The sequence below is a fragment of the Lactuca sativa genome, chromosome 8 (genome assembly GCF_002870075.4).
Source record: "Lactuca sativa cultivar Salinas chromosome 8, Lsat_Salinas_v11, whole genome shotgun sequence".
NCBI lineage: Eukaryota > Viridiplantae > Streptophyta > Magnoliopsida > Asterales > Asteraceae > Lactuca > Lactuca sativa.
In genome coordinates this window covers 153,715,619-153,787,707 of record NC_056630.2, presented here as the reverse complement: position 1 = coordinate 153,787,707, position 72,089 = coordinate 153,715,619, and the positions used below count along the sequence as shown (strand labels likewise).

General features: G+C 37.6%; 2 protein-coding genes and 1 pseudogene across 2 annotated transcripts; all 3 read right to left on the bottom strand.

The window, feature by feature from the left end:
* Positions 1–6,693: 6,693 nt before the first annotated feature.
* LOC122195426 (glutamate receptor 1.4-like) lies at positions 6,694–12,419 on the bottom strand (annotated as a pseudogene).
* Positions 12,420–26,878: 14,459 nt separating this feature from the next.
* LOC111900127 (glutamate receptor 1.4) lies at positions 26,879–30,447 on the bottom strand. The gene is made up of 5 exons (XM_023896000.3): positions 30,125–30,447; positions 28,772–30,012; positions 28,272–28,581; positions 27,810–28,186; positions 26,879–27,570 (listed from the first exon to the last, which is right to left on the bottom strand). Exons 1-5 carry the CDS (start codon positions 30,420–30,422, stop codon positions 27,289–27,291), a joined length of 2,508 nt encoding a protein of 835 aa, XP_023751768.2. The 5' UTR covers positions 30,423–30,447; the 3' UTR covers positions 26,879–27,288.
* Positions 30,448–37,215: 6,768 nt separating this feature from the next.
* On the bottom strand, positions 37,216–44,397 carry LOC111900126 (glutamate receptor 2.7). The gene is made up of 5 exons (XM_042897314.1): positions 44,080–44,397; positions 42,727–43,958; positions 42,318–42,606; positions 41,855–42,231; positions 37,216–37,515 (listed from the first exon to the last, which is right to left on the bottom strand). The coding sequence occupies exons 1-5, from the start codon at positions 44,375–44,377 to the stop codon at positions 37,216–37,218; spliced, it is 2,496 nt and encodes an 831-aa protein (XP_042753248.1). The 5' UTR covers positions 44,378–44,397.
* Between the last annotated feature and the right edge of the window lie 27,692 nt (positions 44,398–72,089).

The window sequence follows — 72,089 nt, the reverse complement described above, 5'->3', positions numbered from 1 at the left end:
AGTCTTTCAAAATATGCCCATCTTCATTGCAACCAAAACACATCCTTTTGTTGTTCGAAAATTCATTGGCAAAATGTCCGACCTTCCCACACTTGTAGCAGGTCACATCCTCGCTACATTTCCCAAAGTGCTTTTTCTTACACTTATCACACCACTTCGCTTCGCCTCCTTTTCCTCCAAACTTTTTCGAATCAGATTTCGAAAATTTGCTCTTCTTACTGGAACTAGATGTTCCCTCAAACTTCCTTTTCTCACCAACCTCAACCTTGACGGTGGTTCTTCCCTTTATCATGTTCTCAACAGACTTGGCTGCCCAGATAGCTGCCTCTAGAGTAAGTGCCTGACGTACTGGCACCTCGTACTCCCATGGAAGTCCCTTCGCATACCGATCCACCTTTGTCAGCTCATCTGGAACGATATGCAAGGCAAACTCCATTTTATCGGTGAAGTTATTGGTGTATTCATCCACTGACATGCTACCCTTCGTCAATGTCAAAAACTTATTTTCCAACTCCAACAGATTTTGAGCCGAGCAGAACTTGCGCTTGAACTGCACCAAGAATTCTGCCCATGAAAATTGCAGTGGCTCGTTAGGGCTTAAGGTCTTCCCTAGAGTTTTCCACCAACGAACGGCTCCACCTCGGAATTGACGCACGACATAGATAGTCTGCAATTTACCTCTGCAGCCACAAGTCATGAAGGCTAGCTCCATTTCGGAGATCCAATCCATAACCCCAATCGGATCCTCCTTTCCATTGAAGGTCGATGGTTTGCAAGTCAAAAAGTCCTTGTACTTGCATCCCATTCCATCATTCCTTCCTTCACGGTTATCTTGCCTAACTATCGGTGGGTTGGCTGGACCAACAGACCCACTGAAGTTTCCACCTTCCGAGTGCCCTTCATTTAATTCAGGCTCTTCCACACGAATCGACAGTTCTTCACGATTCTGTTGAAGCAACCGTCTAGTTTCATCCATCTGACGATCCAACATCGTCTGAATCATCAATTGCACACCAGCCATGGTTATTGGCTCAGGTGCTGCTGCTACGACAGGTACTTGTTCAATCACTGGTGGTTGATTCCTGTTTTCGTCAGCATTTCCAACTCCACTTCTTGTTCTCACCATTTTGATCTATACACCGAATAAGGTGAAATTAGATCCTCAATCATGATAGATAATCAAATCATCCTTATCACTCCGAAAAGTTTACATGCTAGTTCTAATATTGTAGACGTACGCTTAGAATCCTACACACATAAGGTTTCTAGATCCGGTCGGCAACAGACCATAGATCCGAACAAATAATATCATATATGGCAACATATAACATTTAGCACATAAAGCATTTTAGGCAACTTTCCTAAAATAACTAGTGCTCGTGTCTAAAATATCACAGACACACATCTCAAAATTTCACTTAGCATTCTAAGTTTAAGTCTAGAAATCCTACAAATTCCTAGTTCGCTTAAACTAATGCTCTGATACCAACTGTGACATCCCCAAAATCTCGGCCAGAAAAGACCGATTTTCATTTATGCTTTTAAATATTTTCAGAGTAAATCCTTTTGATTTGAAAGAGTTGCGGAATTTGTTCCCAAAAACAAAACATGATAAAACAATGTTTACCGAAGCATTTCATAAAAGAAATGTATTTTCATTATAATCAAAACTCGGGGTGTCATGTTCCGATACAGATCAATAAGCATAAACGAATACATTACAAGTCATTTAACAAATATAAACATATGCAGACTTGTAAACAAAACAACTTGATGGTTCATCCATCTCATGCCATTCCGCCACTTCCTGTAATACAATTTAAAATTGAGAGGGCCAGGCTTGGGAGCCTGGTGAGCATATAGGGTTTTCAACCCACAATAAATATCATATTTAATTTTCACCAACCAACAATAACCCAATTACCCATTCCCGTTATTCTCACTTTAATGTCCCTAATACAACTAACATAAGGGACCTAGTCTAAGAATATTTCATCGGGGAGACAACACATGCTTCGGGGGTACCTCAGCAATATAAGTCAAATATGGCAACCATGAGGGGGATGGAGTGCAGCGAATGAACACCCAAGTTCATTAACACCTACAGGTGGCGAACCTGCTAATGTTTCCACAAGACTGTCTAGAATAGCCAGTGGTCGTCATCTAAACTCCGCTAGATGACTCAATCAAACAACAACGAGGCCTCTCATCTGTTTATTACACACCAACTATCTACCCATGTTCTACACAACATATTAGTAGATAAAAATATATATTTTTTATACATAGTTTAAAACCCTGTATAGCATGCTTTGATCAACAGATATATCACATAACAGATGAGGCACACACACACATAGCACATATCTCATAGAGAATAAATCATATCTATGAGATAGAAGAGAGTGAATACACATTCAAACGTATAAACAACAATATACTATACACATAGCACGTATTTTATAGAAAATACTTAATATTTATGTGTTAGAAGAAGGTAACTACACACTCACACTTATAAACAACAATATTCTTAATACACTCGAACCAAACTTGTATTATTATCGTGTTTATGAAAGTTAGTATACACTCACTTGATCAGAAGATGATCGGACAACACTACGACTTGCAGAAGTAGTAATCCACAGCAGATCTGGAAGATCTTCACAAAAATCGAACTTCTCGCGGGCAGAGCTTCGACTCGGGAACCGCACTTCTCGGGATTTTTGGGATCTCTGGACTTGCCTCGGGGCTTGGGAACAATACCGGGGCTTCGGGATATTTCTGGCACGCAAAACGATGCAAAACGGGAGAGAGAAGAGAAGAAATGAACAAAACTCTTGGCTGCCTTCGGATCCCTTTTATAGAGGCTGAGCCTCGCACGTACGCGGGGCGTACTCCTGTACACGGGGCGTACAGGGTTCCGAAATCGTCACTGCATGCGTCATCCGAAATGTCGACACTCTTCGGAGTACGCGAGGCGTTGTTGTGTACGCGGGGCGTACGTCGGATCGGTCCGGTGACTGGGCTTCGGATAAGGCCAGATTTTTGATTTAAAAATAAATACAAATTAATTAATAAACTTCGGAAATTCATAACTTCTTCATACGAACTCCGTTTTCGACGTTCTTTATATCCACGCGAAGGTGAGACTACGCTCTACGACTTTCGTTTAGACTTCGACGGCTAATTTTGACTTTATTTTTGTTATTTATTTTTAATAGGCCGCGACAGACAAACTTCGTTATAAATTCATAACTTCTTCGTTTGACGTCCGTTCTCGCCTAACTTTTTATCGCTTCGATACCAAGAATGAGATCTTCGATTCTCATTTAGATTGCTTCGGCTATAAACCCCTCGATCTCAACTCGAGTAAAACAGGCTGCATACTGCTAAGCCGAAACTTCGATAAATCAAAACTTCCTCATACGAAGTCAGATTTGGGCGTTCTATATATATTCGGAAACCTCGTTTCAACTACTACAACATAAATCAAAGTTATTAAGTTTATTTTACACTTAAATTTTGACGCTTATTTTTAATCTTAATTAATCAAACCACATAATTAAGCAATTAAGCACAAAACACATAATACATACTCAAATAATACAATCTTATTACTTCAAAATGGGTTACAAAGGTTAACCTAGACTATTACATTGCTAAAAGTGGCAAGCCCGGAAACACAGGCGTTACAGACAATGGCGACTGGAATGCGCAGACGAGCAAGAATTCAACTCCCAAGGCCAAGAATCAAAATCCAAAGGTCAAGAAGGAAACATCGGGCAAGAAGCCTAATCCAAGAGATGTTCTAGTGAAGCCAAGACCGGCTAGGTCAAAGTCATCTCAAAGGACGACTTCAAGTTCAAAATCAAGTGCCGAGGCACCCATCTGCTCGAACAAGAAATGGGTCAAACCCATCTACAGATGGGTACCAAAGGTTCAATCTCCCAAATCTTTTAACGATTCTAATATTTCTTCATCTTATGTTTGTGATATGCAGGATATGTCGTGGGAGAGAATTCCTTGCAAAGATGACAAAGGTTAACCCAGTTTCAAAATGGATTGGGTTCCAAAGACCAACTGATCCCGCTCAGTGTCGGAACAACTATGGAGGCATATCATCAGACTTCGGTTTGTTGATAGTGGCTGTTCCAGGCACTTGATAGGAGGCATCTCTCAACTGTACACCATTCAGAAATTTGTTTGAGAGTATGTGTCCTTTGTGGGAAAGGAAGAAAGGAAAGGATCACACATGGGGTTAGTACTTAATGACATGAAGAATTTTCGGATCTGTTCTGAGATTATGCATGCTATTCTCAGACCTTCTGGATGCAAATTCAATCGGTGAATTATGGTTTGAGTTTTCTTCTCGATACTCCGAAGTTTATTTTACACTGATTCATTTTGAAGTTAATATTTTATTTTCTTAAAGTTTTTCGTTAGTAGTTATTATTGGGCAGTGATATAAAGATAACGTGATAACGGGCAGTCTAAAACCAGTGTAAGAGACTGAATCTGAATTGTCTAGACTCTGTGTTCAGTGTGCTAGTAGGAACGGAGGATTTGACATTGTGGATTTGGATAATATTGTTTGGACTGACCATATGATGCTCGAGTAGATTGAGCAGTGAGATAAACATGAGAACCCACATGATACACTAAATTAATATGCATCTAGAACTGTGGTTCAACTTTTCCTTGATGTACGGACTTATGTCCTTAATTCTGGTTCTGATAGGGCGACTGGGGGGTTCTGATAAAGTAGGTCCGTAGGAAATTATTTTCTTGCTTTCTATTTGTCAGTCATATGTTGCTTCCTCTGCGTGATTGGAAGAGATCCGACCTGGATTACAGCATATGCAACTCTAATTCTACGCACCTCCTTATCTATGAAATTCTTTCTATCTGTTATTCATATGTTGTCCCCTCTGCGTGATCGGAAGATCCGACCTGGGACACAACATATGCAACATTCTACCTCTCATTCCCTCTATCCTAGTTAGCCATATGTTGTCCCTTCTACGTGATTGAAAGAGATCCAACCTGGGACACAACATATGCACCTATCTCTAAATCTGACTTCCTCCTTAATAATTGTTTACTCACCTAAAGTAAGGAGTCCTTAGGAAGTTCTTGATAACCAGGGTATATCGGGAAGTGGAGATCACGTTCTAGTGCAACTAAAATTAAACCATTTAGAGGTTGCTTATAGATCTTGCTGCTTAATTTAAGTGGACAACAATATCCGTGGTCGTCACCAGCTAAATAGTTTATTTAGAAAAGTTTGTCAATATTCTTCGTGTTTAAGTGGACCACAATACCAACAATTGACCAGATCTATTCATGAAAGTGAAGGTACTGATAAACAAGTTCAGACTGTCTCACAACTTTGATCCCAAATATTTTTGTTTTTGTTAAATTTGTCCATGGTTTTCCTCTATGCACAAATTTAGGGGGAGAATTAAAAAAAAAATTAAAAATCAAACAAAAATCAGAAAATTCAAAAAAAAAAAAAAATCAAACAAAAATCAGAAAATTAAAAAAAATCAAACAAAAAAAATCAGAAAATTAAAAATCCAAATATAGTGTTATTTTTGTTTTGTTTATGTTTTAAGTTTTCTTTTAGTTTTGTTTTGTCTTGAAAAGTGAATTCAGGTGTAGAGGAAACTCATGGAGACTTTATCGAGATTTCTGAGCCAAAGCTTCATCCGTGAGCATCGAAGAATTCTCATTCGAAGGAGCAAGAAATAAAGATTATTCTTTCAACATTCAATCCTTCAACCCCAGAAGCAAGGTGAAGCTAAAATTGAAGATTATTTGACAGATTGCATTGAAGCCTCCTCAATCAATCTGCTGCTATCTATAAACCTGCTGAAGTGATCCAGAAGATTCGTTTTCTCTGTTCTATTTGAAGATTCTCAAGCTGAAAGTGCCACCTTTCTTGAATCTCTACAAGAAGCCTCCTCACCCAATGTGCGTTCAATGTCAAATTCTGCAGAAATCCCAACTGCTCAAGATGAAGTCATTTATTGAAGATTCATATGTTCATCTTGATGCTGTGAAGAAATTTGAAGATTAATGCTGAAGCCAAGCTCGCAATGAAGACTAATGCTGAAGCCAAGCTTCCAAACGTCGTAACATCTTCATACAATATCTGATGAAAGTTGTAGTAGACTAAAATACAAACACACACACACACACACACACACACACACATATATATATATATATATATATATATATATATATATATATATAAAGATCGTTAAAATCCCAAATAATATGAAAAAGTTATGACGTTCAAAACACATGACCCAAACAACCAAGTAGTTGAGATCACGATAGACATAAGCATCAAAAACCTAAAACACCTCGGTAATGATTGTTCCATGTAAGATATGAGAAAAACTTAAAGAAAACATTCATAAGTATTAAATGAGTACAAAAACAAAAATAAATTATTTTGCAAAAAAAAAAAAAAATAAGGACTAAATGTGTACAAAAATATTAAGGACTAAATGTGTACAAAATGAGAAATATATTACCCTATTAAGACATTTTCACCGGTTAACCTGAAATAACCGGTCATAAGGACTGAATGTGTACAATGTAACAAGTTGAAGGGGTAAATATGAACAAAAAATAAACTCGGTGACCAAATGTATACAAATTGAAAAATATATTACCGTTTTAAGTCATTATCCCTTTTTTATACATATGAAACACTCTTTGCTATAAAGCAAAAAAAAAAAAAAAAAAACAGAACTTCATGCAATCGATGACAAAGCCATCAATTATTTTGTTACGATAATAATGGGGGAAAGTGATACAGAGGAAGGGGTACTTACAAAGGCAAAACCAGAAGTGATAGGTTGAGAGGAGACCAAGCCATAATCACCAGAGTACCTGCTAAGAAACATCTTGATGTACGGAATTTCATCAACAATGGCATTAGCATCACCATCAGAAGATAAGGCATGAGCATAATCCTGGTATGAGTAGTATGGACTGTGCTTCCAGTTTTTAAAGTGCATGTTGTTGACAATCACCCATTTCATAAAATCGCCTCCATGAAACCCCACAAGTCCTCCATTTGATGCCGATTCAAATTGCTCTACTGTCAACTGTGAAGTCAAAAAGGCACCGTAGCCCTTGAACAAGATAAGCACCACAATGAACCAGACGAACATTACAAATTTTGACATGTTCTTCGAAAGGTTATCTCCTACAATACAAATACAAATCACTGTGAGATCTTTATGAATTTTATTTCAGAGAGTAAAAGCATCTTAGAGAGAAAGAGGGAGAACTTTGAACAAATAAAATGGTCAATAGGAAGGTCCAGTCGGATAGAAGTCTTCCATTTTGCTGAGTTGTTGAACCTTTGGAATCTGGATTCATATGTTCGATAGCCCAAACAATGAAGCCATTGAAGATAAAGAGAACCAATAACAACTAGCCATAGATAAATGTCCATCAGCGGCCTCAAGAAGAACCATATGTCTTTCTTCTTGATTCTGGCTAGTGTTCCTACACCCAAGTCAGTGTAAGTCGCTGTAAAGTCAACATACTCAGATCTGTTGGCCAAAATTGTTGAATCACCCACGACTGCATCGATTTCCTGTCAGGAAGCAAATCCATAGACTACAATATTAGCCGTCTTTCGAAGTAAATCATATGTTTCATGTTAAATTTGTAGTCAGAAACAAACATATATATATATATATATATATACATATATATATATATATATATATATATATATATATATATATAGGGTTAGGTTATTTTGTTTTTACTAACTATTGTGTGCCAGAATGCACAGATCTGGACCATCAGATGGAATATAATCAAATGTCATGATTTGAGGGTCTATGGTTGTAGAATAGGATAGCATGTACCATATAATCACACAAATTTCAGCATAAGGGCATTTTAGTCAACTAACCTATATTAAAAAAGGAAATTTTCGGATTTTTAGGGATGATTAATTCCTTTATTTTTTAAAAATCTGAATATTTTAAATTAATTCAAATTTAAAAATCCGATTTTATTCTGTCAGAATGATAAAGTGTCAACCATAAACTAGTGAATGTATTTTTCGATTTTATTCTGTCAGAATGGCAGAATGCCAAACATAAACTAGTAAATACATTCTGAAAGAATACACAAAATCGATTCTTGAACTAATAATATATCAAAAATTACATTGTATGATTGTGATTCATTGAATAATAACAAACATTCTGAAAGAATAAACAAGTATAATTCTTAAAAAATAACAACATTCTTAAAAAATGAGTGTGATCATTCTTTAATTCATTCTTCAACCCTTTCCCATCAGGTCTTCAAGCCATTCTTGAAGCCTTTTCTACCAGAAATTCATTGCCAAGTAATTTGTAGTGATACACTTGTAAAACCTGCACATTAAACATACAAATAATTAACTACAATTCTATCAGAATACAACAAATAATATTCTTACAAAACAAACTATTCTGCAAGAATATTATTTAAGAATTTGTATTATCAAGAATATATCCAACAAACAAAATAAGGAACTAGCATCAACCTATTCTGACAGAATAAGGAACTAACATTCTTCGGGTTCCATGTGTTTCTTCTCGATATGTTTAATGTATTAAACTACAAATTCTGACAGAATAAGTAACTAGCATCAACCTATTGTTATAAAAATGGCATCCAACCCAATCTAAATTGAGTTATATAGTTCTGAAAAGAATAAGGAACAAAGTGAAGTAAAAACATTAATGATTTTTAACTATTTTTTCATTGAGACATTTTATCAAACACGTGGTGTGCTTCTTCAGTTTCTTCAAAAAAATTAGTGATAGTCTTACCAATTTTGGCAATCAAAATTGGGTTTTGAAATCTGGAAAACATAATTCACAATCAAAAGTTAAGTACTTTTGAGATTATGTGCACCAGTATCAGATGTCAATTTGAATTACTAGCCTAAAAAAAATTTAAAAGTACCTGGGATTGAAATTATTTGGTGGCGACGCCCTTTTCATCTTCAGTTACAAGGGTTTAGTCGTGTGAAGAAGTGGAGCAGTAGAAGAATCCAACCGTGAGACAATATAACTTATAAGAGGGAGAGATTGAGGACTTGGAGGACATAAGGGGAAGTTGTGTTGGCCATGACTGCAAGGGTCCACGAGATTTATCGGAGGCACCGGAGGCGGAGGTGGCATCGTCGTCGGAGATAACACAGTCGACACGAACAACAACGTTTTTGACCTGAGGAACAAGGGTATGAAATCGCTTGGAAACAACGCAACAACGACCTAAAGCCTTGACATCACCGATCTTGTTGAAGACCAAGAGGAGGAGAGAGTCCGGTAGATGGTCGAAAAGGTCGAGTGGTTCCTCCTCCGTGTAGGGGTAGATTTTGGTGGTGAGAAGCAGAAGACATGGATTAGAAACGATGATGAGTTAGATTTAGGGCTAGGGTTAAGTAGTTGGTCAAAGAGATTTTTATGGTAATTCCCATTAATTAAGGGATTTTATTTTAATTATCATTCTAAAGTTACATAATTACCCTTATTCAATTTTTTTAATTATTTAATTATTCCTCAATTCCTATTGGTGCATTCAGTCACACAATAGTTGTCAAAAACATTTGAACATAACTCTCTCTCTCTCTATATATATATATATATATATATATATATATACCTCATTGTACACCTTCTGCACAAGATCGTCGTAAGTGCAATTCTCAAATGAAATGAATGTGTATGGCACTTCATATGGCAATGCACGAATGCAAGTATTAAATACATCCATGGAGAACCCAGTGGCAGTTGTAACATTTTTCTTAACATCATGTTCTACATCCATGAAATACCTAAAGTTTTTAGTCTTCAGAACACCAATTTTTAACCTGTTACTGGGAGTTGCTCGTAACACCCATCCTTTTGGAGTAGTTGCAGACCCTCCGGGCCGGACAACAGCTTCAGAACCTAGACTAGGATATAAACGGTCGTTGTTAATATGCGGGTGTGCTCTCCTAATCCCTTCTGATAATGTCCAATATCCTACTCTCCTCTCACCATTGTCTACCGCATTCATAATCTCATATCCATTGGATAATACGTTTCCTTCACTAAGCTGAAAATCACCACTTATACCCTTAAATATGATTTTCAAAACTTCATGTAAAAGCATAGAACCATTATGTGGGACTCCAACCTTCTCTACAAACTCCGCAAGTGCCCAACTCCGCAAGTGCCCAAATTGTATCGTATGCCCATAACGCAGGCACAGACACTTCTTTTGTTATTGAGGTGAAATTATTTATGTAAAAGAAATTGTGCCATTTTGTTGTTAAGCTATGCAGTCTGTCTGATGGTTGAACATACGACCTAAAACCTAGTGCGCCTTGTGACGAATCAATGACAGTAAAGTTTGTTGATCGCAAGACGTCAACTGCTTTTTCAGTTAAAATCCATGCATATCCTTCACTAACCATTCCTAACCTTTTTGCATTTAAGATAAGGCTAGATGCTAGTGAAGGAGACACATGTATGATAATTACAGCTGTATGAAAAGTCATGATCTTACGCAATTCTTAGGTGATGCTATCATACGTGGCTGAGGCAGAAATGGAACTTCTATAACTGATACGGATGTTTTTCTCTTGGAATGACCCAGCCATATATTTTTAGATCTCCGTGCCATCATCGTTATCCTCATGAACAAAGATAACATCCATCCAATTATATGATTTCACAAGAGCAACAATGCTTTTGGCCATACTGGATTTGTCTTGTTTGATTTGGAACAAGTATGGGTGTTCCCTTGAGGACAGACTAGCAAAAGAAAATATAGGAACTGTAGCTTTATCAGCAACCAACGACAATAACTTTGACGGAAGATGCGTTTCTGGGCCTATGATAGCTTGCACCTTTGCTTTTTTAAGCAGATTATATACTGCTCAGGCAAGTAATTAAAAAGAAACAAATTAAAAAAACATAAATTAATATAGTATAGATGTTTATATCAAAATGAGAGTTGAAAGAACTAAACTAGATAGAGAGCGTACGTACCAGCTGAAAGAGCTTTATCTGGGTGTCCCTCGGAGTCCCTAGTGTGAATAACTATCCTTGTTTTATAGCTTTAACGAAGAGCATAAAAATCAGATATCGCCATGGTAATGCAGCTGTGAATGGCCTTCCCCATTGGTGACTCCATATCTAGAAGGGAAAATGAATTATAAGCCCAACAAAGTTTCCAAACCGTTCAAAAAACCCAATTATGTTTTGTCTGTTCAAAAAAACCCAACGAACTTAACATTTTGTCTAAAAAGCTCAACTGACTTACACTTCTCATTTATGGTCAACCGGCTAATGAAAGTCAACGAATGACATGGCTTATGACGTGTAATTAAATATCAGAAAATGACTTGTAAGACCAACGAAGTTTCAAAACTGTTCACAAAACCCCAATCATGTTTTGTTGGTTGAAAAAAACCCAATGAACTTATGCTTTTGTTCAATTCTCATTAGAGGCAACCAGATTCATTTGGTATACAACTAGTTGGCAAATGACATGACATTATGTTTAATGACATGGAATAAAGAGATTAGAATTGCCCTTTATATATCGATTTAGCCCTAAACTTTTTTTTTTTCTGGATGATCCTCCGTTCTAGATGTCCAAATCCAAGAAGAGCGTCCACATCCACAAGGGTTTTCATCATCAAATATTTTCTTTGTAGATATTGAGTTTGACATCAACGATTGAGAGGAAGAATAAGAAGTAGCTATTACAAGAGTTCGAACACAGACACCGTTTGTTTTTCTCTTCTCGAAACCCTAAATCGATATATAAAGCGTAATTCTAATCTATTTATTTAATGTTATTAAACATAATGTCATGTCATTTGCCAACTAGTTGTATACATAATGAATCTGGTTGCCTCTAATGAGAATTGAACAAAAGCGTAAGTTCGTTGGGTTTTTTTCAACAAACAAAACATGATTGAGGTTTTTTGAACGGATTTGAAACTTCGTTGGTCTTACAAGTCATTTTCCGATATTTAATTACATGTCATAAACCATGTCATTCGTAGACTTTTATTAACCGGTTGACCCTAAATGAAAAGTGAACAAAATATAAGTTAGTTGGGTTTTTTTAGACAAAATGTTAGTTCGTTGGGTTTTCTTGAACAGACAAAACATAATTGGGTTTTTGGAATGGTTTGAAAACTTCGTTGGGTTTATAAGTCATTTTCCCTATCTAGAATGATTCCCACGCCTATTAGTATATCATTATTTATGTTTATGTTTTTGGTTTTGTGATGAAATGGAGTGTGCACATAATGCATGGTTTAAAAAGCACGACAGTATTATAAGGCAAAGGCTAATCTTGTTTTGCTCGATGTGCACCATATTTGCAGGTAGTTGCTTATAATTATGAACTACTTGCACATCTATATCAAGCATACAATGCGCAAAATGCACTAGTAACGTATGAGTACTTATAATAGCAACAAGGTAGTATTTTGAGCTCTTCCAACATATGATAATTAATAAGTTGATAATTAGAACATGCAAAGGGAATCTGGAAGCAGTCCAAGTCAATCTAGTCACAGCAGATATTAGGGTTTTATTTTGTTGAAATCAGTCCACTTGATAATATCTTAAAGCATCTGGCTGGGAAAAGATAATACCAAAAGAATAAACGACATGAAATCTGAGCAACTTGGCATAATCAATAGGTTTGGCAGACTATTAGAAGTCATTTATTATCTTTATGCGTCACCATAAAGCTTCAGTTCAGGTCACAGACGTGGATCATATGTTATCATGAATTCATTGAAATACTCCTCCTATATACACGTAAAAGCATAAGAAAATTACATGAAATAACTTGGATATATATCTTCGGTGCTTGTTCATGTGGCTTAATATGTATGTATAATTAAACAGAACCATATATCTACAAGAATCAAGAATGTGAAACAATAACCGCCACTCTAATAAAAATGATCAACACTTGAAGAAGCCAATCTATATATAGTTATTATAGAAAACCAAGCACATACCATATTAAGACACCTCATATTTTACGTTCCAATACCAAGTCTGAGATTCAAACTCAGTATATCTCTATGTTATTTTGAGGAAATCCCAACCACTTGAACAACCCAGCTTGGTGGATCTAGAATTTCTTTAAAAGTCAAAAACATCGTTAACCGTCAAAAGGAACTCTTGAAATCGTTTTTCCATTATAAGTTAAAAGTGAATTTGTGGATCTAAATTAATATCCAAAAGACTACGATTTTAAAAGTAGCAGCAGTGTTGGTTAAGATAGAGATAGTTCCCTGACAATAACATCATTGACCTTCGAACTAAACATGCCAACCCATTTCAACTTATTTAGTTGACATTTCATCCATATATAAATCAGTGTCTTCATAATGCGATACCACATTCCCATTTAAGATATATAATTAATAAAGTCTCTTAATCGAGTATAGGCATGATAAAGTACTTCCTAAATTAACACCACTCTTTTAACAAGTCATAAGTTGTTATTATTATTATTATTGTTATTATTATTATTATTAGAGTATGGTTGTATTTATTGTTAAGCATTTTTTCCCTATATAAAGGAACAATCATGTATAAAATGGAGGTTATTAACCAATGAGAAAGCAAGGAGCTAAGTTACAAACAATAACATGGTATCAAAGCATGTTTTTACCTCTCTCAAAATTAACCTTGATCGAGCAATTTCCCTTCCCTCTTCATTGGGACTCACATATTTGACAGTTGTTTAGTTTGTTAGATTAAGTTGTTGAGCTTAAACTATGTTGTTTCACATTTTTATAGAGTTAGTTAAATTAGTTAGGTGCAAGTTAGTAGTTATGGTGCATTTTAATCTTTTGTATATATTTTCTTTTTGTAGCTTCATAAAAGATTAATGAGAGAAAACAAGTTTTTTTTCATCTCTTTGTTTCTTTGTTTTAACGTAAAATGGTATCAGAGCAAGATTATACTCCACATTCGCTTTTCTTTTGGATTCTTTGAATGAATTCTTCTTCCGCACTCTGAATCTTATTGCTCATTGCATTTGAGTTTCTTTTTTTTACCGTCCTAAATTCAAACCAATTTTTTGTTTTTAAAACTAAGAAACCTTATCAATTTCATCATCAAAGAGTAAACATCCAATTGTTTAAACAACATAAAATCATATATTCATAGTCATAATAAGATCGAGAGTGTGTAAATCTCTAAAACACAAAAGCAGATGCAATGCAACCACGTCACGCCATTCCTTTGTTGCTAGAAGCACCTAAAACATTTAAACTTAAACCGTAAGCACATAAGACTCAGTGAGTTCCCCAAGATACCACATACAATACAAATAACGCGCCAAACTCAACAAGTTTGTTTCAATCATGCGGGCTCAACCTAACACGCATATAAGCATACAAAAGACCCTAATCACACAATCGTATTACAGTTTACACAAACATCCTATCACAAAAAGGACATATAATGTCACACATAATATAGCGAGTAAACTCACCTGAAGCTAGCAATCCAAATACCACACACAAGTCTCCACAAGTGAATCAACTAGCACAAACCACCTAAATTTACCATTAGATACACCTTTACAATCAATACAAAACATAGATCAAGCCTTAGATTAAAATTCATTGTCCGCCAATGTTTGACAAAAAGTCAAACCGATATAAATAATCAACGCTCGTGCGTCGTGTACCAAAGATCGACGCACAATCTAAAATAGTCGTGATATTTCCTAAGTTTTGTGTCACAACCAAGGAGTGGTCGTGCCGCGTCTATTGGGCGATTCAACCACTTCTAAATAGTGCTTGATTTCTTAAGTTTTGTGATATTACTTTCTAGACACCATCTTGGGAGGTGTATAATGGATAAAAATCCAAACTTTACTAACATACAAGACCCAAACATGCCCAACACAAACCCTAGATCCAAAAACAAAGCGAAAGGGGCTAGGTCTTTCTTTCAAGGACCAAAGAGAGCTTATGCATGTACTATTTTCACCTCAACAAGTCCAGAAGAGGAATCCAAACAAGTCACAAAACTGGAGTTTTCCAAACTCCATGAAAGAACATAACAAAAGGGACCAAACATGACCAAAATTGTTAAAACACTATATCTAGAAGTAAAGAGCCAAAAAAGATAACACTTTATCACTTAGAGATAAATATGTGAATATAAGAAAGCTTATTATATATTTCTTCTTTGCACCAAGAACACTTGCTTCTCCTTCAAGATTTTACTCTAATGCACCAAGCCCTTTGAATAAATGAGAGGAGGCTAGGGTTTCATGCTTCTAGGGTTTCTGTTGGTTCACAGTCGACATGAGAGAAACTCCTAAGGGGTTAGTGTCTCTAAATCATAACACCTCAAATTTTAGACCAAAATTTTCATTTTAAATTTACCAAAATCAGAGTTTCACAACCAAGTTGTCAATTACATAATTATCACAAACAACCAGTATCACAAATATTAGAGTTCATAAACATGTTGCAGTAGTAAATCTCCCAGCGCGTGTGTACAATTAGACCTTCGTCTTCCCGCTGTCCTGTGAAGTACCTGCCACATATAAATCAAGAACTGTAAGCACAAAGCTTAGTGAGTTCCCCAAGATACCACATACAACATAACATAAAATAAACAACTATTGGTTATCAACAACCTTAGGGACTATCAGAAGGCCCAATGAGCTAACAGCATGCCCAATGGGTTATCAACAACCCTGGTTGGCTATCAACGACCTCAATTACATATAAATAGCATAACATAATCATAACAACTAGACCCAACTGGTCATCATAAATACAACTATTCAACCATACAAGTAAGAATAAGTGAGGAGACTCACCTGATACCGATGACACGTAAATCTAACACCCGAGCTGTCGGATCTAGACTCTACCTAGTCAACAAAATAATTACCTTAATTAATGTTTAAGGTCAAAACTCACTCGCGAGTCCAAATCCCACGGCTAAACCTTCTATGGGAAAAAGGACCATTTTGCCCTTCTCATGGTCCAAAACCCTAAATTTTGACCATGGGTCAAAGTCAACAAAAGTCAACGCTTAGCGAGTAAGCTGAGCGTACCAATCCTTATGTTAGACGTACAACGAAGCCAACTTTCATCGAGGAAGGATCAAGCTATGTTGTGTGTAGCCAGGAGTACGCCCGACGTACTCCGTGTGCCTTTACTTTCACTAAGTTAGTGTCTTAATCCTTTAAGACAACTAACTGAACCACACATCTGGCTAATCTAAGATGTCTTAACCTATAATGTCGTTGGCTTTAAGCCTTTGCATGGCTAGGAAAGACCCAATGCAACAATCTTTAGCTTTTAATGCCCTCTAAGCTACTTTACCCATACATGAACCAATTGACGATCAAGGAATCATTTTTATGAATCTATAGGTCCTAAAATGCATGAAAGGATAGCTATCATTCACTGGAGTGCTCTAAACTCATAAAGGTTCAATCTTGGGGAAAAAGTGCATAAAACTTCAACCATGAAGATCTAAAGAAAGGCTTGCCAAGGTGTGAACTTTATACCTGAAAATGATGCACAAAGAGGGAAGGTTTCTAGATCTACAATCTTGCTAGCAACCACTCCTTCTTCTCAAGCTTCCTTCTTCCACTACAAGCACCAAGAACACTAAAAAACTTGCAAAAGCTCTTAAAAGCAACACAACTCGAGATTAGGGTTTTAGAGAGGGTTTGGAGGCTGATAAGGGTTCTTAAAATGAACACATAATGTTCATTAAATAGGGGCAACCCTTAAAAATAGGGTTTGAAATCTAGGCTAGTATGCCCGATGTACCATACATACGCCCAACATACTACCTGGCCATCCACGATCATGCACATTGCATGAGGACGTTGTGTGTACTCATATGTACGCCCTACGTACGACCTAATCCGCAAGCCTTTTTCTTTAAGGGGCCAAATGTGCCACTTTTTATAAAGATTCATGAGATAACAAAATATACTTGATTTCGGGATGTTACAATTCTCCCATAGTAGCATCAGACTTAGCCCTCAAAGTCATCCTCAGGAAACATCTCAGGATATTGCTCACGCATCTCAGACTCTGGTTCCTACATCCACTCCCAACCTCTCCGGTGCTGCCAATGAACTTTGACCAAGTTCACAACCTTGTTCCTCATGGTTTTCGCTTTCTGATCCAAAATAGACACGTGCTTCTCTACATAATTCAGGCGATCATCGACCTGAACGTCCTTTAAAGGGACCACAGCTGTCTCATTAGCTATACACTTCCTCAGCTGGGAAACATGGAAGGTGTCATGAATATGTCTCAGCTCCTTCATTAGCTCCAACCGGTAGGCCACCTTGCGCACATGGGCCAAAACTCGGAAATGACCAATAAACCTTGGACCCATCTTGCCCCGCTTCCTGAAGCGGATAACACCCTTCCATGGTGACACCTTACGGAGGACTAGATCTCCCGTTTGAAACTCTATCTCAGAGCATCACCGATCCTAAAAACTCTTCACTGTCAACAATCTCTATCGAACCTACTGTATAAGCTATATCGTCTTGAACACTACCTAGTGCTCCGCATGGCACTCTGTTCCACCTTACCCCAACAAATAGTAGTCCGACACCTTCGACCATAAAGGAGCTCAAATGGGGGCATACCGATACTGGCATGATGGATGTTGTTACAAGAGAACTTAGCCAACGGAATATAGGAATCCTAACTCCCACCAAAATAAATAACACATGCACGCAGTATATCCTCGAGCGTCTGAATCATCCGATCGCTCTGCATGTCCGCCTGCAGATGGTATGCGGCACTGAAGTGTAGTTGGGTACCTAACTCCTCATGAGATCTCTTCCAGAACCTAGAAGTAAAGTGCACATCCCAGTTAGACACAATAGACATCGGCACCCCATGCCAAGCTACCACCTCTCGAACGTAAATCTCGGCCAACTTCTCTGTAGAAGAGTGTTGGATTAGATGTCTAAGCCCATAACTATTATTGGTATGTATTCGAACCGAGAGTAGCATGGTCCATTTGGGTTGTACTTCACCAGAACAATTTATATGGATAGTTTTTTTTTCGAATAGTATGTTTATAATTTATATTAATATATTATAAGATCTAATATATTAATATGGAATCATATTATTTAATTAGTATTGATCAAGAATTAATTTAGTGATCAAAAGGAACTAATTAAATGGGGACTCTTATATATATACATATATATATATATATATATATATATATATATATATATATATATATATATATATATATAGCATGGGCCAAGTTCATTTAGGTTGGGCTAAGCTTGCATGGATAGTCCATGGAGTTTAACCCATGCATCCTATGGAAATGAAAGGTCATGGGTATTAGGGTTTACATGGATGAAACCCTAATCCTCCATACTATATGAAGAAGTCTTTGGCACATGAAATGGCACTAGTGTGCGAGTAAACAAGAATGTGCCAATTTCTAGTGTGCTTACTATTCTCTCAAGGTTTCCAAGATGTTTTTGGTGATTTGTGATTCCACTTGAGGCTTCCACACTATTGGGGCTAAGCTCTTAAAGTTTAAGACTTTAAGCTACATCAAAAGGTAAGTCATCTAACTAGGCTTTTGTAGTATAGTTGCTTTATATTATGCTAGTTAGGATGGAACCTTGCAATATTGAATATTTGCATATATAATAGAGAAAACATAGATCTAAGGTTTATAGGGTTGCATGTACACCATAGGAGTGTTAGAATGCTCAAAGCCTATCAAATAGATCTCACTAATGAATAATGAGTAATCAATATGGTGTTTAAATAAAAGGTGTTCTATTTACTCTCAAAGGTGCTTGGGACCATAGAGGATTAGTATTATTCTTGTGTTTCACTTTGCATGTTTTGACTTCCAGAATAACTAGGTTATTCTTTCTGAATAACTAAGTTATTCAAACCATCCACAGTCGATAATACGTTGGAAGTAGGTATTAAGGCAAGATTGTCATGAATCGGGTTGGTAGATGTCCAAGGTAGTGGACATAGTAAGAGTTACTACAACATTCATGAGTACTCCTGGAATAGGGATTCGAGTATTGGATTCAACCCATGCTCATTTGAATCACTTCATGGATTTTATCATGAGTGATCATGAGACGATAATATCTTATATTCTTCAAACCTAGAGATATGACTTGTTGCCTATGAGTTGGTTATACATTGATTGCACGTAAACGCATTTGGTAACTCGATGTTATAAAATGTGCCTTTATGTATGATTCAACAAGTAGTAGAACAAGCATATTAGTCTAAGTTTATCCATTCCTTTTACCATTGGAGGGATAAAAGCGATATATGTGGGCCCCTCGATGATTTGGTGATGAAAAACGTAAGTGCTCTGCCGGGCCTGGACTGATTTGATTTGTTGAATTAGTCAGTCATCATCAATCGGAAATCGGGAAACAACAAATGGACAGAGAGAATGATTACAATCCATGTCTCAGTCCATATGATATCTAGAATGGAGGAATATATGATCCCTTATCTAATGGACATGTCATTGATTTGTTCAGAGTTCGATAACACCTTTAAGAGCTACGATTGCTAGTCAGGTTTTGGAGTCATACGCCATAATAATTTTAGACTTATCCAAGTGGGAGACTGTTGGATTAGGTGTCTAAGCCCATAACTATTATTGGTATGTATTCGACCCGAGAGTAGCATGGTCCATTTGGGTTGCATATCATCAGGACAATTTGTTAGGATGGACTTTTGAGAGAAGGTTATTTATGGTTTATTATTATATTATAAGTTATAATATATTAATATGAAATCATATGTTTTAATTAGTATTGATCAAGAATTAATTTGGAATTAATTTAATGGTCAAAAGAGACTAATTAAATCTATGGGGACTAATTATGATAATTAGTTATATTTAGATGTGTTTGGCTTGTGATGCATGTTGGACCAAGTTTATGTATGGATACATAAAGAGTTGGGCCACATGAACCATGGATCATAAAATCCATGGATATGGGTTTGGGTTATACCCATGACTCTTAGAATTCAACACATATAAATACATATGTTATAACCTAAAACCGCCACCCCTAGTGTGTGTGTGTGCATGTTCTTAGAGTTCATGAAGGTTTTAGAGTGCATGGAGATTCTCTCTCAAGTCCTACCTTTTTCCTTGATGTGTTGTGACTTCATTTGAGGCTTCCACGCTATTGGGGCTAAGTTGTTAAGGCTAAATACATCAAGACCTCCAGTCACACAAAAAGGTATGTTACACTATCTAGTATTTTATGTAGTTTGTATGACAATTGCATGCTAGCTATAGGTTCAATACCTTGGAAACCATTTGCATGTATAATTAGTGAAAATATAGATCCAAGGTATTTAGGGTTGTATGTGCACCATAGGATGTTGTAGTATACCAAAACCCAACAATAATGCTACCATCGGTTAGGTAGCAATCACTTTTAGCCTGTATTTAGTGATGTCAGGATTCAACGTATGGACCCAATATATTGGATCGGGAGGTTGTTAGAGCCACAGTAGCATGATAACTAGTGGCAACTAGTCCAAAGAAGGATTTTGTTCAGAAGTCGTGTGAAACGACTAGGTGGGAGCCCTTTTAGTTCAACGACCAGGCTGGAACTCGGTATTTCAGACGACTGGCCAATGAACTGAGACGAGGAAGGTCTCAATAGTTTTGGAAAACAACTATGTAGTAGCATACTGCTTCAGGCAGTTCAGTGTTCAAATAGTTTCAGCGTTTGGGCAATGTTATCCTTTGTGCTTCAGTTCGCGAGTACGGATGAAATAACTAGATGATTTGGGGAGTGACAAGTCACTCACATCAGAAGTATCTGAGCCTTGGCCAAGTACAAGTGATCTACAGAGATAATTAGGTCTGTGATCCTGTTTTATAGTGGGAACCTCGAGTTATCAGAAGTTGAGTAGTCAGTTGAGGGTTAAGCAGACTAGATTCAACAATAATGATTCAGTATGAGTGGTCTGTCATGGTTTTAGACCGTCTCGAGACAACAGATTTCAGACAGAGTACATGTTATCTCGTGAAAGGAATTCGTTCACCTGTAGATGTTAGGGCTTTGTAAAGATTGGTCACGACTACCCTGGGAAGGCTAGGGGGTGCCCAGGGTGGTGACCATGGTACTATAGTAGTTTGGCGTGACAGAATGGTAAGGAATGATTTCGAGGACGAAATCTAATTTTAGTGGGGAGAGTTGTAACACCCCATTTATTTATTTAATAATTAAATAAATTAATGAACAAATAGTAGCCCTAAAATAAATAATTATATGTAAAAGGATGGTCTCCCAGAGCTAATTGTCACAATTTTAGAAGTCGGGGATTAAAAGTGTAAGTTCTGGACCCCATTTGTAAATAATTATGAAGGCAGGGACTATTGGGTAATTATTGGGACTTCTTTTGAAGAAAATTTGGAGGTTTAGGGGCTGAAGGGTAACATATGGAACTGAATTGTAATCAATTCAAAAGACGAGGGTTGTTTTGTAATACAATGGACTTAATTTGAAGGGAATTTAGATGGCATGGTTAAGAAGGAAAAATGTGGATTTATTTTGAAGAAATGTGGGGTAGGAAGGACCATTTTGGTCATTATGGAAAAGATGGGATGAAGGATGGGATATATACCCGTTAGCCTCCAAACCCTAACTCTATCGACCATTTTTTGTAGCCGCCAACATCCTTCAACTCGGAGCCGCACCACCCTACACCGCATCCTTCCTCCGCCACCACTCTTTTCCACCACTGAAGCCAAGTCGCCGGAGTCCAACCCCCTCTACGTCCGAGGTTGTTGCTGTCTTGCGCAATTGTTGTTAAATCCGGAGACATCAGGAAGCATCGTAGCTATCCATTTGCCGTTGTGCTGTCGAATCCTTGTCGCCATGTTGTCGTCGCTGCTGCCATTTCCGACGAGAAGGGAGGCTGGGGATCGGAGTCGGACGTTGCTAATCGCTTTCATTCCAACCATCGATTGTCATCTGCCACCATGTAGGTAGCCGTAACGTTTGCATCACTTTTGCATCTATCACCGGACATCATTAGTAGCCAAGAGAACCACCATGGCGGATGGCCATGGTGGCCGTCGTTGTTGACACCGCTGCTGTCGCCATCATGTGCTTCTGCCATCGCCAACCGCCACCAGGAAGGTTGGTTGGATCTGTTTGCAAGTAAGAAAATCATGTGTGCGTGTGCTTCTAGTCGTGTGTGTGTTTTGTGTGATCTATTTTGGCCGGAAAACCTAGAACAGCCACTGCCACCACCGTGAGGTGGTGGCTGCTGCCCTGTGCCACCTTGTGTGTTTATCTTATTTAGTGGGTGTGTGTTTACTTGAGTTTTAGCCTTGTAAAATGTAATTACCAATTGGAATAATGAAAGGAAAAATCAAACCACCACCGTGAGGACGTGGCTGCCGCCTCCAGCCACCACCGGCCGCCGTGTCGGGTGGCAGTGTGCTTAGTTGTGTTGGGATTGCTTTTTGGATGTTTGGAACAAGGATTAAAACCCTAATGGGCCTATTAAACCCTAATGGGCCCAATGAATCCCTAATGGACCCAAAAGCCCAACATGTGGCTAATAGGCCTAATGAACCCTTAATTGATCAAAAGACCTAGCTATTGGGCCTATTGGGCTAAGATGGGGTTGGAAACCCTAATTATGGTGTAGAAAAGCCTAATATCAGATTTATAGGCTTGGACTTATCGGGACCCACATTTAGGCCATTGGAATGGAATTGTATATTAAGCTCAATCACACCATATGATTTAGTTAGAAGAATGATGTACTTAATGGATTAAGTCCTTAATGGGTTAATTGAGAAATACTTAACCCTAGTTGTCATTTTATGAGAAATCCTAATTTTGGGAATTTGATCGGGAGCCGCACTTGAATTATTCATTAAACGTAATATATTAATTAAGAATCATTTGCAATCAACCTAAAGCAATATTGGACTTGATGGAATAAGTCCTTAATGGGTTAAGTAGGAACACTTAACCCTAATCATCATTTCATGTAAGAAACCCTAATTTTTAATTGGGCCTTTTTATTGGGCTTTGGTAATTGGGTTATTAATGGGCCATCCAAGAACGATCATATGGAGTATAATAATTTAATGGGCGTTAGGGTAAGGCTCATGTGAAGGTTTGTCCCAATTTGGAAAATTGGGCCATAATTGGGCCTTCATGATTATGCGATATTGGGCCATTAGAATGTCGAATGTTGGACTGGCCTAGATGGTTGGGCCTTATGTTAAGACCTTGTAAAGGTTTGGGCTCAATTTCAAAAATTGGGCCATTTGTTGGGCTTTGACTCATATTTTGACTTTTGGGCCTTTAGATTGGGCCTTGTGCTTGAATCAAGCCCAGAAGGGGTAATGTAGACTGTTACTCCAAGAATGTATGATTATGTGTTGGGACCCAATTATAATTGGGTGTTATTTTGGTGTTGGCAGTTCAGGAATCTATCATCCAACAACTGGGGTTGAGTCTGCAGGACTTCAGCATTGTGAGGTGAGTTACCTTCTAGTAGTAGTGGGTCTAAGGCCACAATGTCGGCCCACTAGTAGGAGTTGTAATAGATAGTTATTTGTGTGATAATTATTTTGTATGCCACTACATGTTATGTTTTATGTGTTAGCATGATATGATATTATGTGATAGTAGTAGTAAAGGGGAATAGTCCCAGACTACCGGTCGATAGGGCCAAAGGGGTAGCCTAGTATCCAGCTATGCTAGACAACATGTTTATGTTTTTGTTATCTTATTATGTGGTAGCGGTAGGGGTGAAATAGTCCTCGTAACCGGTTGAGATACATCGGAGGGTAGGTCGGACACCCAGATATGCTTGGCAGGGTAGGTCCGGCACTTAGATATGCCTGACAGGGTAGGCCGGGCACCCAGATATGTCTGGCAGTATGTGCTTTGTATAGTATGTGGTATGATGGGGGAAGTCACTAAGCTTCGTGCTTACGGTTTACAGTTTTGGTTTCAGGTACTTTGTTTCAAAGGAAAGGAGCCGGCTTGATTGCAGTGCATCGCACCATGTTTTCCACATACGAGATCTTTGGAATTACACTCTGATATGGTTTTAGGATACTATGTTTTGATAATTGACACTTTGGTTTTGACATGAGATATTATTATGAATGTTTTTATACTAATTGGTTTTATAATAACCTAATCAAAAATGAAATTTTTGGCCTGTATTTTTGGGTTGTTTCAATTCATGAAGATAAGTTTGTGACTTCACATGGTTGTCCCCTTGTTGAAAGTGATGACCATGAACGTATTACATTAGATGGTGATATTACATGTTTGGATGACACTGATCCCTCCCATAGCTCACGTGTTGGAAGCAATGAGGTAAAGTTAAGCCCGGTGGAATTGGATTCCATTTAAGCAGATGATAATGAAGGTGATGATATATAGGAGCTAAAGTCATCTGAAGAAGACGATAGTGATTGGCAGGACTTGGACCCACCTGAGAATGCTAATGTTATTGGTGGTAAGGATGTTGAAGTTATGAGAGAGAGAAAGAGAGAGAGAGAGAGAGAGAGAGCCCCTTTTATTATTTTTAATTATTAAAATATAAAAGTAAGTGAATTGTCATAAGGGGACTAAAAATAACCAGCTGACCCCTTCACAATTGAAATAAGGACTTAATCGACCCGACAAAGTGTAATAAATAATATTAGGATGATTTATATATAATCTTAACCATTCTAAACTAGTTATTTATTTATAATTTAATTTTCCATTTTTTTTTACCAAAAATGGGCAAATTTCCAACCCAAAAGGGATGTTACATGAGACATGTTGGTTCACGATATACGGTAACTGAATGGCCGAAATAAGAATGTAAGTGAACGGTATAAAGAAATAACACGATTACACACACAAAACTCGCTCCAATGATTTTGTACCAACACAACACAAACATTGTTATTCCAAATAACTTTTGCAACTAATGTGTTCCATACATGTTTTAGAGATCCCAACCAACTCAAGATTTTATTCAATCCAACAAAAAATCAATTAACAACCTTCTGAATGTAACACCCGAGATCAGGAAGGTCAAGAAAAGAAGGGAAAACCCTAAGTTGTAGAGGGTTGACTCGTCGAGTCCAGGGAGGAACTCGGCGAGTCGGAGCGGGATCCGGGTGTAAAGCAATTGACCGACTCGGCGAGTCGACAAGTGGACTCGGCGAGTCAGGTCTAGGTTTGGAAACCCTAATTTCGGGACTTGGTACCCTATTTAAGCATCTTATTCTCTTTCCTAGGGCTCAGTTGCGGCCCTATAGTCCAGAACCAGAAACCCTAATCCTCCATTGTTGTTTATTCAAGCTTTCTTGCCTTTTTGGGTGATTTGAAGGAAGAAGGAAGAAGGCACACATTGGGGATTCAAGAATTGGCAGTAGATCCAGAGTTTGTGAGGTCTTCCAGAGCATTTGAAGGTAATGAGTCGTCACCTTCCCTCTTTTGCATATAGATCAACCTTTATCATGGAATTTGGGGCTTTTAGGACAAGTTCATGAACCATTTCGAGTTAGAAGCCCAGATCTGAAGTTGCTACTTCAGATCTATGTGTATCTTGGCCTAGAGAATCATAAAGCATCAGTCTATGGGTTGTTTGTTGAGCCCCTTTGTCTCAAACCCTAGTTTATAGTGATTTGAGCCTAGATCTCGTTAGCTACACGTAAAGTTTGCCACTTTACGTAAGGAATAGGCTTTAGAAGGGTGGATCTATAGTTTGGAGCCCATGCATGACTCAAAAGTCCTCTGCATGTATGTAGATCTGAATGGACTCGGCGAGTAGCTTGAAGATGAGGAGGAACTCGACGAGTGGGATGAACAGCTCGTCGAGTCGGATGAAGTTAGGCATGAACTCGGCGAGTTGGATGAACAACTCGACGAGTTGGTTGAAGATTGCCTTGGACTCGGTGAGTCTATTTGTGGACTCGGCGAGTCGGGTCGCGAAACCTCAAACCCTTCGAGTTGAGACTCGAATCAGTGAGTCGGGTGGTGACTCAGCGAGTTGGACAAGACAGGACTTGGAACTAGTTGGACTCGGCGAGTCATAGAATGACTCGGCGAGTCGAGTCGCGAATAGAAAGACCCTGAGCTTATGAACTCGGCGAGTAGGGTTGACCTGGAAGGTTGACTTTGACCAGAGATGACTTAGTTAACTGTCAGACTAAGTGTTATATGTATATTGATAGCTCGGAGAGCTAGAGGAGCAGCGGTTCAGGGGATTGTCGAGTAGCAGCCAGAGGTTTATCAGCAGAGCTCAGCAGTTCAGGTGAGTTTCCTTCCAGTAGGAACAGGGTCTAAGGCCACAATGCCGGCCCGTTCAGTTAGCAGTAGTTTCAGGACTTCAATCCAATGCAGTAGTTAGTATGTTTGACGCCTCCGTGGCTCAGACAGGATTTATGTGTTATGTGTTCCGGGCTACGGCCCGATGTAGTATGCAGTATATGTGAGTTTGTGCCAGTTGATATGTTATGATATGCTGTGTTCAGTTAGCTTCGGACTTCGGTCCGATGGAGGGGACAAGGTCCCAGTCAGTTAGCTTCGGACTTCGGTCCGATGGAGGGGACAAGGTCCCAGTCAGTAGCTTCGGACTTCGGTCCGATGGAGGGGACAAGGTCCCAATCAGTTAGCTTCGGACTTCGGTCCGATGGAAGGGACAAGGTCCCAGACAGTCAGCTTCGGATTTCGGTCTGATGTAGGGGACAAGGTCCTAGTCAGTCAGCTTCGGACTTCGGTCTGATGGAGGGGGCAAGGCCCCAGTATGTGCTTTATATGTTATTGCATGGTATGTGGTAGTTTGAGGGAGCTCACTAAGCTTCGTGCTTACGGTTTTCAGTTTTGGTTTCAGGTACTCAGTTTTTCAAAGGAGGAGCTCGGGAAGATTGCAGTGCACACACCATAGACAGTTAGCCTGGGAATGTTTGACTCTGATAATGATATTATGTTTTGAATCAATACTCGAGAAATTATGTTATGACTTATGATACAGTTTTTATAAACGTGATTTTAGTAATGTTTTTAAAGAAATTTTCGAGTCATATTTTTGGGTCGTTTCACTGAAACATCAATTGCTAAATCAAAATTAGCATTTCTCCCAAGGCATTTATTAAAAAAAAAAAAAAAAGAGTAAAAAACATAGTAGTCATCAAATCACCGGAATTGGGCTAACATTTGTTGGAACTGGTGGAATCTAGTACCAATTAGGTAACTTAAAGAGACCATAAAGGTTAGAGTAGAAGTGACCGCACTAATAATAAATAGACCACCAAATTTGTCAAGCGTCACGGCGTGGGGAATTGTAGAATTTCTGGAAGGAAGAGACATTCGATTCTCATACCACTTGTTTTCCAAACTTCCTAGAGTTCCGTCTAATCTTATCCTGGCGATTTCTCTTGACACGTCTTCAACAAGCGGCGAACCTTTTTGGAATATCTGAATAAGATACATGTCAACCATGGGCATATATGACAAAATATGAAACACGCTTGTAATTCATGTGCTACTAAGAAAAATGTAAAGTTATGTCTGTTTTTAAAGTGTTTTTTATACATCTGAAACACTCTTTGCTATAAAGAAAAAAATCCGAACATCATGCAATCAATGACAAAACCACCAATTACTTTGTTATGTAATAATGCATGGGGAAGTGATGAAGAGGAAGGGGTACTTACAAAGGCAAAACCAGAAGTGATAGGTTGAGAGGAGACCAAACCATAATCACCAGAGTACCTGCTAAGAAACATCTTGATGTATGGAATTTCATCAACAATGGCATCAGCATCACCATCTTCTGATAAAGCATGAGCATAATCCTGGTATGAGTAGTATGGACTGTGCTTCCAGTTTTCAAAGTGCATGTTGTTGACTGTCACTCCTTTCATAAAATCGCCTCCATGAAACCCCACAAGTCCTCCCTTTGTTGCCGATTCAAATTGCTCTACTGTCAACTGTGAAGTCAAAAAGGCATCGTAGCCCGTGAACAAGATAAGCACCACAATGAACCAGACGAACATTACAAATTTTGACAGATTCCTGGAAAGGTTATCTCCTACAATACAAATACAAATCACTGTGAGATCTTTATGAATTTTATTTCAGAGAGTAAAAGCATCTTAGAGAGAAAGAGGGAGAACTTTGAACAAATAAAATGGTCAATAGAAAGGTCCAGCCGGATAGTAGTCTTCCATTTTGCTGAGTTGTTGAACCATTGGAATCTGGATTCATACGTTCGATAGCCCAAACAATGAAGCCATTGAAGATAAGAGAACCAATAGCAACTAGCCATAGATAAATGTCCATCAGCGGCCTCAAGAAGAACCATATGTCTTTCTTCTTGATTCTGGCTAGTGTTCCTACACCCAAGTCAGTGTAAGTTGCTGTAAAGTCAACATACTCAGATCTGTTGGCCAAAATTGTTGAATCACCTACGACTGCATCAATTTCCTGTCAGGAAGCAAATCCATAGACTACAATATTAGCTGTCTTTCCATGTAAATCATATGTTTCATGTTAAATTTGTAGTCAGAAACAAACATATATATATATATATATATATATATATATATATATATATATATATATATATATATATATATATATATATATATATATATATATATATATATATATATACCTCATTGTACACCTTCTGCACAAGATCGTCGTAAGTGCAATTCTCAAATGAAATGAATGTGTATGGCACTTCATATGGCAATGCACGAATGCAAGTATTAAATACATCCATGGAGAACCCAGTGGCAGTTGTGACATTTTTCTTAACATCATGTTCTACATCCATGAAATACCTAAAGTTTTTAGTCTTCAGAACACCAATTTTTAACCTGTTACTGGGAGTTGCTCGTAACACCCATCCTTTTGGAGTAGTTGTAGACCCTCCGGGCCAGACAACAGCTTCAGAACCTAGACTAGGATATAAACGGTCGATGTTAATATGCGGGTGTGCTCTCCTAATCCCTTCTGATAATGTCCAATATCCTACTCTCCTCTCACCATTGTCTACCGCATTCATAATCTCATATCCATTGGATAATACTTTTCCTTCACTAAGCTTAAAATCACCACTTATACCCTTAAATCTGATTTTCAAAACTTCATGTAAAAGCATAGAACCATTATGTGGGACTCCAACCTTCTCTACAGACTCCGCAAGGGCCCAAATTGTATCGTATGCCCATAACGCAGGCACAGGCACTTCTTTTGTTATTGAGGTGAAATTATTTCTGTAAAAGAAATTGTGCCATTTTGTTGTTAAGCTATGCAGCCTGTCTGATGGTGGAACATACGACCTAAAACCTAGTGCACCTTGTGACGACTCAATGACAGTAAAGTTTGTTGATCGCAAGAGGTCAACTGTTTTTTCAGTTAAAATCCATGCATATCCTTCACTAACCATTCCTAACCTTTTTGCATTTAAGATAAGGCTAGATGCTAGTGCAGGAGACACATGTATGATAATTACAGCTGTATGAAACGTCATGATCTTACGCAAATCTTGGGTGATGCTATCATACGTGGCTGAGGCAGAAATGGAACTTCTATAACTGATACGGATGTTTTTCTCTTGGAATGACCCAGCCAGATATTTTAAGATCTCCGTGCCATCATCGTTGTCCTCATGAACAAAGATAACATTCATCCAATTATATGATTTCACAAGGGCAGCAATGCTTTTGGCCATACTGGATTCATCTTGTTTGATTTGGAACAAGTATGGGTGTTCTCTTGAGGACGGACTGGCAAAAGAAAATATAGGAACTGCAGCTTTATCAGCAGCCAAGGACAATAACTTCGACGGAAGATGCGTTTCTGGGCCTATGATAGCTTGCACCTTCGCTTTTTTAAGCAGATTATATACTGCTCAGGCAAGTAATTAAAAAGAAACAAATTAAAAAAACATAAATTAGTATAGTCTAGATGTCTATATCAAAATGAGAGTTGAAAGAACTAAACTAGATAGAGAGCGTACCAGATGAAAGAGCTTTATCTGGGTCTCCCTCGGAGTCCCTAGTGTGAATAACTATCCTTGTTTTATAGCTGTGACGAAGAGCATAAAAATCAGATATGGCCATGGTAATGCAACTGTGAATGGCCTTCCCCATTGGTGACTCCATATTTAGAATGATTCCCACGCCTATTAATATATCATTATTTATGTTTATGTTTTGGTTTTGTGATGAAATGGAGTGTGCACATAATGCATGGTTTAAAAAGCACGACAGTATTAGAAGGCAAAGGCTAATCTTGTTTTGCTCGATGTGCACCATATTTGCAGGTAGTTGCTTATAATTATGAACTACTTGCACATCTATATCAAGCATACAATGCGCAAAATGCACTAGTAACGTATGAGTACTTATAATAGCAACAAGGTAGTATTTTGAGCTCTTCCAACATATGATAATTAATAAGTTGACAATTAGAACATGCAAAGGGAATCTGGAAGCAGTCCAAGTCAATCTAGTCACAGCAGATATTAGGGTTTTATTTTGTTGAAATCAGTCCACTTGATAATATCTTAAAGCATCTGGCTGGGAAAAGATAATACCAAAAGAATAAACGACATGAAATCTGAGCAACTTGGCATAATCTATAGGGTTGGCAGACTATTAGAAGACATTTATTATCTTTATGCGTCACCATAAAGCTTCAGTTCAGGTCACAGACGTGGATCATATGTTATCATGAATTCATTGAAATACTCCTCCTATATACACGTAAAAGCATAAGAAAATTACATGAAATAACTTGGATATATATCTTCGGTGCTTGTTCATATGGCTTAATACGTATGTATAATTAAACAGAACCATATATCTACAAGAATCAAGAATGTGAAACAATAACCCCCCCACTCTAATAAAAATGATCAACACTTGAAGAAGCCAATCTATATATAGTTATTATAGAAAACCAAGCACACACCCATATTAAGACACCTCAAATTTTATGTTCCAATACCAAGTCTGAGATTCAAACTCTGTATATCTCTATGTTATTTTGAGGAAATCCCAACCACTCGAACAACCCAGGCTTGGTGGATCTAGAATTTCTTTAAAAGTCAAAAACATCGTTAACCGTCAAAAGGAACTCTTGAAATCGTTTTTCCATTTTAAGTTAAAAGTGAAATTTTGGATCTAAATTAATATCCAAAAGACTACGATTTTAAAAGTAGCAGCAGTGTTGGTTAAGATAGAGATAGTTCCCTGACAATAACATCAGTGACCTTCGAACTAAACATGGCAACCCATTTCATCTTATCGAGTTGACATTTCATCCATATATAAATGAGTGTCTTCATAATGCCATACCACATTCCCATTTAAGATATATATTTAATAAAGTCTCTTACTTAGGGGGGTGTTTGGATAGAAAAATAAAAAAAAAGGTGTTTATTGCTTATTCTCATTACAATAAGTCAAGTTTAAATATGTGAATAGAAATCTTTAAAAATCATAAGCTAAATAAGGTGATTTTAATAAGTATCTCCCCCTTTCTTATTCATTATTTGCTTATTCCCACCGTAATAGGCATGATAAAGTACTTCCTAAATTAACACCACTCTTTTAACAAGTCGTAATTAAGTTGTTAGATATGTACTATATTTGGTCTAATTATTATTATTATTATTATTAGAGTATGGCTGTATTTATTGTTAAGCATTTTTCCCTATATAAAGGCACACTCATGTATAAAATGGAGGATAATTAACCAATGAGAAAGCAAGAAGCTAAGTTACAAACAATAACATGGTATCAAAGCATGTTTTTACCTCTCAAAATTAACATTGATCGAGTAATTTCCCTTCCCTCTTCGTTGGGACTCACATATTTGACAGTTAGTTGTTTAGTTGGTTAGACTAAGTTGTTGAGCTTAAACTACACCGTTTCACGTTTTTATAGAGTGAGTTAAATTAGTTAGGTGCAAGTTAGTAGTTATGGTGCATTTTAATCTTTTGTAAATATTTCTTTTTTGTGGCTTCATTGAAATAATGAGAGAATACAAGTTTTTTCTTCTATCTATTTGTTTCTTTGTTCTAATGTAAAATTGTATCAGACCAAGATTATGCTCCACATTCGCTTTTTCTTTTGGATTCTTTGAATCAATTCTTCTTCCGCACTCTGAATCTTATTGCTCCTTGCATTTGATTTTTTTTTTTGGACCATCCTAAATTTCAAACCAAATTTTTACTTTTAAAACTAAAAAGCCATATCAACTTCATCCTCAAAGAGTAAACATTCAATTTTTTCAACAACATAAAATCATATTCATGGTCATAATAAGATCGAGAGTGTGTAAATCTCTAGTCAACAAATGGTATTTTGGTGAAAACTATTCTTTAAATTTAGACATACACTAGTACAAAAAGAATAACCATTGTATACTCACAATCACACATTCAATGGGTATACTATAATTATATTGATCATACATTATATTTCTTTTATAACTATATTTACCTATAGACAAACATAATAATTTTAACCATAACCAAATGCTAATTACACTCATAATGTTTGTTTTTATGAAATCCAATTCATCATATTTTGATACACATAATAAAAGACACATGACCATAAACCATTAAAAGTAACTTGTTGAAATAATATTTTTTTTTTTGAAATCCAATTCATCATATTTTGATACACATAATAAAAGGCAAATGACCATAAACCATTAAAAGTAACTTGTTCAATGTCTCTAAAATTATATATGGGAGCTATTTTTGTTTGGATTTTCAGCTCTAAAATGGAATATAATAAGAAATCTGGGACTGTTTTACTACAAAACGACAATATGGTCTTTTACATTTTTTGGGGTTCTAGATGTAGAAATTGGTACAGACCGTAGTAAAAATTTATGTCCCCTTCTAGAGGCTATTTTGGTCGACTTAAAAGAGCCCTTCATATGCAACTTTAACCATTTATTTTGTACATATTGACATCACTCCAACTGTTATATGAACAAAATAGGTCCCAAAAGTCAAATTGATTTATAACCAAAAATCATTTTTTAGGTAATTCCAATAGTCTTCAAATGAAAAATATCACACACACACAACCACACACACACACACACACACACATATATATATATATATATATATATATATATATATATATATATATATATATATATATATCAAAAACTGTCCCAAACTTGTTTTCTTGCTTTTACTTAGTCATTGCTAAACGCCATCCTATGGACACACAAATATTTAATGTGGTCATATGTATCCCTTGTTAGCTACATGAGATTTCATGTGCCCCAATAACACCATGATACAGAAACATATACAATTGCCTCATGTCACCAGATCTATATGTATTGCCTCTTATATAAAAATTATCATAACGTTAATCTATAAATGTGGCTTATAGTAAAATAGGGCCAGTCTTTGAGTGTGGCTAATAATCGTCACATTGTATAATTATGTGTGGTTAAAGTTTTGATTATCGTTACAATTCTAATTTAAATGTATCTAAAAACAGTCTCTAAATTTTTTTAGTGACCTTTTTAATCAAAAGTATGACAAGCCGTGTTTCGAAAAGTGTCACCGTAGGTCATTTATGTACTAGTGGAGCGGCACATTGTGAGAGTTCAAACCTCAAGTGGAGGAGAACTGGTTATTACTAATGAGAGAGCTTCGCATGGGCCAACTCTCTGTTCACCTGCGAGGGCTAGAAGATATCGGCAACAGGGTTGTTCTGGGTTATTAGCTTATATTTATGACACGCGGGTTGAGGACATGACGGAGTTGATCAGGGTGCCCATTGTGCAGGATTTTCCAGATGTTTTCCCCAAGGATTTTCCTGGAGTGCTTCTCGAGAGGCAGGTTGAGTATTAGATTGATCTAGTACCCGGTGCGGCTCCGATAGCCATGGCGTCGTATCACCTGGCACCACCTGAGATGCAGGAGTTGTCTACGTAGATGAAGGAGCTGCTAGACAGGGGATTTATTCGTCCGAGTAGTTCTCCGTGGGGAGAACCGATCATTTTTGTAAATAAGAAAGACAGTTCGCACAGAATGTTCATTGACTATCGGGAGTTGAATAACTAACGATGAAGAACCGTTAGGGATGAGGATGTGCAGAAGACAACCTTCATGGCTCCTTATGGTCATTACGAGTTCGTGGTGATGCTATTCGGGCTCACCAATGAACCAACATCGTTCATGGGCCTCATGAACCGGGTCTGCAGGTCGATGCTGGATCGGTCTGTGATTGTATTTATTGATGACATTCTGGTCTATTCCAAGACCAAGGAGCAACACAAGCATCATTTATGAGAGGTGTTGGAGACCCTGAGGAGGGAGAGACTTTATGCCAAATTCTCTAAATCCGAGTTCCGGTTGCGTAAGGTGCAGTTTCTGGGGCACATCGTCAACCAGAAGGGAATCTTGGTTAACTCGGCCAAGATCAAGGCAGTGATGCATTGGGAGATTCTAAGAACCGCATATGAGATTCAAAGTTTCTTAGCTCTCGTAGGTTATTATCGAAGGTTTATCCAGGATTTCTCCAAGATTGTTGTGCCTTTGACCCATTTGACATAGAGGAGTGTGACCTTTCATTAGTGACCTGATCAATAGTTGGCTTTTGAGACTCTGAGGCGAAGATTGTGTGAGGCCCTGATTCTTACGCTTCCTGATATGTACATATTTAGTCATATAATTCAGGCATTATCTTAATATTTTATGTTGCATTTGTGTCAATTGTTGAACAAAAGGTGCTTAATTGCTTGAGAATTTATTTTGCAGCAGCCAAGACATCCTCGGAAAGAAAAGGAAGCGAAATTGGTGAATGGAAACTAGGATCTTAGATTGTTAAAAGAAGAAGAAATTTTACAAGACCATGACGTGTTGCCGTGAACCACGACGTGGTGGATTGAAGATTTGCGATGGATTGTTGCCTTGCCGGATACGTGTTTTTAATGAGGACCATGACGTGTTGGTTATTAACCCCACTATGGTGTGCCGTTTTCATAATCTATTTATTCATCGTTTTCCTTCTCAACTCTAACTTATGCCAGAAGCTATTATCGACTTTTGGAGGCCAGAGACATCCTTCGGAAGTTGTGGAGTGCATAATTCGGTTTAAGCTTGATTTTGAAGAGATCTAAGGCAAATTATCTTTATTTTACTTAATTCCTTTGTTTTCATTATGTTTGCAAGAGTGAATTTCATTTCTATGCTTATTTTCTGAATTTATGGGCAAAAAACCTTACTTTCGTTTAGAGTAGAGGATCTCACAACTATGTGTTGATTTTGTAGTTTTGGATTATGTTGATTTGATTATTTTTCATGTTAGCTTAAAAGAACCTTATATTTTAATGATAATTATTTTTCTGTTAATTGCTGAGTTAATTGAGATTGTATGACTATCTTTCTTGATTTGCTTGAATGTTATAGTTTTGTGACCATCAAGATTGTAAGACTAATATTTTGAACAAAACCTAGGATTAATTAGAAAAATAACTAAGTTGATGTGTGAGTTATATATATGATTACCAACTATATATGAAATTAATTTAATCAATTAATTGAATTAATCACCATTACAAGTCTTGCATGATTCGAACTTAATACTAGTAAACTTGTTAGTTTAACCAATTGATCACTGTTTGAATTAACTTGTTTGCTGAATGATTAGTTTAGTGAAAATTGATCTAATCACATTAGGAATCGATAATTGATGACACATTAATCCATTGCACTTTCCATGAAAGTAACCCTAGAAGTAAGTGAATCGTATCTAAACGGAAGTCTCTTTAATATTCTTGATTCAAATCGTCTTTTGTTCCTTGATCAGTTGTCAATTGATTCCTTGCTAAGTGGTTGAGTGATCATTTAAGTTTCTAGTCTTGTAAAACTAGAGAACCCCCCCCCCCCCCTTTTTAATCATTGTTTAAATTAGTTAACATTAGTAGTAATTTTAATTATCACTACTATTCCCTGTATTCGATACCCTACTTACCTGCACTAAATTACTATTTGATTAGGTACACTGTCTATCATGTATTAGTTTTCATCTATATTAGTGGGATTAAAACTAGTATATATTTCTCATATCAAGTTTTTGGTGCCATTACCGGGGAACGATTCAATAATAGTTAATTTTATTTGCTAATTATTTTCAATCATTTTTGTGAGATTTTTCTCATATAAAGTTACAAGTTTTATTTTTAAAAGTTTTATTGTCGATTTAGTTCTGTTTTGCGTTAACCACGTTGTGGTCATAAATAACCACGTCGTGGTGAGCATACTTCCAGTTTTTGTTTTCTTCGTTTTTGTTTGTTTTACGTGCAATTTTCTATTTTGTTTCAATTAGTTTATGACCCGAAGATCCAAATCTTTTGGGGAACTCATTAAGCCTAGAGCTTACCCAGTTGTTATAAATGTTTTCAGGTACTTCGTGAGAAGGGCAATGTTCGATTGGACACACATGCATTTGCAACATGTTTCTGCATAATGTAATTTTAAATCTGATATATTTTAATAAATAAAAATGAAAAATTTTGGTTGAAAAATTGGAACGTTACAAGATAGAACGTAAGACAAAAGTTTTTAAAATGGTTGGGGTTGCAAGTTGTCTACTTTTCTTCTATTTCTTTCTTATTCGACTATTTTGATTCTTTGCATCTTCGATCTACCAAGAAGAATGTTATTCACATCGTGGTGGGTAGTACTTTTTGGTATATTTGGAGGTTTCAAAATGAGAAGGTTTTTGCTGGTGGAACATTGCAAACAAGAGAAACTTCAGATTCTATGCGTGAGTTTTCTTTTTTGGTTTACTAATACAAATAAGAATTGCTCTATTACTAATAGAAATAAGAATTGCTCTATTAGTTGTTGGTTGCAATGTCCTTTAAACTCTTTGTAACTCTCTATTCTCTCTATTTTCTTGTTAGAATTTTTTATATAAATATGGTCGTTTAAAAAAAGCTGAATGTTGACCAACAATGTCGAAATTATTAATGGAAGTGAATGACATAAACTAACGAGGCGATTTCAAACACAAAACCTCCCCCTACCCAACCCACCCAATCAACTTAAGATTTTCTTCAATCCAGAAGATCACCTTCTAAATCAACAATAGCTAAATCAAACCTCTCCATGAAATTGAGAAAAAGTAGCCAAAGCGAAGAGATCAAAAGGGTTAATGTAGAAGCAGATGCATTGATAATAAAGAGACCACCGAAGCTATCAAGCTTCAAGTCTTTAGGCATTGTAGAATTTCGAGATGGAAGAGATAACTGATTCTTAAACCATTTGTTCTCCAAACTTCCCAGAGTTCCGTCTAGTCTTATCCTAGCGATTTCTCTTGACACTTCTTCAATAAGAGGCGAACCCTTTTGGAAGATCTGAATAAGATACATGTCAACATATATGTGTATGATGGTATGAAACATGCTTGTAATTCATGTTCTACTAAGGAAAATGTAAAGTTATGTTTAGAATACCATTTAAGAAATATTTTCGAAGTATTTTTAATATATCTAAAATACTAAGCAAAAAATATAGTAAATTTATGGAATTGACGACAAAAAAAGACCTAATTATTTTGTTACGATAATATTGGAAAACAATGCTCGGGTGCAATTTCCAATACAATCTGGAGTACTAAAAAAAAATAAAGATGTTGCAATATTTATGAACTTGGTTTGAGAAAAATATCTTTGAAAATACGATTCTATTTATCGACGCTATTTACCTTAATCCTTTTTTTTAGACAAAAATGCAAGAATAATCCCTATGATATGTTGAAAATTTTCATTTTGGTCCAAAAAGTTTTAGAGTTGCAATAATGGTCCAAAATAAGTTTATTGTTGTAATTTTGTCCATTTTTCTTGAAAATACTTAAATTGATGAATTTACCCTTCTTATTTTGTTTTTCATTTTTCTTTTTATATAATAATAAAAAAAAAGTAAAAAAGAAATATAAACACCACCTCAACCCCAACACCCCTCCCCTTCTCTTTTCCAACTATAAACTTTTCCCCATTCTTCAAATTATTGCTCTCCGGTAAACACCACCACCAATCAACACCATCGCCACACATCCCATAACCATTCTCGTTGCAAACAACCACCAACATATGGAACCATGGTGTAGATATGGATCAGTTCGTGGTGATCTTCATCACGATGTAGCGAGACAATGAAACAACTATCTGGTAACCCTAGCGTCGTCATTAGCACCGTCATCTTAATATGAAACCCTATCGCCGCTATCATCTATTTTTCAGGTGACGTAATCCTAGAGCCACCATTATATTTTAAGGTGGAACCACCACCACCACCAACATCTGGAATCATGTCGTAGTACAACCCAGATAGGTACAAACTCGTGTATTTGCACAAATCTAATGGTCGTGAGTGCTCGAGGGGTGATCGAAATCTCTAACGATGGTCTAGCTCTCTAAGGAAGGTGAAGGTGACTGCCAACGAACTGAAAGAGATTAATGGGAAGTGGGTTTACAAACGGTGGTGTCATCATAAGATTCATTGTTTGTAAATGACTGACGACGACAAAACCCTAATTCTCCAGATCTCGATTCGTTTCCTCTATAGTAGGAATCAATTAATTGGAGTCATTGTTGTTTCTAGAAGGGGTTTCTGATCGAAGGTTGGTGGTGGCGTAGACGGTGGGGCTGAAAATGAAAACCCTAATCTGATTGTTCACTGGGTTTGAAAGATTTTCTGATCGGAGGGTTTCTTTAACCGTGATGGATGTATAGACTAACGACAGTGGTGGCATTCATATCTTTCAACGGTGGTGGCAGTGGCGTTACTAAGTTTCGGCGATTCACCGCCTTCGTTGGAGCCGGAGGTCTAGCTGATATAAGAGTGTGTAATGTAAAGAGGGATAGAGGGGTGAGGATGATAACACAATTTTTTTTTCTTTTTTTATAGTTATTGTAATATAGAAAAATAGAAAATGAAAATAAAAATGGCAAAGTCGTAATTTAAAAAAAATTAAAAACAAACCGGACCAAACTCACAACAAAATCAAAGTTTTTGACCAATGGTGTAACTCCAAAACTTTTTAGACGAAAGGGACGATTTTCGACATATCATGCATAATTTTTGTAATTTTTCCTCCTTTTAACATATACCGTCTTAACTGGAAATATGGAATACATAACCATGTAACGACTAATGACACAAACTTTACAAAGTATATTGCATACCAAATTTTTTAAAAAAAAAATTGTCCATACGGTTTATCGCAATTGCCATTTTGGTCCATAAAGTTGTCGACTAATACCACCGGTCCAAAACATTGACTTTGTTGCAAGTTTGCTCCATAATATTTTGAAAATATCTAAAGTTAACGATTTGTCCTTGGTATTTTACAAGGTTCTAAATAACGTAAGGCGTGATTTGGCGGCAATGTCAAGCCACAAGGTTTTCCGAGTCTTGGCGAGTCACGACATTTGTAAGGCGTGACTTAAGGTGGCAATTTTCTATATAATTAATATTTTTATATGTATTTTCAACTATTATTCATTTTTATACACATATATGAGTTAAGGCGGCGTTTTGACAAAGCTTGGCGGCATGTGCAAGCCTTGGAGTCGTGGCGCGCCATGGCGGAGCCATGACGAGCTTTTTAAAACCTTGGTATTTTATTTTTTCATTTTTTATTAATTTTGAATTTTTTGATTAAAATTCAAACAAAAAAGAAAGAAAATATAACCTTCCCTCACCCTCACTCCTTCCTATAACTCCCATTCTCTCTCTCTCTCTCTCTCTCTCTCTCTCTATATATATATATATATATATATATATATATATATATATATATAGATAGATAGATAGATATATATATATAACTTCATCTGGAATACTTATCCCTGAAAAATATGAACACGACCATTTTCAGAAAATATTAAAACCACCACTGTCGGAAAACTACGAACTCCACCACCATAGGTCAATACTGTCTATATACATAACCACCACAGGTCAACGGAGATTAGATCGAGTTCACATCTGGTCTGTACCACCACCACAAAGCCTACACCACCACCACCTCCTGGAAAACTCCGATCTGAAAACCATGTTTTTCCAGCGAAGACAAAAGCAAACTCTCAAAAAACCTCCTTGAACACTGTTGATCTGAAAAACCTCCCCCTCTTCTAATCTATGTCGTCGTCATTGGTTTTCAAATCTATGTCAATTTGGAATGCCACTGCCACCATTCATCTTCTTTGGTTGTGTCGTCGCACCACATGAAAAAGAAAATGAAACCCTAGCATCGTCGTCACCTTGAGATTAATCGACATATCTACACACCTAAAAACACGAAGTTGTGAGCTAGGGTTTCTTATGTACGAAAGCGATGAAGAAATAAACAACACCTCTGAAGTTGGCGTCGAATAATGCTAAGGTTCCGCCATAGATCTAAGAGTTTTCTGTATGTGATGTCGAAGAAAAAAAGAGATGATTGACAGAAAAACAGACGAAGTAAAGGACGAATGGCAGCTATGGCAGTGATTTCCAACAGGTAACGATGGCTTCTAACAGACGACGGTGGTTTCCGGTAGATGGCAGTGGTTTGGCGACATAATAGAGTGAGAGTAATGAGTATTATGTATGTTAAAGAGATGGTGGGTGAGTGTAGTATTAGAGGTGAGTTTATTTTTATTTTTATTTTCTATGATTTTTTAATTAAAAAAATTAGAAAAATAAATAAGAAAAAAACAAAATCATATTGAAAGGAACAAATACATCATTATAAAAAAATTTAAAATTTTCTAGACCAAAACCGTAACAAAATAAAAGTTTTGGAGAGTAATATTAGTCCAAAACATTTTGACAAAAAAATTGCAATTTTTGATAAGACCTTTTTACAATTTTGTCTTTATTACATAGTATGTGTAAAACTCGTGTATTACATGGGTTGATTAAAGAAAAAAAAATATTGAAATGTAAATAATAGTAATTTTTAAAATAAAATTTTAAAATAAAGAATTAAGAAACATATTAATTGCAATTTATTATAATATTTATTACATTTAAAACTTTATATATATAGGTATAAGATTATGTGGCTTTTTTATTTTTGAAAAAAAAATCATAAATTGACATGTGAATATTATTTATTTAAAAAATGTCACAAAATGACAAGTGTCAAAACTAATTAAAGATTAACATGTGGCAAAAAAAACCTTCATTTATTAGAGAGGATTTTAAAATAATCTAAAAGTCTTGTTTATAGTTAGAATTCTAACCAACCTAACCGGAGAAACCAATTTACCTTTTTTTTTTTTTTTTTTTGACATCCAAGAACATCTATAAACGAACAGTAAAACAAGCCACTTCAATTGAAAACATGGTTCAATAGGGCAGCAAACCAATTCAACAGGCAAAAAAAAAGTAATGGCGGGACAAAACCCAATGTGAAACTGGTTTAGAATAAAATAAGTTTAGAAGTAGAAGAGCATATTTAAAAAGTAATGCCTGATCTAAATGCTATCTTTTTTTAATGGCTGTTACTCTAATTCTAAACTACAATGGCTTTTCTAATAATAAAAACCAACACATTAGCATTCATAATTTCCCTTGCATTCCCTGAGATCTATTTCCTTGAGGAAACTCAACCTTCCTACTTTACTAGTCTAAAGTCATAAATTATTATATTTATGTAAGTTTATGTAAACTAGTGCAAGTGATGAAGAGGAAGGGGGTACTTACAAAGGCAAAACCAGAAGTGATAGGTTGAGAGGAGACCAATGCATAGTCACCAGGGTACTTGCCAAGAAACATCTTGATGTATGGAATTTCATCAACAATGGCATCAGCTTCACCATCTTTTGATAAAGCATGAGCATAAGCCTCGTATGAGTAGTATGGCCTTTGGTTATTATCTTCGAAGTGAAGGTTGCTGACAGTCACTCCTTTCATAAAATCGCCTCCATGAAACCCCACAATTCCTCCCTTCGACACTGATTCAAATTGCTCTACTGTCAACAGTGAAGTCAATGTTGCAGTGTAGCTTGTGTACAAGACAAGCACCACGAGTAACCATACAAACAACGCAAATTTTGACAGATTGCTCGAATACTTATCTCCTACAATACAAACGCATATCACTGTCAGATGATAATTAAATTCTATTTCAGAAAGTAAAAATATCTTAGAGAGAAAGAGGGAGAACTTTGAGAAAAAAAGATGGTCCATAGGATGTTCCAGAATACTGTTCTAATTTGCTGATCGGAATCTGGATTCATACGTTCAATAGCCCAAACAACAAAGATAGTGTAGCCAAGAGAACCAATAGCAACTAGCCATAGGCCAATGTCCATCGGCTTCAAGTAAAACCACTGGTCATTTTTCTTGATTTTTGCTAGAGTTCCGACACCCAAGTCAGTGTAAGTCGCTGTAAAGTCAACATACTCAGATCTGTTGGCCAAGATTGTTGAATCACCGATTACTGCATCAATTTCCTGTCCAGGAGCAAACCCATAGACTACAAAATTACATGTCTTTCCAAGTAATTACTTGTATGTTTCATGCTAAATTCTCAATTAGAAACAAATATACATACATACATATATTATATATACCTCATTGTACACCTTCTGTACAAGATCGTCGATACTGACATTCTCAAATAAAATGAACGTATATGGCACTTCATATGGCAACGCACGAATGCAAGTATAGAATACATCGGCGGAGAACCCAGTGGCAGTTATAACATTTTTCTCAACATCATGATCTATATCCATGAAGTACTTAAAATTGTTTATCTTTTGAACACCAAATTTTAACCTTTTACTGGGAGTTGCTCGTAACACCCAACCTTTTGGAGCAGTTGTAGACCCTCCGGGCCAGATAACAGCTTCAGAACCTAGACTAGGACTGTTAATCTTTGGGTGCGCTCTCTTTATTCCTTCTGATAGTGTCCAATATCCTACTCTTCTCTCACCATTGTCTACAGCATTCATAATCTCATATCCACTGGATATTACTTTTCCTTCACTAAGCTGAAAATCATCACTCATTATACCCTTAAATCTTGTTTTCAAAACTTCATGTAAGAGCAAAGGACCATTATGTGGGACTCCAACCTTCTCTACAGACAAGGCAAGGGCCCAAGTTGTATCATATGCCCATAAGGCAGGCACAGGCACTTCTTTTGTTACAGAGGTGAAATTATTTCTGTGAAAGAAATTGTGCAATCTTAATTTTAAGCTATGTAACCTGTATGATGAGGGAACATACGTCCTAAGACCTAGTGCCCCTTGTGATGACTCAATAACAGTAAAGTTTGTTGATTGCAAGAGGTCCACTGTTTTTTCAGTTAAAATCCATGCATATCCTTCACTAACCATTCCTAACCTTTTCGCATTTAAGATAAGGCTAGATGCTAGTGAAGGAGACACATGTATGATAATTACAGTTGTGTGAAATGTCATGATTTTACGTAACTCCTTGGTGATTTCATCATGCGTGGCTGAGGAAGAAATGGTACTTTTATAACTGATACGGATGCTTTTATCTTGGAGTGACTCAGCCAGATATTGTAAGATCTCTCTTCCATCATCGGTGTCCTCATAAACAAAGATAACATTCCTCCAATTGAATGATTTCACAAGGGCAGCAATGCTTTTTGCCATAGTGGATTCGTCTTGTTTGATTTGGAACACGTATGGGTATTCCCTTGAGGATTGACTCGCAAAAGAAAATATAGGGACTTCAGTTTTATCAGCAAACAAGGACAATAACTTTGACGGAAGATACGTTTCCGGGCCTATGATAGCTTGCACCTTTGCGTTTTTCAGAAGATGATCAACTGCTCAAACAAATAAAAAGAAACAGATTAATTTGAAGAAAAATAAAGTAGTTAAATTAATATAAACTATATGCCTATATCAAAATGATAGAGAAAAGAAATAAACAAGAGAACATAATACCAGCTGAAAGAGCTTTTACTGGGTCTCCCTCGGAGTCCCTAGTGTGAATAACTACCCTTGTTTTATAACTGTGGTGAAGAGCATAAAAATCAGATATCGCCATGGTAATGCAACTGTGAATGGACATCCCCAATGGCGACTCCATATCTAGAATGATTCCCACGCCTATTAATATATCATTATTTATGTTTATGTTTTGGTTTTGTGATGGAATGGAGTGTGGACATAATGCATGGTCTAAAATGCACAATAGCATTAGAAGGCAAAGGCTAATTTTGTTGTGCTCATTGTGCACCATATTTGCAAGGAGTTTCTTGTTATGAACTACGCGCACATCTATACCATAAGCATACAATTTGCATTAAGCGCAAAAAACACTACTATATATAGTATGTGTGTGTACCTATCATTGCAAGTTGCAACAATGTAACCTTTTGAGCTCTTCAATACATGATAATAAGTTGACCATCAGAACATTCAAAGGGAATCTGGAAGCAGTCCAAGTCAATCTATTTGTTAAAATCACTCCACTTGATAATTTCTTAAAGCAAGATAATACCACATAGAACAAATGATCTGAAAAGCATTATAAGGTTATAGTAATTCCTACCTACACAAAGTATTCAAGTGATGAGATAAAAAAACAAACCAATGCATCCCGTTTAAGACTAATACATACAGCAACAGTAACATTAACATGAATATTTAAAATCAAACAAACAGTAATATCAACGTGCTTCCAAATTGAACATCTTAGCCAACAAAATTTTCTTCTCTATGTCATGCTTTCCGCATATAAAGTTATAATTCCTATTTTAGAATTTTCTATCAATTAAAAAGTCAAAGTAATAAACAAAACATTGAAAACTAATCATCACAAGTTGATATTCAGTGGAGGTCTTTTTTAGCATTTCAAGAAGGGATTTCATATCAATAAATAATTCCTAATTAAATACTGATTTTATACAAATATTTTATAGTAGTAAATATAGCTTACAAATTAATTAACATACTTCCAACTTAAACAAAACATTTAAACTAATGATTACCTCGAGGCTTTTTTTAAAACTAACCATTCCTATTTTCTATCAATTAAAAGTTCAAAGTAATGAACGAAACATTCAAAGCTAAGTTCGTAGCACAAGTTGGTAGCAGAAAGATAATTAAAACAATAAACCCAAAAACTGATGTTTAGGGCACAGATCAAATGTAAACCCGTCTTGCTCCTAAAAAGTTTCTATATTTCTACCATCATATACTTGGTTTAATCCATAGAAACAGCTTCATAATCGAACATCAAAATGGTTAAAGAAAAAAATTATATCATTGTAACTAGAATGCCTATTTCACATTCCAATTTGTTAACATCCAGAATTCCATAATTTAACTAATTTTTCGATACAGATTGTATTAGCAATTACATAACTTTAAACACATTTTGTTCAAACAACTAATGCTCCTTTTCTTTTTTAATATATTATAAATTAAAGAAAGCTACACAACAGCATTAACATCTTTTGGTAATTATACTTCAAAATACCATTATTTGGAATATACAATTTTGCAGGTACCATGGTTTTAGTTAATAACTCGAAAATAAAGAGATCTCTTTCAACAATAAGTTATAATATTTATAAAAACATCATCAAAGACTTCATGTCATATATATTACATAAGGTCAGATGCCACTCCTTCATACATTAATCCTTTAAAGGATATAGTAGTATATTTATTAGCCACATATGACATACAATATTTAAAACAAAGAAACATAAGAAAAACAATATCTTTTAACCATAAATATTATTTCCCACCTTGAGAACTCCAAGGGTCACCAAACAAATCAAATGGCTTTGCAGAATTCTGCTCATCCCTTTAAAAAAACCAAACAAAATGTCAAAATAAAGTATATAGGGAAGAAAATTAAATTAAGTACAAAGTTTAAACAATTATACCCAATGGAAACACGAGAACTTTTCCCTTTTAATCTCAGCAAGTTGCTCATAGTTAACCACATACTAATTTTAAACAAACAACAAAGTATAAATAAAAAACATAAAGATAAACCAACCTAAAGCAAGACATAAACTTACGCCTGAATCAAATATAAAAGACACAGAAACAACTTTTTTTGAGTTCAGTGCAGCATCGATGCTCAAATAAGATATCAAATTGCAATACTTGAAAATGAAATCACTTTTTTGGAAAATTTTGTTTTGGAGAATTAAGACCTACAACAATCACAGACATAAATCAAATGAGGCAAATACTCTTGAAATTGATAATGTTTTGCTTCGTTGGAGGTGTATATGAAATACATTAAAATATCCGTTCCAGATATGTATGAAGCAGATTGAAGCCCTTGTCCATCGAATTCAATTTTGGATTTTCTTGAGTAGTCAATTCAAATATGGATACAATTACCTTGCTGGTTTATTGCGATTTTGAAGGAAATTTGATATTTATGTCCCGGATTTCTGCTTTTATGTACCACACTCCGAGCACCACCACTTCATTTTGCCACACAAGATTTTCAACTTGCCATTAGTTATGGTGTGGATGTACGAAAAATTACCAGAAATAACTTGGATTCTAATTCTAATGCCTGTTCATATGGCTTCCTATAAAACAAAACCATATCTCTAAAAGACTTAAGAATGTGAAATAAAAGCTCCACTAGCTAGTTACCCACTACATGATCAGCAACACTAGGAGAAGCCAAACTATACTTATTTAAAAAGGCCTGCAAAAACCAAGTACACCCATATTAAGACACCTCATGTTTCAAACTCACTATATATCTCTATGTTTTCTTGAGGAAATACCAACCATTCCATCAAACCCAAGCTTGTTGGATCAGCTAAAACTATAGTTGAAGATAATAATATGTCATATATTATTGATTATATTAGAGTAAATTGATAAAGGATCTTTGGTTTTACATATTTCAAAGCTTTCACGTTTCATTGAATCACTAACTAGTATTATTGATGGTTTTGTATTGTTTAAATATAGTTGTAGAGAATAGTGAACAGCTCGTTATAAATTTGTGTTCATGCACGATAAGGCGAACAAGCAACTTATGATGATTAGTGTATCTATAATCGTAGTATGAGTTAGCCTTTACAAAAGGCTCGCACCCTTGATTGCAAAGGATCTTCAATGACCATGCACTAATTACCTCTTTAAATGGGATGAAGTTAACAAATAGAGAAAAATGTAGACAAATTGCATTTTTTCGCAATATTTAATATGTAACAGTTCGTCCTCTAGTAACTGAAGTCATTAAGAAGAATACGAAGGTGCTCGACTTCCAACGAAGATAGTTTTCAACATGTGTTGAAATTAGGACATCTGAAAAACCTTTTATTAGGGTTCAAAGGAGTTTATGAAGTAAATATGGAGCTTCAAAGCATCACAATGAAACCTTTTAGATTACATCATTTCGTATGAACATCCCCCTTTTCTCGATAGCTTGATATAGATAATGATGTTGATACAGATAATGATGAAGTCATTAAGAATAATACAAAAGAGATTGACTTGGTATAAACATGCTCATTTAGGCTTATAAAGTGAAAATATTAACCATGCGAACAATCCATACCTCCCAACAATCACCACCGCGCGATAAATATAGTGTAGTAAACTCTCGCAAATTACTAGCAATATTCACGATTATTATATATGGAAGCGTCATTTCCCATGCAGTTATTAAATCAAAATGTGAACCAATCGCTTTTTTTTGAAAGAGTTATTAATAACCATGTTGTATATCATGCAAGCAGGCGGCCAATGTGCATCTTTATGTTAATGGAAACCACGATTCATTTGTGAAGGGTTCATGTTTCCAGTTTTGTTATGCGTTTATATAGTATTGAATAGAGATTATGGATTTTCTAAACTTATGTGCAAAAAAATTTCTTGATCAATACATAATGATACCAACCTATACAAAAAACTTTTAGAATAACTACGAATGGCATAATATGTCAAAACCTACCTTTCACGTCATTACATCTCTTCTTTCAGCCATGACCCTAATGGATCTTGGAAAGCATGTTAGAAGAACTAGTGTAACACCCCAAAGAAAATTTTCATTTTTAAAACACCCAAAATGATACAATCAACTATTCCACAACCAACCATAGTACAAATATTCTTATCATCAGAGTAAATCCAAAATCGGTGTGAAATAAAAATCAAGGAGATGTTGTGTGATCACATTGGGACCTTCCCTTTGGAGCTTGAAACACCTCAAACATTTAAACCACAAAACTATAAGCACAATGCTTAGTGACTTCTCCAAAATACCATATACCATGCATACATTTGTCATGGGCTACTCCTATGGTCTTTCCTGGAAATACCAAAGGCTACCCCTCATGGTCTTATATCTAAGTGTCATGGGCCACCCCCATGGTCTTTCCTTGCAATGTCAAGGGACAAATCCTGGTCTTACAAACAAGTTTCATGGGTTACCACCATGGTATTTCATATAGTTGCCATGGCCTACTCCCATGGTAAGAAGACGTACCTCACTTACGAAGTCTGATAAATCACAACTCAACGTCACAAAACGGGTGCTACAACCCACAGATCGAATCGCACAAGTCACACCTCTGACTACACTCTAAACTAGCAATTTGACCAAAAGTCAACCAAGTCAAAAAGTCAACAGTCAAAGTCTACTTCAAGTGGTCGCCACGTCGTGGCAAATCCTTAGCCACATCATGGTAGCTAAGATACAAAACAGTTGCATATCCTTTAAACCTCCACGTCGTAGCAGCGAACTTGTAACGTCGTGGTTTTTGGGCATGAACAACGTAATGGATTTAGACCTTAATCCATTAAGACTCTAACTTATACTCTCTAGAAGGCTTCTAAGGACATCAAAGGCTCATAAAAATCTAAAATTTATGGACATGCATGGCCCATGCATGTCCTTTACCCAAGCTAGGCCAAAAAGGTGGACATATGACCAAAACTCATGCAAGATCCGTAAGATATAATGCTCATGGGACTCAGGAAGACCATAAATCTGCTAACTTTATTCCATCCACACACTCTAACCAAAACCATGGACCAAAATAGGCTAAAAAACCCTAGATCAGAGAGAATGTAACGCCCTGTCCCAAATCATGATAAGGGTGTTTGGTTTGTGTTTTGGAGACAATAGGGTATTTTGCTAAAGTGTCAGCTTGGGCTTTTATGGAAATTGGATTGTTGTTCGGGAAATTTTAAGGAATGTATGAGTTGACAAAAGCGTAGAGCTTTTCTTCACCTTTTCATGGATATAACGATTGTCGAAATCGGATTTATAATGAAAAAGTTATGGCCTTCGAATGAATTTAGGGTTTAAGGATAACCCTAGTACGCGTGGCGTACATAGGGGGTACGCAGGGCGTACTAGTGCAAGGTCCAGTACGTGGGGCGTATACTGGCGTATGCTGAGCATACTAAGCAGACTTGGTCGCGGATGTGAGGCCTCGTACGCTAGGAATACGAGGGTTACGTTTGGAAAATGAGGAGATTAAGAAACCCTAATTTAAGGGTGTTGTACCCTATATAAAGACCTTAAGTCCCTAGGGTTGGCCTCTTTACCAGTGTCACACCCCGAAAACCAAAGGCGGAAACGTTCCCGGGGTTGACTCCATGTTATGTATCAAATCCAATGTACATAGTAATCACAGTAAACAACCATTACATTACATATATATGAAAGTTTACATTTGGTTCAAAAGTAAATTGTACAAAAGTTATACATATATCATATGAACAAAAGAGACGAGTCTTCAGAGCACTCCGTCTTCACCAAAAGTAATCGCCGGGTACCTGTCTAACTTGGACCTGAGAATACAAGCGGTTTGAAAATCAGCATAAAGCTGGTGAGTTCATAAGCGGTTTTGTTTTATGAAAATGTATCGATTTCCTTTAGTTTTCTGAAAAGATTTGATATCCAAGAAAATCCCATATTTTCTTATGTAAAGTAGCTAAGTTATCTTTCGTTACAGTTCTGTTATAGATATAAGTTAACCCCAGGAAAATCCCATATTTTCCTAATTGTATGATCGATTAGATAACACATAGTATAGTTTAATATACAAAACTATATTTTAGACGAACTGTAAATAGAAAGTATTTTAAAAACCTTAGGACTACATCCCGAACCAGATTATAAGATAATTCGATAAAACCATGGGATCACTATCCCGAAAGTAGATACAAAATAGTTTGATAAACCATGGGTTCACTAACCCGAAACTAGATATAAGATAGCTTGATAAAATCATGGGATTATCATCCCGTATAAGATTTAGTTTCAAAACCATGGGATTGCCATCCCGAACGAAATATAGACTCAGGATCATGGGATTTTCATCCCGAACGAGATATAGACATAAAACCATGGGATTACCATCCCGAACGAAATATAGACATAAAACCATGGGATTACCATCCCGAACGAGATATAGACTACAAGACCATGGGATTACCATCCCGAACAAGATATAGATTCTAAACAGATTCTAGCTGTGAATAAGTTATATTAATACGTATTGTGAGTCGGGTAACCATACTGATATGACAACGAGACCTCCTTGACGTTAGTCAGACGTCGAATGATATCCAGAATTTGTCACCCCAGGCGTGCCCGCCTAACTGTAGCTAGCAGTTAAGGTGTGGGATTGTTAGTCCCGAATAGATCTATTCACAAACTCTTCGCTCTCCCTCCAGGAGACTCTGGTTACACTTCCGGAGAGGATTTACTTGATCATCCATAAAGGGTAGTGACTATCTCACAAGCTAGTATTAACTATTCACAGGATTCTCATACGATTACAAACAAACATAGACTTTAAGACATGTTACAGTGAAAAATAGATACATACAATGAAATTTATCTGGCAAAAACATTCGAATGATACGGAGATAAACTGAATCGAACATAGTTTATCTAATAACTTAATACAGACATCAATACTTGATATAAAGTGAAACATAGAACCCCAAATTATTCCCATAATAATTTGATTAGATTGGTTATTTTCTTAACTAAAATCCATTTAGTTGTAATTGATAAATCATTCCTTATGCTCAACAAAATACATAAGGAGTATGAGAGTTTATATATTTGCCAGATATTATTTGAAACACATAATTGTTATGTTTTGAAAAACAGTTTTGGTTTGCTTGTATTCCCCCCCTGAAAACAGTTAAAAACAGTGAAAAAAGCGTAGGGGTATGAACTCACCGGACGAGAAGTATGACGATTTGGATGCTAAGAGTTGATCCGGGGCTTGTAAATACACGAGGTTCCTAATTATAATGTAAAGATACACATTTGTATCTAATTAGGACTTAGTTTATTCATTTGATAGGGACACTTGCTTCAAGTCGCGAAAACACTCCGATACGAGTGTTTGGAGGGACCCGGGTGGCGTTTAAAGATATGAAATGACACTAGGGACTTGGGACTTGAGTTTACTCCCCATGAGTAAACTTATACAAGAGTGTTAGGTCCAAAACACCCATTCCCCATGAGTTTACGGCCGTAAACTCATGGTGGGTGTGGTTTATGGTGCTAAATGACTTCTAACACTTAAGGGATAATTTCTAGACTTGGTTTAGGGACTTGGAATAGTTTTAAAACATAAAATAGACCCTTATATGGGAGTTTACGGCCTAGCATGGCTTCCTGGCCGTAAACTCCTATTTTCTCAAGAAAATGGTGTTAAATTTGGGTTATAAATGGATATGGACACTTGGAAATGCTTGGATTAATCTTTCTTAAGGCTTGGATTAATTTAAAAACATCATTTACAACACATAAGGGAGTTTACGGCCTAGGCATGGGTTCTTTGGCCGTAAACTCTCAATTCTCCAAGATTTAGTGTTTTTAAGTTGTTAAAATCAATCACATGTGATTCTAAAAATTCCCACAAGCCTAGAAATGAGTTTACAAGTGACATATGAGGGATTTATGGAGTTTACGGCCTATGAGAACCCCCTCTTGGCCGTAAACTCTATTTTATGGTGCTACAAGGTGTTTCAAGGCCTAAAACTTGCATGAATGGACTTCTAAAATTCATCTAAGGGCCTTAGGGGTGTGTAGTTTGCATTCTAACACCAAAAATTTTGGAGTTTACGGCCCAAGAACAGGTCTTGGCCGTAAACTCTTAGAAACCCCATAAAATATGTGTTTAAGGCCTTCAAAGTATTTTTGGTTGGTCCCTTGATTTATTCCAAGGCTTTTGGTGGTGTTGGATGGCTTTCTAACACCTTAGAATTGGATTTATGCCAAGTTTTTGTGGAGTTTACGGCCCAAGCACTCTCCTTGGCCGTAAACTCATCTAAGTCCCCCAAAATTAATGTTTCAAGTGTCCAAATGCAAGAATCAAAGTCCTATAATTCATATCTAAGCTGTAGGGGTGATTTGGAAGGGTTTAAAGGCATGAAAAACCCCATTTTCATGAGTTTACGGCCTAAGCTTATGCCTTGGCCGTAAACTCCTTCAAAGTCCACAAAATCATAGTTTTAGGTGTTCTAAGTCCATATCTTGAAGTCCCTTAGCCATATCTAAAGTCCAATTGAGTCAAGGAAGGAGTTTAAGGGCTAAAAATTCTCTAAAATGGAGTTTACGGCCTAAGCAGCCTCCTGGGCCGTAAACTCACATATATTGTCCAATTTCATGATTAAGTGTCTAATTTGGAAGCTAAACATGCTATAGATTAAGGCTAGGAAGGTACCTTAAGGATTTGAAGCCTTAAATTTGAGTTTTGGACACTTAATCTTTGGATTTAGGAGAGAGGTTAGAGAGAGAGTAGAGAGAGAAGGGAAAAGCTTCAATTGAGTGTTAAAACATGTTTATATAGTCCCTAAAACTTGGACACGGTGGAATTCTACCCGATACCGGCCTTAAACGATGCTTTGGGTCGCACCCGATTGAGTTTTTCGTCACCCGACGAGGATATTTCTAAAACTTAAGAAATAAATGTTTTGGGCTAAATTCATGAGTTCCTAGATGATTTGGACCCTCATTGAATAAAAATAAATATATAATTTTAGATAACTAAGCCCAAAAATGATAACGGGACATTTCGATTTCCGACGAGTTATACGGGTAGAACGGGTTTTCGGCGATGAACAACTTCGGGTTGTTACATTATCCCCCCGTTAGAGGGAATTTCGTCCCGAAATTCAAAGAATAAGATACAGGTCATGGATTGGAATGAGATACGGATGGATTTGTTGCCTCGGATCTTCACTTCCCCAAGTGGAATCTGGTCTCTGTTGGGCGTTCTAGTGAATTCTCACTATTGGGACGTGTCCTTGTTTCGTATCTTGACTCTCTCTCAATCTACGATATCAATCTGCTTTCTCGTGGAAGTTTCCAACTCTGAACGACTTCGGTTTCCTCAAGGAATCACTAGGGTTTCGTTGGGCAGACGTTTCTAAGGATTCGAGATGTGATGGTCTAGATAGATATTACCAAGTTCTAAGGGCATCCGAAACTCGAAGGTTACAGAATCGATCTCTACGAAGATATTGAATGGTTTGATGTGAGACTAAACTGGATGCTCGAAAGAAACTCCCGGGAATCCTTCGGGATAGACATTTTAGAGGGAATAGTTGCTAACTTCCCGTTTCTCAATAATCACAGAAACGAGGGATGCGTGATAATTTACATTGGGAAAACTTTTGAGTTCTAAGGCATAGAATGATACGAAAGTTTGATGCCGAAGATCACGAGAACATGGTCGAGAAAGAAATCTATACAAGCGACCCTTTCGAAAACAAAGATAACAACGTGAACGAAAACTCGGTCATTTCTGGTTAAACATGGCATCAAAGTAGTTTCATGGAAAGTTTCCCCCTTTATAAATCGAATGAAATAGAATAGTCCTCCGGACCGAGGATTCAATCTATAGGTACGAAGTTAGTGTTCTCTATCTCACTAGTTAGTCGTCTCGACGGTATACATTTCGATTACATACGAAGGATTGAGTTTAGAATATGTTCGAATAGATAGATAACAGGTTTTTCCTTTTTGCACCCAAAATCGAAAAGAGTTGCAAGTATAAGAATTATCAAAGAGAGATATACCTGCAGCAGCAGAGGGATTTGTGGTTGTAGCTGTCTTGGGACAATTCCTTTTGAAGTGTCCAGCTTCACCACAATTGTAGCAGGCCGGACTGATTCCCGCTCCGGATGATTGGTTCGTTGGCTTCGCTGGTTTTCTACAGGTTCGCGCAAGATGGCCCTTATTGCCACAATTGTCGCAGATCCTTTCGCGACATGGACCAGGAATGCGGTGGTGGTAGTTACACTTACCACACCAAGGAAGGGTACCAGTGTATCCACTGGCGGGAGTTTGGGCTGTGGAACCTATAGCTGAAACAGCGACAGGGGCAGTAGCAGCATGGACTGCTACCGTTTGCTGTTTCTTAGAAGACCCTTGCGTACTCTGGGCCTTCCGCTTGTTCCAGGATTTCTTTTTACTTCCACCTCCAATAGTGACTGGCTCGGGGGTAGTAGCTTCTTCATCAGAGTTGTCTTCGTGATCTATCAGGATTTTCGCAAGGCACTTGGCACTGTCATAAGTGTCTGGCTTCGCAGCCAAGACATTCCCCTTTGTTGGTTGGGTCAAACCCCAGATGAATCTCTCTATCTTTTTACTTTCCGGGGTAACCATTCCCGGACAAAGTAACGCCAGATCATCGAATCTTGAGGTATAAGCAGTTATGTCAGAACCCTTCATCTTAAGGTTCCAAAGTTCGTGTTCTAGCTTCTGAAGTTCGCCCCGAGGGCAATACTCTGCGAGAAGAAGCTCCTTCATAGCTTCCCAGCCCATAGCATTGGCTACAGGTAAAGTTAAGGATTTGACTCGGCCATTCCACCAAGTCAGGGCTTTGTCTAGGAAGGTGCAGGCAGCAAACTTGACTCTATCAGACTCCGAACAGCTGCATATTTCAAAGATTGATTCGATCTTCTCGAACCATCGGGTTAAGGCAATGACACCCCCTGTGCCATCGAAGAAGGTCGGTTTTGCGTTCATGAAGTCTTTATAAGAACCCCCTTTTTGGTGTCCTTGGCTATCATCTGGGTTTTGGGTTTGGGGACCACCTCCTGAATTACTAGAGTTCATTTGCGACATGGCTGCTACCATTGCAGCAGCCAGAACTGTCTGAAGTGATGCAAGATCAAGTTGAAGAGGAGGATTGTTGTTGTTCGTTGAGCTGGGTCTCTTTCTTGGAGGCATCGTGATCTAACAAGATCAGGAAAGAGAGGATCATAAGTCCTCTGAATTGAATCAAGAGATATGGGACAGGAGATATCTCATCATGGAAAAATATAGCATCATACAAAGCGATAAAGCAGAAAGGAGTTACCAAGATAGAACATTTTATCGCTAGAGGAATGGTTAAGGAATAACGCGTATACGAGGATTTTCTACAAAGGATCGGCTCGAGAAATACTCCCATAGTATTTCATGGTTCGCTGCAGCGACGATTTGTTGTTTGGAATATTAGGTAAGTTTTAGGTATGCCGCATGCCACAGTCACTCCCAAGCACATGTTGGCCGTGTCTCGAATGAATATAGTTGGCCAGGCTATATTGATCCTAGACACGACTACATAACTGCCCAGGTTTAACCGCAACGTACAACACCCATTTACTTATGTTTTGTTCTACTTGTAGTTACGGATTTCGACGGCTCGACATACTTAAATACTTTTGAAAATACTTATATATTGTAGGATACTTTTAGTTCAGAGCACTTAGGCCCCTTAATGTTTATAGTCTTATACCATGTAAGGTTTGGTATACTCTGTTCACTATAAACAAGGGCTCTGATACCAATCTGTCACACCCCGAAAACCAAAGGCGGAAACGTTCCCGGGGTTGACTCCATGTTGTGTATCAAATCCAATGTACATAGTAATCACAGTAAACAACCATTACATTACATATATATGAAAGTTTACATTTGGTTCAAAAGTAAATTGTACAAAAGTTATACATATATCATATGAACAAAAGAGACGAGTCTTCAGAGCACTCCGTCTTCACCAAAAGTAATCGTCGGGTACCTGTCTAACTTGGACCTGAGAATACAAGCGGTTTGAAAATCAGCATAAAGCTGGTGAGTTCATAAGCGGTTTTGTTTTATGAAAATGTATCGATTTCCTTTAGTTTTCTGAAAAGATTTGATATCCAAGAAAATCCCATATTTTCTTATGTAAAGTAGCTAAGTTATCTTTCGTTACAGTTATGTTATAGATATAAGTTAACCCCAGGAAAATCCCATATTTTCCTAATTGTATGATAGATTATATAACACATAGTATAGTTTAATATACAAAACTATATTTTAGACGAACTGTAAATAGAAAGTATTTTAAAAACCTTAGGACTACATCCCGAACCAGATTATAAGATAATTCGATAAAACCATGGGATCACTATCCCGAAAGTAGATACAAAATAGTTTGATAAACCATGGGTTCACTAACCCGAAACTAGATATAAGATAGCTTGATAAAATCATGGGATTATCATCCCGTATAAGATTTAGTTTCAAAACCATGGGATTGCCATCCCGAACGAAATATAGACTCAGGATCATGGGATTTTCATCCCGAACGAGATATAGACATAAAACCATGGGATTACCATCCCGAACGAAATATAGACATAAAACCATGGGATTACCATCCCGAACGAGATATAGACTACAAGACCATGGGATTACCATCCCGAACAAGATATAGATTCTAAACAGATTCTAGCTGTGAATAAGTTATATTAATACGTATTGTGAGTCGGGTAACCATACTGATATGACAACGAGACCTCCTTGACGTTAGTCAGACGTCGAATGATATCCAGAATTTGTCACCCCAGGCGTGCCCGCCTAACTGTAGCTAGCAGTTAAGGTGTGGGATTGTCAGTCCCGAATAGATCTATTCACAAACTCTTCGCTCTCCCTCCAGGAGACTCTGGTTACACTTCCGGAGAGGATTTACTTGATCATCCATAAAGGGTAGTGACTATCTCACAAGCTAGTATTAACTATTCACAGGATTCTCATACGATTACAAACAAACATAGACTTTAAGACATGTTACAGTGAAAAATAGATACATACAATGAAATTTATCTGGCAAAAACATTCGAATGATACGGAGATAAACTGAATCGGACATAGTTTATCTAATAACTTAATACAGACATCAATACTTGATATAAAGTGAAACATAGAACCCCAAATTATTCCCATAATAATTTGATTAGATTGGTTATTTTCTTAACTAAAATCCATTTAGTTGTAATTGATAAATCATTCCTTATGCTCAACAAAATACATAAGGAGTATGAGAGTTTATATATTTGCCAGATATTATTTGAAACACATAATTGTTATGTTTTGAAAAACAGTTTCGGTTTGCTTGTATCCCCCCCCTGAAAACAGTTAAAAACAGTGAAAAAAGCGTAGGGGTATGAACTCACCGGACGAGAAGTATGACGATTTGGATGCTAAGAGTTGATCCGGGGCTTGTAAATACACGAGGTTCCTAATTATAATGTAAAGATACACATTTTTATCTAATTAGGACTTAGTTTATTCATTTGATAGGGACACTTGCTTCAAGTCGCGAAAACACTCCGATACGAGTGTTTGGAGGGACCCGGGTGGCGTTTAAAGATATGAAATGACACTAGGGACTTGGGACTTGAGTTTACTCCCCATGAGTAAACTTATACAAGAGTGTTAGGTCCAAAACACCCATTCCCCATGAGTTTACGGCCGTAAACTCATGGTGGGTGTGGTTTATGGTGCTAAATGACTTCTAACACTTAAGGGATAATTTCTAGACTTGGTTTAGGGACTTGGAATAGTTTTAAAACATAAAATAGACCCTTATATGGGAGTTTACGGCCTAGCATGGCTTCCTGGCCGTAAACTCCTATTTTCTCAAGAAAATGGTGTTAAATTTGGGTTATAAATGGATATGGACACTTGGAAATGCTTGGATTAATCTTTCTTAAGGCTTGGATTAATTTAAAAACATCATTTACAACACATAAGGGAGTTTACGGCCTAGGCATGGGTTCTTTGGCCGTAAACTCTCAATTCTCCAAGATTTAGTGTTTTTAAGTTGTTAAAATCAATCACATGTGATTCTAAAAATTCCCACAAGCCTAGAAATGAGTTTACAAGTGACATATGAGGGATTTATGGAGTTTACGGCCTATGAGAACCCCCTCTTGGCCGTAAACTCTATTTTATGGTGCTACAAGGTGTTTCAAGGCCTAAAACTTGCATGAATGGACTTCTAAAATTCATCTAAGGGCCTTAGGGGTGTGTAGTTTGCATTCTAACACCAAAAATTTTGGAGTTTACGGCCCAAGAACAGGTCTTGGCCGTAAACTCTTAGAAACCCCATAAAATATGTGTTTAAGGCCTTCAAAGTATTTTTGGTTGGTCCCTTGATTTATTCCAAGGCTTTTGGTGGTGTTGGATGGCTTTCTAACACCTTAGAATTGGATTTATGCCAAGTTTTTGTGGAGTTTACGGCCCAAGCACTCTCCTTGGCCGTAAACTCATCTAAGTCCCCCAAAATTAATGTTTCAAGTGTCCAAATGCAAGAATCAAAGTCCTATAATTCATATCTAAGCTGTAGGGGTGATTTGGAAGGGTTTAAAGGCATGAAAAACCCCATTTTCATGAGTTTACGGCCTAAGCTTATGCCTTGGCCGTAAACTCCTTCAAAGTCCACAAAATCATAGTTTTAGGTGTTCTAAGTCCATATCTTGAAGTCCCTTAGCCATATCTAAAGTCCAATTGAGTCAAGGAAGGAGTTTAAGGGCTAAAAACTCTCTAAAATGGAGTTTACGGCCTAAGCAGCCTCCTGGGCCGTAAACTCACATATATTGTCCAATTTCATGATTAAGTGTCTAATTTGGAAGCTAAACATGCTATAGATTAAGGCTAGGAAGGTACCTTAAGGATTTGAAGCCTTAAATTTGAGTTTTGGACACTTAATCTTTGGATTTAGGAGAGAGGTTAGAGAGAGAGTAGAGAGAGAAGGGAAAAGCTTCAATTGAGTGTTAAAACATGTTTATATAGTCCCTAAAACTTGGACACGGTGGAATTCTACCCGATACCGGCCTTAAACGATGCTTTGGGTCGCACCCGATTGAGTTTTTCGTCACCCGACGAGGATATTTCTAAAACTTAAGAAATAAATGTTTTGGGCTAAATTCATGAGTTCCTAGATGATTTGGACCCTCATTGAATAAAAATAAATATATAATTTTAGATAACTAAGCCCAAAAATGATAACGGGACATTTCGATTTCCGACGAGTTATACGGGTAGAACGGGTTTTCGGCGATGAACAACTTCGGGTTGTTACAACCAGCCTCCATGCCTCTTAAACCCTAAAATCGACATTTAGCCTCCATTGTTGTGTCTTTGAGCTCTTGAAGAATTTGGTGGTTATTTTGCTATTTTGAAGGAAGTAAAGAAGATTGAAGGTGCTTTGCTTGGTGTGAAGTTTATAGATCCAAAATCCTTACTCATTTTTCAAGTCTTTTGAGGTATCAAGTTCATACCTTTGCTTTTGAATGCTTATATCTCTTTATGTCTTGATTTTTATGCTTTTAGTCCCTTGTTGAGTTGACTGATGAGTTGAGACATTTTTGGGGCTCGTCCTTTTTGATCTGAGCATGTTATGAGGTTCTTAAGTATAAAGGTGCAAGATTTATGGGGTTTATGGTCACATGCATGCATTAAGTTACCCATTAAGTCCTTCTCAACTTTAAGAGCTTCATTAAGTCATGCATGCACATAAAGTTAGAAACTTTACGGGATAAATCAGCCCAAGGAAGTCAGATGTAGGTTTTGGAATGAAGTCTTAAGGGATTAAGAGCTGAAAAGGGGAAGTTGGTTGTATGCAAGGGTACATTGGGCGTACAAGCAGGTATGCTTAGCGTACAAGCCCTAAGGCAATTATGTTTCGCGTACGAGCTGAGTATGCCCCACATACTCAGCAGAGTGGGCCTCGGTGATTTGGATCTTCAATTTGGGCTATTCCTTTGGGCTTGATGCTTAGGGATTGTTGGGCCATTTGAATTCTTGTGTTTTTGGGCTAGGAATATGTTGGTCATTGGATTAAGGACCATGGAAGGGATTTGGGCCCATTTTGGAAAATTAGGCCATGAAAGGGCCTTGTATGATTGTTTTGGTTATTGGGGCTTTTGGATTATAGGTTTGGGCCTAAGTCTTGGTCCAAACTAAGTACGGGGTAAATTGGTCATTTACCCTACTTTTGGACTGATGGTTATAGATTGGAATCCAATTATTAACTGGATGTTATTTGATATTGATAGCTCAGGGATTTGTCGAACCAGAAGCCAGGGATTCCTTAGTATGATTCAACATTGTGAGGTAAGTTTCCTCACTATGTTTAGCGGGTCGAAGGCACCAATACCGACCCATTATCTGTTATGTTAGAATACTCGCTGTCTGTGTGAAACCTATATGTATATGTGCTTATATGTTTACTGGGTGGGTCCCGATGGTTACTCTGTATGATATTACTTGTTGTGCTTACGTGAATTGTATGTGGGCGGGGCCCATAATACTCATTGGGCGGGCCCGTTATGCGAGGACAGGGCCCATATACTCAACGGGCTGGTCCCGTTATTCAAGTTAGGACGGGGCCCGTTATACTCATTGGGTAGGGCCCGTTATGTGACGTAGCACTTGGTTCTTGGTACTTATTCTGTTATTAAATCTTCATTTATTTTTGCATTTTTAGCCGTGCACTCGGCGAGTCGAAGGACTGACTCGCCGAGTAGAAGCGGGATGAGGCGCAGAGTTTAAGTTGCGGACTCAGCGAGTCGGGTCCTGGACTCGGCGAGTAGCCACTGTCTGGACAAAAACCCTAATCCAGGGGTTTGCACCCTATTTAAACGGCCTTATGCAGCCTCCATTCCCCCTTTATGCTCCCAAACACTTCTCATAGCAAACCCTAGCCGTTTTTGAGAAAATCCAAGGATTTTGAGTGATTCTTGTGAGTTTTGACCTCAAGGAAGAAGGAAGAGCATAGAAGGATCAAGAGGAGACTGAAGAATTCGAGTTTGGTTCACCATTTGCAGTCTACATAAGGTATAAAGTCTGAACCTTGCTCATTCATTTGTTAGATCCCTCTTTGGGGTGATTTAGGGCTTTTATAAGCCATTTTTGGTGGCCAACCATGTTTGCAAACATGGTTGGGGGTTTGAGCTTCTGGATCATGTCATTTTTGGAGTCACAAGACAGATTTGGGTTGCTTTTGCACTCAAGGAAGGCCCCATGCAACAAAAGAACCATTTTAGAGCCTTTTAAGCTCAAAAGTCCCATGCATGCACGTAAAGTTTGTAAATTTACGTGCTAGATCGAGTTTAGGGGCCTGGATCTATCTTTTGGTCAAGTGTTGTACATCAAAAATCGAAGTTTTAAGGAGGGGATGTGACCGACTCGGCGAGTCCAAGGGTTCTGTCCCATATCAGTGAGGGTCAAAAGGACCAGATGAGTGTGGAAAGGTTTTAGGGAGTCCCGGGGAGTGACCCAACGTTCTAAACTAAGCAAAATGTTCTGGAAATTCATGGTACTCGGTGAGTGCATGAACGGACTCGGCGAGTCCAAAGAAATCTTCATAGAACTCGACGAGTTGTTCATCAACTCGGCGAGTCGAGGACAGAACGTGTTCATCAGATGAAGAGAAACTCGACGAGTTGTTCATATAACTCGGCGAGACAAGGGCAGGACATGAGTATCAATTGATGATGAACTCGACGAGTTGTTCATACAACTCGGGGAGTCGGATGAGGATTCAGTCGGTGTTCATTAAGAAGGAAAACTCATCGAGTCATCGCCTAACTCGACGAGTAGGGACAGGTATGAGGTCTAATGGAAGGATAGGGACTCGGCGAGTTGGCGAGCCAACTCGGCGAATCAGGTCAACTAGAAGTTGACTTTGACTTTGACTTGGTCGGGGGGTAAAATGGTCATTTTACCCTAAGAGTAGATGTCAGTTTCTGACTATGTGTTTTGTGGGAATTTTAGCCGGAGGATTTCCGGAGCAGCAGCAGCAGCAGTTAGAGGATTCCCGCACAGTTCAGCAGCTACTACGAGGTGAGTTACCTTCCAGTAGCGGTGGGTCTAAGGCCACAATGCCGGCCCACCAGTAGGAGACGTATGATAGATGATTGTCTTTGTGATATCATCTAGGTTTGCTACTACCTGATATGTTATATGCTAGCATGATATGCTGTATGTGATATTAGTAGAGTTCGGTTGTTAGGACCGAAGGGTAGTCAGACACCCCAGATACATCTAATTGTATGTGATGATATGTATGCATACTGGCTTGTTATGTTATATGCGATTGAGGTAGTAGGCGGGGACCAGTCTCCGAGTTCGGTTGTTAGGACCGAAGGGTAGTTCAGGCACCCCAGATATGTCTGATAATATGTTTATGTTATGTTATATGTGATATTAGTGAAGGGTTTTGAGCATTCTAACACTTCCTAAGTGTACATGCAACCCTAATAACCTTGGATCTATGTTTGTCTAATTATCATGCAAAGTTGAATTCCAAGGTTATATTCCTATCTAGCATACATGGGGAACAATTTTAACTTGAATCATAGATAGAATAACTTACCTTGTTGTTGCTTGTGTTCCTTGAAACCTTGTGAGCCTAGCACCCCAAGTGTGATGCCTCAAATGCTTCACACAACACCAAATGCTCTTGGAAAGACTCTTGAGATAACACACACTTCTCAAAATCGGCCAAGCCCTCTAGTTTCTTTGTAGTGCCGATTTTGGTGGAGAATATGCTTCTTATATAGTGTTGACACATCTAGGGTTACACCATGTAAACCCTAATGTGTCATGACTCTTCATTTCCATGACCCATGGGTTTGTAACTCCCATGGAGCATCCATGGAGTATCCTATGGGTAGAGCCCAACTTGATAATCCATGGAGCCTCTTAGCCCACTATACAAGATATGGATGATTTACATAATCAACCCATATATTTAATTAGTTATCCTTTGATCACTTAATTAATTCCAAATTAATTCTTTGATCAACTAATCAAATAATATTATTAATATATTAGAACTTATAATATATTAATAATCTCCAAGTGTTATTTCTCTCATTTAGTCTATCCAATTGCATGGTGCCATGCAACCCAAATGGACCATGCCGGGTCGGGTCAAGTACAAGCCCGAAATAGTTATGGACTTAGACACCTTATCCAACAGTCTCCCACTTGGATAAGTCTAATAACTATATCTCTAGTACTTCAGGAACCGACCGGCAATCGTAGCTCTTTCAAGGTTTCTCGGAACTGAGAAGATGATAGTACGCCATTTAAGATAAGTGATCATATAATCCTCCGTTCTAGATATCAGCCGGACAAATACATGGAACAATGTCTTACTTATTGTCCAACAGTTTGTTTCCCGATTTCCGATTTGTTTGACATAGAACTTAATTGAACACATCAACTTAGTTCTGACCGGGCCCGGTACATGGGTCAAAACAAAATCATCGAGGGGCCCAGATATCAGCTTCTAATCCAAGAAGGAACAGATAAACTTCGACTCATATGTTTGTTCTACCACTCATTGAATTACACACAAAAGTACGTTTTATAACATCGAGTTACCAATGCGGTTTCGTACAGTCAATGCATAACCAACTTGTAAGTAACAAATCATATCTCTAGGTTTGAAGACTTATATGATATTACCGTCTCACGATCACTCGAGATAAAATTCCATGAAGTGATTCCAGTGAGCGTGGGTTGAGTCCAATGCTCAGAACTTATGAGCACTCATGATTGTTGTAGCCTTGTCCAAGACCTCTACAACCCATCATGACAGTCTTGATTCATACCTACTTCCGACATATGACCGACTGTGGAGGTTTGAATAATATGTTATACCAAACAAAATTATTCTGGAAGTCAAAACATGCAAAAGAAATATAGTAAACGATTGACAAGAGATAGCAACACTTTACTCATAAATAAAACACCTTTTATTCATCATCAAATGTCAATTACACTTTACAAATTTCTGGTTATCTAACTACTAAAACTTATATCATCCTTCAGCCCTATGCTCCGAGCATGCTGGAGATGCTTAACCCTACTCAGTCCCTTCGTGAGGGGATCTGCTGGGTTCTCATCCGATGATACCCTCTTTGCCACGAGGAGTCCTTCTTCGATCCGATGTCTAATGAAATGGTATTTTCTGTCGATGTGTCTGGATCTCCCATGATCCCTTGGTTCCTTGGCTAAGGCAACAGCACTTTCACTATCACAGAAAATTTCCATTGGCTCTCTAATGGCTGGTACAACTCCAAGGTCTCCAATGAAGTTCTTCATCCATATCGCCTCCTTTGCCGCTTCGCTAGCTGCAATATACTCTGATTCACAAGTAGAATCTGCCACTGTCTCTTGCTTGGAACTCTTCCAAGAAATTGCTCCTCCGTTTAGGGTAAAGACCCAGCCCGACTGAGAGCGGAAATTATCCCTATCAGTCTGGAAGCTAGCATCACTATACCCTACAACTCTCAAGTCATCACTCCCACCGAGGGTAAGAACCCAGTCCTTAGTCCTCCGTAGGTACTTGAGGATATTCTTTACCGCAGTCCAGTGTGCCTTGCCAAGGTTTGCCTGATACCTGCTAACCATGCTCAGGGCAAAGGCTACATCAGGTCGAGTACACGTCATAGCATACATGATCGATCCTACAGCCGAAGCGTAAGGTGTTCGACTCATTTCTGCTATCTCAGCCTCAGTGCTAGGGCTTTGTGTCTTACTCAATCTGGTGTTACTCTGGATGGGTAACTCTCCTTTCTTGGAATCCTGCATGCTGAATCGCTTCAGTACTTTATCCAAGTAGGTACTCTGACTAAGTCCAATTAGTCTTTTACTCCGATCTCTCAAGATCCTTATCCCTAAAATATAGGCAGCTTCACCAAGGTCCTTCATAGCGAAACACTTCCCAAGCCAGGACTTTACTTCCTGCAGAGTTGGAATGTCGTTTCCTATGAGTAGTATGTCATCCACATACAATACCAAAAAGCTAACTATACTCCCACTAGCCTTGACATACACACAAGATTCATCTTCACTCCTAGAAAAGCCAAATTCCTTGACCTTTTCATCAAAGCAAAGATTCCATCTGCGAGGTGCTTGCTTCAATCCATAAATGGATTTCTCAAGCTTACACACTCTATTAGGGTACTCGTTGCTGACAAAACCCTCTAGCTGACTCATGTAAACATCTTCAGCCAACTTTCCATTAAGGAAAGCGGTTTTGACATCCATCTGCCATATTTCATAGTCATGAAATGCAGCTATGGCTAACAGAACCCGAATAGACTTAATCTTGGCTACCGGAGAAAAGGTCTCATCATAATCCACTCCAGGAATTTGAGAGAAGCCCTTTGCAACCAGTCTAGCCTTATAAGTGTGTACTTTACCATCCATGTCAGTCTTCTTCTTGAAGACCCATTTGCACCCTACTGTCTTACGACCTGGTACATTTTCAACCAAGTTCCAAACTTGATTGTCATACATGGATTGTATCTCGCTATCCATAGCCTCTTTCCATTTAGCAGACTCGGGGCCTGCCATGGCTTCCTCGTAGCTGTTAGGGTCATCTTGACTTACTAGTGTTTCATCACTAATAAGTGTCTCACCTTCTGCAGTAATATGGAATCCATAGTAATGCTCAGGCGCACTCCTAACTCTCGTGGAACGTCTCAGAGGTACAGATTTGTCAATTGGCTCAACAGGAGTTTCCTCCTCAAGTTGAGGGCTAGAGTTTGAAGTTCCTTCACCGCTTGATTCTTGAATTTCTTCAAGATCAATTTGCCTCCCACTGTCTCCTTGGCTTATAAACTCTCTTTCTCGAAAGACTCCTCTTCTTGCTACAAAGACCACATTGTCACTAGGTCTGTAGAAGAGGTAACCAAAGGATCGCTGTGGGTAACCGATGAAAATACACCTCTCGCTTCGAGGTTCGAGCTTATCATGAGTCTCGCGTCTCATGAAAGCCTCGCAACCCCAAATCTTGATGTGGTCTAGTTTAGGTACTTTACCAGTCCACATCTCGTGAGGAGTTTTGGCAACTTTCTTTGTAGGGACTAGATTAAGAATATGGGCGGCAGTCTCTAAGGCATACCCCCAAAATGAGATTGGTAGCGAAGCTCGACTCATCATGGAACGAACCATATCCAACAAGGTTCGATTACGCCTCTCAGCCACACCATTCAACTGTGGTGTCCTGGGAGGTGTCAATTGTGAGACTATCCCACATTCCCTTAGATAGTCGAGGAACTCTGAACTAAGATACTCACCACCACGATCGGATCGAAGCATCTTAATATTCCTGCCCAATTGATTCTCGACTTCCTGTTTAAATTCCTTAAACCTCTCGAAAGTCTCTGACTTATGCTTGATCAAGTAGACATATCCATATCTACTATAATCATCAGTAAAAGTCAAATAATAACGATTAGCATCCCTTGTGGCATGTTTGAATGGTCCACACACATCCGTGTGTATAAGGTCCAACAAACCTTCACCCCTCTCACACGAACCTGTGAAGGGTGACTTTGTCATTTTTCCAAGTAAGCATGATTCGCAACTATCATCTGACTTTAGGTCAAACGACTCCAAGACTCCATCCTTTTGGAGTTGGCCTATGCGTTTCTTGCTTATATGTCCAAGACGACAATGCCATAAAGATGCTTTATCCAAGTTATTATTAGTAGAATCAATACACAAAACATTATTTCCCAAGTTATCTACAACAGATACAGCTTCATACACACCATCACAAGGTAATGCTTTAAAATAAAAGACATTATTATAGAAAACATCTATAGAACCAACTTCATTATTAAATGAAAAGGTAAACCCTTGTTTGTACAAAGCATGAAAGGAAATAATATTTCTTGCCATTCCTGGCGAATAACAACACTTATTCAAATCTAAACTAAACCCACTACTTAGCGATAAAGTATAAACTCCAATCTTGGTAACAGGTATAGCTTTCCTATTCCCCATGATCAAGTTTATTCTTCCTTGCTCCACATCCTCACTTCTTCTTAGTCCCTGCAAGTCACAACAAATGTGAATACCACACCCGGTATCAAGGACCCAAGAATTAGAATGGGGTGAGTTATTAGAAATGATAGTGTAAATACCTGCATGGTTGGGTTTAACTTTCCCATCCTTCACATCTTGCTGGTATTTTGGGCAGTTCCGCTTCCAATGAGCTTTTTCATGGCAATAGAAGCATTCAGCCTCTTTTGGGTCAGAAGAAGGAGTAATGAAACCTTTCTTGGTTCCACTTGAAGAAGAGCCATCAAGGGTCCGAACCTTGGTACCCTTAGAAGAGCTCTTTCTCTTCCTCCCTCGACTTTTCCCGATTGCCAAAACCGGAGTAGAGTTTTGAGTAGGAGTGATAGCAACCGACTTCCCCTTAAGACCTGTTTCTGCGATCTTGAGAAGTCCCTGAAGTTTGCTGAGGGTGACTTCTTCCTTGTTCATGTGATATGTCATGCGGAATTGATCATAGCACGATGGTAAGGAATGCAAAATAATATCTATTGCAAGATCCTCCGGGAAGTTCACATTAAGCTTCAGCAAACGATCCACATACCTTTGCATTTTCTGCATGTGGCTCGTGACGGATTCCCCGTCCTTCATCATGGTTGTTATCATGGAGCAGATGATTTCATACCTCTCTTGTCTTGCACTTTGATGGTATCTTTCCATCAAATCTTGGTGCATTTCATAAGGGTAGAAATCCTCATAAGACTTTTGGAGTTCCGCTGTCATCGTGGCCATCATGATGCAAGCCACTTTCGTAGCATCCCTTTCATGTGCCCGAAATTCAGCGATCTCCTGAGGAGTTGCAGTGGACTCATCAATCTCCTTAAGCTCCTTGTCAAGGACATATTCTTTGTCCTCGTAGCGGGTAATCATCCTGATGTTTCTGATCCACTCATTGAAGTTGGATCCATCAAAGGTGACTTTCCCACACAAGTTCATAAGGGTAAAGGAGCCATTAGGATTAGAGCCAGAAGCATTGTTGGAAGACATCTGAAGAGAAGAGAACAAGATTAGTTTAGATATAAGAGAGTCCTTAATAAAACACCCAAATGTAATATTAAGGCTAGGATCCAATCACAATATAATATAACTTAGAAGAGGTATGCCGTAATCTAAGCTATATCATATTTGAAAGGTAGGTGAATGACGATTCACCAATTTCCACCACGAAAACCGAAATGATTAAATATTAGGTTTTTGATTGGTTCTTAGAAATTCCTAGATTCTTTTGAGATTCAATGAACTTTTCAAAGGCATGTTTCAATCTCGAGTGTGCCCTCCAAGTTTTGTGACTGGGATGCCGAGGATCACAAAACGAGGTGTGAAGTAACCATGCAAATCACTTGGTACCCTTAAGGTTTATCACTCAATCGATGTGCCGGTTAACCACACACGCTCCATCGATACTATAATAAACCCTAAGTCACCCTTTACCTACCTTGTTAAGTCCAAGTTAGTGTGCCGGTTAACCACACACGCTCCACCAACGACTTAGTCAAAGTGTAAAGTGTAATTTCATGGAATAGCACCTTATTCACATTTTTCCTAAAGTAACTAAGATTGGGAATTTAATAAAACATTTAGTTACTTTATAATATTCATCATACTTTGAATGAGAATTAATAAGTCCTTGTCTTACCCGTTCGGCTAACGACCCTCCACCGATCAAGCAAGCGGTGGGTGAGAGTGGACACCCATTAAGTCACCATTTTATAGGCAACAACCTTATACCCACCTTATAGACCGGCTTCGTGAATGAGGCGTACTAGCGGTAAGACAACTTTGTTCTTATACATATATATATAATTATTAAATCATAATAATATAAGTATAAGGGTTGAATTTTAACTTTTAAAATTCTAAGGGTTGGAACTAAAGTTTTAACTTGACTTTACTTGTTCCAAAACTTGAGGGCAAGTTTTGTAAACTTTCAAAACTTTTCATTTCTTGTAACTTATGAGTTTAATAGAGTAATAAAATGAAGACTCTTCATTTTTCTAACTCTTATGTTCTTTTAATGGTTTTTAATCCAAGAGACTTTTGGTTTTCCATAACTTGAGGACAAGTTATGGACTCTATTAAAACACATTATGATCAAGAATTAAATTACCACATAGGTTACAAATAATTCCTATGATCATCTAAACATCATAAGAACAAGAATATGAATATGAACACTTTCAAGAATCAAAATCACATAAAACTTTGTAATTTTGATAACTAGTTGTTGTAAATGAATTAGCAAAAACATTACTCCATCTAAAACAAGTTTTCAAGTACCAAAACAGTTTAGAATAATGTTTCCAATCCATTTTCCAGCAACGAAAGTCGAAATTCCATTTTTTTTTCTTTTTTTTTTCGACTTTCTTCAACTTTTAAGCACAAATAACAAACAAACAAGCCTAGGCTCTGATACCACTGAAGGGTTTTGAGCATTCTAACACTTCCTAAGTGTACATGCAACCCTAATAACCTTGGATCTATGTTTGTCTAATTATCATGCAAAGTTGAATTCCAAGGTTATATTCCTATCTAGCATACATGGGGAACAATTTTAACTTGAATCATAGATAGAATAACTTACCTTGTTGTTGCTTGTGTTCCTTGAAACCTTGTGAGCCTAGCACCCCAAGTGTGATGCCTCAAATGCTTCACACAACACCAAATGCTCTTGGAAAGACTCTTGAGATAACACACACTTCTCAAAATCGGCCAAGCCCTCTAGTTTCTTTGTAGTGCCGATTTTGGTGGAGAATATGCTTCTTATATAGTGTTGACACATCTAGGGTTACACCATGTAAACCCTAATGTGTCATGACTCTTCATTTCCATGACCCATGGGTTTGTAACTCCCATGGAGCATCCATGGAGTATCCTATGGGTAGAGCCCAACTTGATAATCCATGGAGCCTCTTAGCCCACTATACAAGATATGGATGATTTACATAATCAACCCATATATTTAATTAGTTATCCTTTGATCACTTAATTAATTCCAAATTAATTCTTTGATCAACTAATCAAATAATATTATTAATATATTAGAACTTATAATATATTAATAATCTCCAAGTGTTATTTCTCTCATTTAGTCTATCCAATTGCATGGTGCCATGCAACCCAAATGGACCATGCCGGGTCGGGTCAAGTACAAGCCCGAAATAGTTATGGACTTAGACACCTTATCCAACAATTAGTAGTAGGGGTGAAATAGTTCCTGAGGTTCGGTTGTTAGGACCGAAGGGTAGTTAGCACCCCAGAATGGCTCGACATAGGTAGGTCAGCGCCCCAGAATGGCTAGACACGGATAGGACGGCACCCCAGAATGGTCGCATGGGTAGGTCGGCACCCCAGAATGGCCGTACGGGTAGTTCGGCACCCCAGAATGGCCTGGCAGTATGTATGTGATATGATTGTATGGTATGTGGTACGATGGGGGAACTCACTAAGCTTCGTGCTTACGATTTTCAGTTTTGGTTTCAGGTACCTCTTCAGCGAAGTGGAAGGAGCTGGCGCGGTAGCGGCACATCATACACACACACACTTGGGTTTTCTGCATTATGAGATGTTCTGGGATTGTACTACAAATGTTGATTTACTACAAATGATATGATCGGATGATGATTTACTACAAATGTTTTACAAACCACTTAATTTAAATGAAATTTTTTGCCTGTATTTTTGGGATGTTACAAGTTGGTATCAGAGCCTTGGTTTGAGGGATTCAGACACACCTTCGGGGATGTCTGGACTCAAACCGAGGGATTAAAAGATTTTATAAGAAAATAGTTTTCGAAAGAATAAAACAGAAGAGTTTTGTTTTAGAAAGAACAAGTGTGTGATGTGCGCGACCGGCCGAGCTCAAGTAAGTATTCCCCAAAGTACCCATACAAGTTTATGTTACGTTTATCAGTTTCAGTAGAACAGCATGCTAGAATAGGACTAAGGATGTAGGAGTGATGCCTTATGTGTCTGCTTTATATGCTTTAGCTTATGAGAGTTGCATGCTAGATTTGAGTAGACAGCAGTAGGATAGCCTGTTTAGGTTATGCCTGATAGTATGATCTTAGCATTGTGTGCCAGTGTAGTTCCTGTTACGAGGATAGAGTTGCTTGAGATTGTTTCCTTTTGTCCGAATGTTGTTTGCTTTGTGCTCTGTGGGCTTTGAGTGATGGGAGTTAGCTGTTAAGTGAATACGTTAAAGTCACATGTGATCAGGGTTGAATAATCTTAGAGTGGTGGTACTACGTCAGAGGCCAGTAGTTGGCAATTCTGGAGAGGGATCGGGTTCAGGATCAGGTTCCGAGCCAGCAGATGAGAAGCTACACGAGTTCATCGCGTCAGAGATCACCAAAGGCATCCTTGAGTCGACCCCCATCATTTTCGGGTCGATCAAGGAAGGGATAGTTGAGCTGATGGAGGACCGCCTCAGGACGTTCAGGAGTGACATGGCTTCTGGCTAGTCAGGATCTCACACACTGTCCTTTAAGGACTTCAGGGGCAGTGGTGTGCCGGATTTCCATGGGGCGAAGGACCCCATCGTTGACAGACGATGGATTGCGTACATTGAGTCCGCACAGCTGTGTCACACCCCAAAACCGGAACGGCGGAAACGTTCTGGGGTGGATGACGTCATGTTAAGTACCACAACATATGCAGTATAGTAATCAAAGTACAACAACCATTGCATTAATAGTAATAGTTTTGCATAAGTTACATTTTATAGAGACATGAAAGTAATACAGAAACTAGTATAGATGCAGCTCGGTTCTAGGCTGGCTTCACAAAAGCTCCCGGGTGTACC

Excerpts from the sequence above, each read along its gene's own strand:
- LOC111900127 (XM_023896000.3), bottom strand. The coding sequence starts at position 30,422 with ATGGTGCACATCGAGCAAAACAAGATTAGCCTTTGCCTTCTAATACTG. Across the intron at positions 30,013-30,124 it reads AGATAAAGCTCTTTCATCTG|TATATAATCTGCTTAAAAAA; the intron begins GTACGCTCTCTA and ends TTGCCTGAGCAG. Across the intron at positions 28,582-28,771 it reads TGCAGAAGGTGTACAATGAG|GAAATTGATGCAGTCGTAGG; the intron begins GTATATATATAT and ends GCTTCCTGACAG.
- LOC111900126 (XM_042897314.1), bottom strand. The coding sequence starts at position 44,377 with ATGGTGCACAATGAGCACAACAAAATTAGCCTTTGCCTTCTAATGCTA. Across the intron at positions 42,232-42,317 it reads GACCATCTTTTTTTCTCAAA|GAGATAAGTATTCGAGCAAT; the intron begins GTTCTCCCTCTT and ends TTTGTATTGTAG. Across the intron at positions 37,516-41,854 it reads TCACTTCTGGTTTTGCCTTT|ATCTTCCAAAAGGGTTCGCC; the intron begins GTAAGTACCCCC and ends TATCTTATTCAG.